Here is a 61,082-nt window from a genome sequence, read left to right on the forward strand (position 1 = left end):
GCCTGTTGGGAAATCCCAAAGTGAAAACATTGTACTTACTCTGACTTACCTCAGCAGCTACTAGTTGGGAACCATCTGTTCCCTTCTCCCAAGGGGACATGGTTCAGCACTCAGAACATTCACTCACAAGCTGGACCAATTAATTAATATTAATCCTCCCTTAATACCACTTCCCTTTCTACAGGGCAGCAGAGAACTCCTACCCAGGCCCTAACAAATACCTGTTAGATCAGTGGCCCCAGTAAAGCCACCCAGCACAGGTGGGATTGATCTTTCTCTGAGACAAACAGCAGAATTTAGGGCACCTGTAGCACTCCAGTAACAAAACCCAGATGCATCTGAAGACATGAGCTCCTCCAGGGTTTACAGTTATAAGGATTTTAGCTCTGGATTTCCATATTACAAAAGTGGCACTTTGTCCCATAACTGCCTTGTTGAGGATCTAAGCCCAAGTAAATTCAGAAAGAAGGGAATAAGCCTTTGCTAGATACCACTTCCTCCCTTTAAGTATTATTCATTTAGGGCTTGGTATGAATGTGGGTGAAACTCAGACCCCCAAGAAATAACCACCGTCAGCCCTGTTCTGTATGAAGTGACCTTGACAACTTTACACCACCAGTCACAGGTGATGGATTAATGAAGACCAATTTGAACCAGCTGCACTCTGTCAGAGTATCAGAGTATTTACTCTGATCTCTATGCTGGCATAGCTTTCCATTTTAACTGGTTCTGCCAGGGATGAGGCTGTTATGGCAACAAAGCACTTCGCAAAAGAAAAAAAAAAAAAACAAAAACAAAAAAAAAAAAAAAAAAAAAAAAAAAAAAAAAAAAGCCAATTTTCACTACTATTATTAAGGTATTTTTCACAATAGTGAGAAGATTGAAGTGGCATAACCAACTTTCTGTCAAAGGCTTCAAAAACTGAACTAAAATTTTAGGGTCAGCAGACTACATAATACAAAGAGAGGCTTATGCCACAAAGAAACTCATATCCACAAAAGACTATTGACAAGTGTCCCAGCTCTTTCTGTGCAACTTAGAGTGTGGTGTCTGTCAAGGAAAAAATGCAGTACTGCCCCAGACTGCATCATGTACCATAATAGTTGCCATAGAAATGCATCTTGCTGCTTATCTTTCACAAAAAGCACATTTTGGGGAGGCTTGTATGTCCACAAAGCCTAAATATAAAGCTGGTGTTGGACTCTACTCTCCAGTTCCCAGCACTTACATGTGCACAAACACAGGCTTGCCTGCTAACGCCGGTTTTAGATTAACACAGTCTCGTGCAAAAGGTACTGGATTTAGTGAGGTGGAAGGACAGTGGAATATTGTGCAGCCAAGATCCAGGAGGGATGACGCTGGCATGCCAGCCACTGGGTCACAGGCTCTGATTACAGCCTGCACTCCCAGCCAGAGGGAAGGAACTCCAGATGATTCTACAGACAATCCCATCAGCTGTTGTTGCATGATCTCAGACAGCTCCTTTATTAACTCTGACAGAAAGTGCCCACTTTCCTATTACCTGGGTAAACAGAAATTCTTACCCAAGCATCAGAAATTATCTGTTTCAGATTTTAGTTGCGGGGACCCTGCTGTCATACGGAACAACAATTTCAGATGAAAGAAACGATCTCTGGTGTCTCCTTCTCTCACAGTCGGGCATCCAGCACTGGGACACGCTCCTATTGTTGCTTGCTGGCATTCTGCATCTTTGTCCTGGGTTGCAGTGTAGGATGTACACAAAGTATTTATTCTACCACCATCTTCATGAACTGTTAAACCAAGTGGGGCAGTGTTTTCCCAGGCCCCTCCTTTGGGCTCTTCTGCTCATGGCCCATCAATGTCTTCCCCAGGACTCACAGGTAACTCCCTCCAGGGGTTATCTCTGTTTAATGGGCCATCAAGGACCCACTTCACAACTCATCACCCCATTGTGAGATGCTCTGCCCAGGGGGAGGAGCCAAGCATTCTCACCTGGATATAATCTGGGATTTGGAACAGCACAAGCACCCCTTACCTACTGGATTCCCAGAGGAGCAGAGCTACCAGCCCTTTCTACAGGATCACTGCTTCAGGAAGAGCCCCTCACCTGGACTGCTTCCACCACCCTGCTCAGGTTGTATTCTGACTCTGTCAGTGGTCTTTTGTGTTATTGCATTTATTTTATTTTTTTTTACCTTTTTACCTTTCTTCTTATTAAACTGTATTTCTGACTTGGAGCCTCTCACTCATTTTGCTTTCAAACCATGACATTCTTCTAAGTATGCTTTCATTTCTCACACCAGCCTAGCACACAACAGACCATTCTGCATTACAATCCAGCCTCTCATTCACCTGATTGTTGCTGTCCACTCCAAAAATACTGGCAATCACAAGCATCTCTTTGTTACCAGGTACAACAACACTGCTGGTAAACTGAGGATTAAGAGCAATTTCACTGACACAGGTGCTTAGAGAATTAGATCAAGGAAGGATCAGGGAAATCATCTGTACTTACTATCCACTAAATTAAACTGTTTAAAGTAATTTATGCTGTTCTCTGTAGGGTAGCATATAAAGGAGTATCAGCTCTGAAGCTGTCAGGTATTCAGCACTGCTAAAGCACCTGCAGCACCACTGATTCCAGTAGAGTGGCTCTGTGTCACACAGTGGATGATCTCAGCACCTTTCCTGAGCTGAACATGGACCTGTCCAACAGATCCCAGTACATACTCCCATTCCCATGTGCCAATAAATCTGCCTGATCAGATTCACTGACTCTATTTTAGTTTAAATATTGGAGTGCATAATTACATCAAGGAAGAGCTTAGGCCCTCTGTAGCCAACTCCTTTCAACCTTCCCAGTTCCTTAGAGAACTCTGAAAATTCTGAAGACCATGCAGACAAATATTATTATAATAATACCAATGCAAAACTACAGTAGCTACTCAAACAAACTTAAAAAGACATAATCAGCAGTATAGAATAAGAGAGAATATAGTAAGACTGCTCCTTTCAAATGCTACAGTAGAAGAAGCCAGTCTGAAACATGCAATCCTGATAAAGCCAGAGCCCTGAGGGGACATTGAGAGGCTTATCTGGAAAAAAAAGAAAAAAAAATCATTGAATTATAGCCTCCACCAGGTGACTGAATGATGGGGCACCACAGATCAGCTGTAAGAGACAGCTCTTCCCTCTGTGTCCCAGGCAAGGAAAGAAAGGGAATTCACATGTAACCAATATCCATTCCCTCTGATGCAGGAGATGTGCTAAGTACAGTCTCTTCTAGCACATTAATGTGTCCACTCTGCTCTTTACTGCTTCATTTGACTGGAGGAGAAACATTTCTTAGGCAACATCCAAGTCTTCATGACAATGTTTTGAACCAACCCATCACAGGAGAAATACCTTCACTCCAATCCTCTCTAATACTTATGTCAGGAATAAGGCATTTACTAAATGCACATCATGATTTGGATATTTACTTCCAAGCCACAAAAAGACATTTAAACAAGAGCATAGCTTTTAGGACACAAAATAGTAGCTTCCAGGAGAAAGAAAGAAGTAACTTTATCCACCCCTGTGTCCCACATTGGTCCTTGGACCTAATGCTGGAAGCCAACATCTGAGCAAATGCTGCAATCCCAGCAGCCATTTGAATCAAGACAAGTAACTTAATCCTGCTGTGCCTCCATCCTCTCATAGGAGTAATGCACAGCTGCTTCACTGGGGTAGTGCAACGCTGATTTCATTAGCATTCACAAACTGCTTTCTGCCCAGCAGAGGAAAGTATTAGGGAAATGTTAAAAATCTCTACTGCTGGGCTTCTCTTCTAAACTGGCTCTTTGCATAAGTTATGTTTTACCAAGCACACAAAAATTTCTTAGAACTTTCTTTAATCAAGAAAACAAACATACCCTCATTTGCCAAATGCAGCCTTGTAATTATGTGGAAATGAGGCAGAAACAGCACATGCATGCATTAACATTGACATGATAAGAGATAACAACACCATTAATACATCCTTTTGGAAATGACAGATTTCAGCCAGACAAACAGAAAATCACAAGTGGAGTTCACTAAGCTTTTTCTTTTTCAACATTAATTAAACAAAAAAGAGAAGATGCTGCAGTAACTCAAGGGAGAAAAGGAGCCATGGTACTTCTAAGCTGTCCGTCCAAATGGACCCACAGATCTTATGTACCCAGAGCAGACATTTAATGGACTGTTGGATAGCTGTAAACAACCAGCTGACTTGTGAGAGCTCCTTCACCTTCTTCAGACAGAAAAAAATCTGTCATTAAAGACAAAAAAACACAGGAACCTGAGTAATCAATGCTTGCACCAAGGAGTGGTATGGAATCAGGAAGGCAACCAGCAGAACTGGGCATAGAAACAGAGCAGAAAATAAAACATTTGCCATTACAACACAGGTTACCTGGAGGAAAGCACTGGGGAAACACCTGATTCTATGTTGGAATCCATTTAAAAGTCAAATATAATCCCCTCTCAGTCTGTGACATTGAAGATACTACTACTCTTACCATAGCATAGACACCGAAACAACTTCATAATGTGCTGCCATATGCTGAATTAATTTCTTTTTCTCCCTCTTTTTGTGGTTTGTTTGGGGTGTTTTTTGGTTTTTTGTTTTGGTTTGGTTGGGGATTTTTTTGTTTGTTTGTGGTGGGGTTTTTTGGGGGTTTTTGTTTGTTTGTTTTTTGGGTGGGTTTTTTTGGTGGGGTTTTTTTTTGGTTGTGTGTCTTTGGTTTTGTGGGGGGGTTTTTTGTTGTTTTGTTGTTGTTGTTGTTGGTCAGAAGAGGTTTATCTTTCCAATTATCATTTTTCAGGATCACAAGTCACCATTCTAACTTTCATTATTTTCAACTATGTTGACATTGAGAAATAGAGAAACAGTCTCTCTGTTGTTTCTTTACTTCCAAACTCCATCGTATTGCAACCATAGGTGACCTTTTTTTTTTCCAAAAGTGGCATATTTGGTAGCTCTTCCTCTGTGCAACATGTGAGACAAAGCACTTTAATTTTAGCAATGGTTAAAATTGCATTAGGTTAAACAAATGCAAAGCACTTGGATCACTTTCTAAAACAAATGAAGGATCCAATATACCTTATTAGATCTGGGAAATGCAGGATATTTCTCTAGACTGAAAGCTATATTGCTTCTGTTGGGTGATTTTGGTACAGCTCAGGTGCTCAGAATTTGTATTAGCACCTTCCAATACCTTTAAAGTTCCAGCATGTTGTGAAGCTTTAATTATCTTCTTGCCATTTCACTATTGTAGATCTCCTACATGTATCAGCATACTAAGTCACAGAACAGAGATGTGACATGGGCAAATAGTACTGATGGGGAGTTCTGGCAAAAAATTCTCCTTACTTACATTAATAAGCTTTCTCTTACAAGGCAAACTCAGCTCAAGGTGCTGCAGTCTTGATTTCTGAATTGTTTGGAATCTGTTTTGATTTTCTGTCTCCTGTTAAATATATTTCTCTCCTGGGCTCTGTTTTGTGCATTGATTTTTGTAATTTCATCCATATTACATTGGGACCCAAATCCACTGTTCACAAACTCAGGTTACACAGAAAAATTTAGACAAATAATCACTTTTTTTTTTTTTTTTTTTAATTAGACAGATACTTTGCCTCTGTGAGCAAGGATGGGACTCAGATAGTTACAGCACCATTTGTCTCCATAGTCAAGGATATACACAAGTAAGCAATGGACTGTTGACTTCTTAAGAGTATACTAAAAGAACTTCTTTCTAGGCTGTACTTTGTATGTGAGAAACTTTGAGTTTAATGAAGTGAAACTATTATTTAAAATCACTGTGCTCCAGAGTAGCAATCAGTGCTGGCCTGAGAACACAGAGAATTTCCTAAAAATCTCTGCTGCACAGGCCTCATCACTAATGCAGCACATTATTTCCATTTAAATAATCACAAATGGAGCTGACATTTTCATTAAAAAAAAAAAAAATTACTGATTTTTATGGCTACTTGTTAAGTTTTAACATGTGTTCATCTCAAAAATACAAGCAGAGAGAAGAAACATCGTTACCACAGCACAGACCTGGTTTCTATTCCTAGCAAGTCCTTCAGGGCTTTCTGGGAAATGTAGGCACAGACAGAGGCAAAGTCTCCTATTCCTGCTCTCAACTGGGTTACTTGTGTCAGCACAGCACCACACCCAACCTAACCCACTTGAATCCTCTCTTAGAGAAGCTTCTTCAGCTACTCTTGTCTTCAACTGGAATGTAAGAAGGCAACAGCTCTGATGACTACAATTCAAAATTAACTGAGCTTGAGACCCTCCCATTTGTAAGGGGCAAATATTAATAACTAATTTTTGGTCGTTTGCCAGCTGAAGTCACTTGAAGCTTGTAGAATGCTTTGTTGGTATGAAATAGAGAACGACGTATAAAAGTTGAGAACCATGAAAGTGGGTTTTGGTTTTAGATGTTTTGTCTGTTTTACATAAAAGCAATTAAGAATTCTGACTAGCAGTTGACAATTTCTGCTGCTAGAAAATACTATTTCAAAGGCAGTGAAATCTTTGCACCTACATGCCCTTTGTACCTTCGCCCCTTTACTCAAAGGTTGTGATTCCCTCAGTTCAAATGAATATTTTCAAACTTATTTTATATAGACAATCGGAATATTGACAAGAGTCTCCTTTCTCTTCTCTGCCTCCAGCTTCTTCCTACAATGAATATCCCACAAGATAGATACCCATGGCACTATTCCACTAATATTAAGAAATTTGTTTTCCTTTCTCTCAAAAAACAGCTGATTAGAGCTAAATGCATGACAGACTGTTTGCTTTCAAAATAGTCAAGAAATAGCCTGAGTCTCTGTGGGCTTGGTTTTGATGGATTTGGGGGGAAAGAGGAAAAGCTCCCTTCTCACTCCTCTTCAAATAGAGCATAATCAATATGGTTTTCTGATATATTGCTCCTTGTCTAAGTTTACTCATCACATTGACCAAGGAGTCTGGAATGCTTTAAGTACCTTTATTGTGTTCTCATTTTCATTTCAGACAGTGCCTTCTCCATCCTCTCAGATGGAAGAAAGCAGAGCAGTCTCTGTGATGTGCTACTCTGCCATTGTGCTGGCCACTTTGTACGTGAGGAGACAGAGTTTTCTATTGCTCCAGCAGAGTGATCATTTCTGTGTCTCATTATTTCAAACCCTTTCCACTTCATTATAAAACCACCATTTGCTAGAGCTAAGTTAAGTAGCACAACAGCATATCAAGACAGGATGAATTAATCAATACAGCCTCTACAGCTGAGAAATACCATGTCACTCTCACTGGAAGGTGTAGCTTTCACTCCAAACTGCTCTCCATCCTTCTAATTAAATACTTTATAATTCATCTTCTACAAAAAGCCTCAGCTCCCAGGTATAAAAACAAACATCTCTGTTGAGAAACAGATGTGAATATAACTAAAGTAGAAACAAATTAACCCATCTGTAGGAAGAACAAAAAAAGAGAAAAATGGAGTCAAACATGTTAGTCCCTACTCCATCTAGAATAGTTAGGCTTGACCCATATGCACCTGCTATTTTACAGTGTTCCTAAGCCTCAGGGTCACTTGTTGATCCGGCAAGAAGAAAGGAAGCAAAGGCCAAGAGAGCTTTCCCACACATTCTTTTCACTGCCCAACACTTCATCTCGTTGTCAAAGAGCACAGTCAGCTTGCAGCCTAGCACTCACTAGAACTCAGAAAGACAGATTTTTATTTCTAGGGGCACTATTTAACCAGAAAACTGTCAGGGGTTGAAGGCTCATGATGCTATTTCAGCTTCACTGAGTGACCCACGTGGGCTGTACATCCAACATTCAGTTCACTAGCTTTGTGTTTACAAAAATTTGAATTTTGTTCTTGGAATAGGCTACTGTGTTCTGTTCTGTACTGCGAGTGGAGATAATTTCCACTACTCACCCAGGGCAAATCAGTCCAGTGGGAGCCAGCAGAGTCCTGGGTTAATTGCTTCCCTCTCTACCCAGAAAACTGCCAGTGTGGAGTGACCCTGTGTGTTGGGGGAGAGCTGCTCTGGGTGGCACATCCTGGACCCTGGGGAGGTGAGAGAGACAAGAGGAGAGACAAGAGGAGAACCAGGCTCCCTCAGGCTGCTTCACAAGCCTCCCTCCACTACAAGGCAGGTCTCCAAGGGCACATCCTGACGCCCTGCAAAAAGCAGAGCAGCAGGAGCTGGGTGCAGCAAGGAGGGAAGCTCCTGACACCCTGTCTAAAAGGATGAAAAATAGCACCACTGTTAGTGAGATGGTGCTGCCTTTGTGCTGATATTTGACATACAATCATACACTCCAAAGCAAACACCACCCATATTGCAAGCTGACTTCTGTAAGCTGCATTTTCCTGTCCTTAGCTGGCAGTTACAGGAATGATGTCAGTATATTCATGCCAAAAAGTCCAACCACAAAAACAAAAATTTAAAGAAAAAGGGCATTGCCAATGAAAATCTAACTGAGACTGACGAGTACAAGTAGATGTTGGATGGCTCTGCTCCTAAATACACCTGAAATCAACCATTAAATATTGCACAATAAAACTGCCCCATACTGGAAGTTTTGCCCAAGCCTTAGAGGCCACCCATCCTCTAGAGAAGCATTTCCATTCAGCAGAATTACAGGACCACCACAGACAAATAAAACAAATCTCTTAGCAGAGTTAGGTGACCTTCAGGAGAACATCACCTTCTAAGAAACTTAGATATACAACTCAAAATTAGTGGGGTTAAAAGGCCTCACAGGCTTTTGTGTCCTTGATTGCTTCCTTTGAGCCAAGTCATCCATGGAGATGAAGCACTTTATTAATTGCCATTAAACTCACTGTCCTGGCTTATATTTCTTATTGATATGAGTTATTTCTTAGAACTGTTATTCTTTTAGTCATTATCCTTCCTTTTCTTGAAATAGTGCCATATAATCCCAGTCACAAGACTTGCCAACCCAGGTTTTAAATCAATAAGGCATCCTGCTCCCTGTGCTCTGTGAATATGGCTTTCCAACATAGTGCCCTGATGCTTAACTGGTTCTATTTGTGGTTTTAGCAAGTTTTATAGAATACTTACTGTCTTTACAGCTCTACCTGCAAAGCACTTAAAAGATTCTCTGTTAAGGCTTACCACAGTAAACCTGCTGACTCCATAATTCAAATTCAAAATAATTCCAGGTCAAACCTTTAATCAGAGAGACCACTGTAAGCTGTGTCTCACCCTTATTAAAGAGTTATATGAAACCATGAAGGAGGTTGGAGAGTTACTGGTGATGTGCCATTTAAAAAGGCTCCATTAAAATCTGAATATTTTTATCTTTCAGGAAAAAAATTGTAAATTATAACTCTAAGGAGACAATTATAAGAGCATTCTGAGAGTCTTTTCACTTGAACTATATGGAGGAGAAATGGTACAGCAAAGTATGGAAAAGAAAATACATTGCCTAAGCCTTTTTCTTGAATAGGATCCTAACTAGCCATGTCACAGCTGCAGTGAAGTGTCTCATGTTCCTGTGATTTATTACTATAAGAGCCACACCATTTGCCAAAGTGTGCTTGTAAGAAATTAAATGGTTTCCAAAGGAAACTTTAGAATAAGGCAGATTTTAGATTTACAGTTTTACTCTGATTAGTGTCTGTGAAGCTCCTTTGAAAACTTTTGTATCAAGCACAAATCCAAAATTATTGCCAAATGCAGTTTGAATTTAGGAAGGTTTCAGGAAGGAAGCCCAGTTACCCACAGAAAGGGATGAGGAGACTGTTTACAGGACTGAGAAGGCAGAACAGTACTGAAAGAGAACGAAAGTGGCGAAGTTCCAGCATGCTGTGCTTTGGACCCAATTGCTTTCTGTCTAACATGATGAGTTCTTCACAGGCCTGAGTTATTCTGTTACCCTTTTAGCTTGACCTTGGACAATAAGCCTCAAATTAACTGTAAGTAACAAACTGAAGGCTTGATCCTACACTCCCAGTTCCCTTTCACTTCAAGCTGAGGGAGAATGGTATTAAGACCTGTATTAATGTTGATCATTCCTGACAGACATCTATCCAGAAAAATCCCAGAAAAGAAAACTCCCACAATTAGCCTAGTTACTGCACACAGACAGTTTTGGACCACAGCAGAAAATGAAGCAGCAATATTTCCATTGGTCCCAGTAGCAACAGAGAACTTCAGTCGGCCTTTCAAGACTCTTGTTTGCATATGAGTGTTTCTGCCAACTTGCATCAAGTTCTCATTTTCAAAGGGAAATAAATTTAACCTCACTACATTTGTCCATTGCTGTAGGACTGCTCTGTTTTCCTGATGTAAGTCACCAAATTGAGTACAACTGTAAAGGAAGTCCCAACACTTCCATCAGAAATACCTTGGAAATATATGAATCTATTACATTTTTTTGTCCATAAGTATGGGAAGAGCCAAACCAAAATACAAATAAATGGAAAAGGCAAAGTATGAAATAATCTAATCAGATTGGAAAGCTGTAACACGAGGTATTCTCTGTAGAATGCCCAGAATTTTACTATTTACCAACAGGGCAAACAAACATCTTGGTCACTCAGTTTTCAGATGTGCCAGGAAGTTGCTGATGGTAAATTACTGTTGTGTCAAATAACATGCACTCTGTAGAATAAATGCTTTAAATAAATAACTTTAGTTCTCTAGCATCAGAATCAAAAAGCACGGATAGTTGCCATGAGAAATAGGGAACAAAGCAGCTTTGGTCATTAACACCAAGGAGGAGATTCTCCCCTGAATTATAGAGTCTTCAGACGAGATGTAAAAAAATCTCAGGGAATAACCAGATGCATGAACAGATGAAAATGTGTGGCTAAGACTAAAAACAGAAGATTTTTTTGCACTTGGTCTTCTTACCTTTATCTGTATTCCTTCTAGAAAGGTTTTGCAGAGCTTCTGCTAGAGATTATTTCTGATTTTGAATTTGCAACAGCAGTTGTCTCTAATAGCATATCTCTATAAATCATGAATACACATTCAAGGAGCACAAATTACACCATCACAACACCTCAATCCATTTGCTTTAGCACCAACCTGTAAAAGGATGACACACAACTGTTCAGTCTTCTACTTGCTCCCTTTTCTTCCTTCCAAGATAAAACAAGCATTTCACCTAAACTACTGCCAATTTCCTTGGGGAGACAGGATGACATTATGATGAAGCCCATCAAATTTGTTTTAGAACTATAAAATGCTGGGATCACACCAAAAGAATCCCTGCAGGCATATGGCACATTTCTCATCCTATGCATTATATCTACAGTCTCATTCCAATACCATGTACCAAAGCCTTTTCCTCCTGCAGAGAAACCAGGTAACACATGACAACCCACAGAGAACACTTCTGGCAGCTTCTTTGACAGATGCTCAAGACATACTGTTGATACTGTGTTTTTTTATCTGGCTGAGATTAATAATTAAAACTGATTCAGCCCTGAGAATCTTCTAACTTTGTACTCATCAGGAAAAAACATGTTCAACTATGAGATGACTAGAATCATTAAAATTCCATTTCAGAGAACTGCTGTTAAGTGATAATTTTGCTCCTCAAATTGGAAGACAGGATTAATAATTGAATCCAAAGACTTAGCTATACATATTTGGCAGGTTTTTTCATAATAGAAAGAATGACTTGAGCAGAAATCCATTAAAATTTCTCGTATTCCCAGGTTAGTCTGATTCTAAGCTTTTCCATTAAGTAGCACAGTCATAATGGCATTAACCTACTTAAGCAGCAAAAACAGCACATAATTATCACTTTTAATTCAATCTTTCAGCATGTGAATAGATACTGTACATCACTGACAATTCACATTGCTAAAGAGATTTTTCTATTCTGTCATAGAGGCTTCACCTCCTCTTGTACTGATATAACTGATCCAAGCATGTATAATTTTTTCCTCAAGAAAAATGACTCAGATTAATGAGATGGGAAATTTAAACCCACAGGTGTAGCAATCAGTTTTTGCTTTATTTACCTTAAGATAGATGTTTAGATATGAGCAGGAACTAGGGCACAATTACCCACATACCAGCATATCAGCATCTTAAACTATGAGCATCCTCTCCAAATTATATGTTAGATATTGCACATATTGAAAACAAAAGTCCTACATAGAGAGTATAAAGTATATGGAAACTCTGTAAAAATTAGGAGAGAAGAGAGAAGACTATGCAGCACATAATATCCCTCTCCTGCCTCTCAGAAAAGCCATCTGTTTATTTAAAAGGGACCTCCTTTTCTTGGGACTTAGGAAGAGTGACATATTTGTACCTACAGCCCCATCCAGCAATGGAAATGGTTTGCTCCCTGCCTTCACAAGACTGCTGGGACATGTTGCTGGTACAAACAAACCAAAATTCACTCCCTGTCACTGCCATTCTCAGTGCCAGCCCTGCAGGGAGCCAGGAGTAAAACTGACTATTGTAAACTCAGGGATCTCCAGGGGCCTTTCCCTTGGTGCCCCTTCCATACAACCATTCCTCTGTCACACTGTAGATATTACCATAGATGACATGAAGTCAGCTCCAGAAGAGCAAGGTTGTCCTTGTGGCTTCTGTGTCACTGCTGCTCAAAATGGGGCTTCTTACTTACGCAATCTAAGCCTGCAAAATCATCATTTGGGACCATAATTTTCTGCAGAGGGCCTTTTTCAAATAATCCCAGACTGACAAAACTAAGCTAGCCTTAAAGATGCAGCAAAATCACTTTGTCACTGTTTCATGCATTTTCTTTTAAAGGCCTATTAAGAACCCTTTCTTTCTAGTAGAATGCTATTTTCATCTCAACTTTTCTTTTCCTTTGGGGTCTTGAAAATAAGATTTCCCTATCTTTGCCTTTTTTTGTTTTGTTTTTTCTACTTCTGTTTGATCAACGATGATTCATTTTTTCCTGTGCTTCTAAGAGAGTTGACATTAAAACGGTAAAACTAGTTTCTGTTCTCTTTCTGTTGTATTTGTGCATTGGAGCCATTCACAATGATGTCAGCTCAGCTCTAGGCATTGTCTCTGATAGTTCAATTTCAGCTGAATTGCTGGAGCCAGCAGGACATTAGCATTCATTTGACTGATTTAGCTTACTCAGAGAATAAAATGGGTTTTGTATTCAGTGACACACATGAAAAACTGAAGAAATTATAAAGCAGTTTTGGAGTCACATATCTTTTCCTTCTCACATGCCTTCCTGTGCTTGAGAGCATCACCTAAATAACGGCCATTTCAATGCCAAGCCTTTACTTGACAATTCTCATAGAAGAAAGATGAGAGAGAAGTGACGTAAAACCATTGTTTAGCATAGTTCATCAATTTAACAGATTTCAGGGCTAGAAGACCATATTATGCATTACCTTCTATAAATATAGGAGAATTTCAACTGTAATTTCTGCATTTTGTCCAACAACTGGGGAGAACACTTTTTCAAAGGTAAATATTTCAATCTGAGTTCTGAAATAAGTATTAAAAATATAACACTTGATGGCTTGAAAACTTTCTTCCCTTGTCCAGTGCCTACTCTTATGACAAGATTTTGGTGTTGCATGTGACTCAAGATGCACATGACCAACAAAGAGTTTGTGTCTTTTCAGATTCCGGATTCTTGAATGTAAAACTAAAATGAAGAAGACAATGCAGGACAAAATTTCCAGAAGAAGTGTCTAAAATTTGGCTCAGGAATCCATCTGCCACAAAAAAAAAAAAAAAAAAAAAAAAAAAAAAAAAAAAAAAAAAAAAAAAAAAAAAAAGCTGAGCTGAGCAGATCCCTGTGAACTGAAGGCAGAAATATGGCTCTGTTTTCCTTCAAACTAGAATCTCCACCTCACTATTTTATGACTTCAAAATAGGGATTCCCAAACTTTTCAACAACAGGACTGAAGACTTCAGCAGATATATTTGTTCAAGTATACACTTTACAGGCTGCATGAAATGATAGGAAGCACTGTACTGTAACAGAACATAGTTGCCCTCTTCTTAATATCCATTTTCCTACACCACATCTGTTGGCTCCTGAAAACACACTTAGCCAGCAATAAATTTCCTTCCTTGAATGATGAGAAAGGATAAGCCAGAAATAAGTGACTGACAGACTTTTTACAACTATAAAAGACCACAAGGGTTTTTATGAAATCAGAAATCTCCTATACACTCTCTGAGAGTGTAGAGTTTTCCTTGATGTGGAGACATTTGTGGTGGTGAGTTTTTAGTTTTATCAGTTAATATATGTATTTAAGGTTTGTTCTTACATCGTTATGTGTCTGTTAATAGTTCGTTCCTTTACCTCCCATGTTCTTTCCCTATATGGTTTGTTCCTTGTTAACTCTCAATCTTATGTTATGTAACCCCCGGGTCTGTCTATCATTTCAAGGCCCCACCCTGGGACTAGAAAGTTCTAGTGAGGGCATTGAGTGATTGGGCAGGATCCCAGCTGTCCCCGCCTTCCCCTCCTTGATTGGTTCCCCTGTCTGTCTTTTATATGCAGAGCCACTCCCTACCTTTACCTGATTGGTCCCTTGCTTGACTCCTCCCCTGTACTTAAGCCATTGTACCGGGGCAGTCTGTGCTCTGTTGAGGCAGACTCCCTGGAGGTGAGGTTATCCCTTGTGGGGTAACAGTAAACTCCAGTGGCACAAACCTTGACAGCATCCTCCCTTCATTCCTCAGTCATGGAACACACTTGCAGTAGAAAGGGCTCACAGGATCAGCGAGGTAGATCTGCCTACTGAGCTGTACCTTCTCTGCAGCCGCTGTCAGGGCTAGCCAGGCAAAGCGGGACAAGACTCCTGAGACACCACAACCACCACAGGTATTCACATCAAGATACTTCCCTGGGACTGAGAGAAATTAGGAGACTCTTTGCATACCACCATTATTTGTTGTAAGTGACATTGGCTCCTAATTTATACTAGTCTTCACTAGCTGTAACATAGGTGCCTTTATTATCATGCACTGTGTTTTTATCTACTAGTAGTTCTTTTGTTTATCCTGTGTTGTAAGTAAGCCTGTTAAAAGTCTTATGTCTGCTTTCCTTATGTCTATTCAATAAATAATTCATGTTGCAATAGGCCTGACTGGCTTTATTAAGAACTTGTGAGTGAGAGTGGGTTTTGGGGTGCTGGCTGCCTCAATAAAGCTACTGCCTACTGCTAGAGACCTGAGCAGGGACTTGTCTAAGTTCTCCCCTTTCATTCATAACAACTCCCCTCTTCTCATGCAGTCAAATGGACAGGTAGAATTTGTGCATTTTCCAGTAGCTCCAGCATTATAAATATATGGATGATGTGACAAAAAGGTCAGCTGTCCTCGTTCAACCTCACCTTTGCATTTCTCTTAATTCCAACAGTGTCTCCTAATTAGGGGTTCTTTCTATATGAAGAATAGAAAGAACCAGTGTTTTAACTACTGGTGTTTTAACTGCTCAGAAGTACCTGCAATAGCTCTACCCTGGCTTCAGTTACCTGTTCTGAGTGCAAATGCAGGCTCCAGCCCAGCCTCTCTGCTGCACACAGACATAACAGCAAGACAAATTGGTCTGGACACTCATTTGTGATCATTAACAAGCAGTGCCTGTAAAAGATGACAACTTATGTGTCAGCCAAAACATTTCACATTAATTGGAAGAAAGTTCCTATCAAATATATTTTGAAAATAGCCAGTATTCTTAAGAATATTTTGCACTACACAGTGAGAATGTTTGATGTCTTTCTTTAGAGGCAAGAGAGAGAACCAGAAGACAAATGCAGCCACAGTCAGTGAAGAAAAACAAACAGACAATAACAAAGAAACAGTTCTATCTGTGGAGATAAGCTGTGGAAACCCTTGAGCCCCCCAGGGAAACCTCCAGGGCTTTGCCCTGGAAGAATCTGCTGTAGAGTTTCCTCACCTAGGTTGAAAAAACAGATTCTCCCCCATGGTGCCGTGCAGAACTATTGCCAATCTACCTCAGTTTTGCTGTTCCCATTGGTCTGTGGGGTTTGCCCACCTCTATTGTTCATATATGTCCCTAGCTCTCATGCTGTCTCTTTTCCCTTTTTCCCCATGGTTGTGATATCCCTAGTGGCCTGTCCCTGTGTCCCCTGTAAGTCATTGCCCTTTGCCCTGTCCTTGTACCGCCCCTTGCCCTTAGACCACTGGGTCCTGACCCCATACTTAACCCTGAGCACCCCCTTGCTCTGGGTCTTTTGTCCCTGATCCTTTTGGCATGGTGGACATATTAAACCTTCACTGGAATTCATCATACAGAAGGCCCTTCCTGTCTTTCCTTCACTGAGCTATCTCTGGCATGGGTGTGTGCACGGACTTGAAGTGATTGTTCCTGTTTGAGCCGCTTCTGAAGGACACACTTTGGGAAGGTAGCAGCATTTCACCATCCTGCCATGCTACTACAACAAGCAACGAACCATAGAGCTTATTAGCTCTGTCAGCAGTGTAGATCGTGACAGGTATGTAGGTTCCAGAGGCTGCTATTGTTCCAAAGGGTGGTGGACACTATGAAGGATCAGTAGGAAGTAAGGCATGAGGTAGTATCTCCATGGACAGTGAGTCAGTACTCAAAGCTGAAATCTGGGAATACTCTCTATGAATAAAGGAGTGCATGATTTGCACTGATCTTAGAGGATGTGCAGTGATCTTAGAGGATTCGGTTCTCCGGGTTCATTCCTAGATGTGACTGAGCATTTCCTTTGACTTTCCTCACTTAACTTCCATCTTAGGGCTGGCCCTTTCTCAGTTACAAGATTTGCTTGGTTCCCAGCTGACAGCAGAGTAACTTCAAATACTTATCTCCTGAAGTTCTTAAGAACAATTTCTTGTACTAATTTGAGATGGATAGTTAACGTGTGTCTAAATGAGCTCCAAAATACTTATCAATCCCTGTTGTGAGACCTTATGCATTACGATGCCATTTTTGACTTTTTAACACCAAGCAACAATTTCTGAAGCCAGAGAGTCTCTCTGGGTGTATATATATATGGTATATAGCATACTTGCTACGCTGCTTAGACTTTCTCCTCACCGATCTACTGTTGGATAAAAGCAATGTTGAAAAGACATTAAAGCAACAGTCAAGATCTGTAGCTACATTAGTCATTCTGTCAGAGATGTAGAAAGAACCTCAATGAAGTTAAGCAGGAAAACAATTTGTTGAAGCATCTGCTGAAGTAGAGCTGCTGAGTTGCAACTCATTCAAATCTTTCTAAAGTACATGATCGACTGCTGAAGCCCTGAAAGCCACAATTGATTCAGCCAACAGGTAATGCTAAAAAAATCTTTGAACTCATCTCCAGTCTCTGGTATGTGATAAAAACCTGCTGTCCACATATTTATTCCTTTAAAGCAATCAGGTAGGAAAATACAAGATGAGTGACGTTCCCCTAGTGCAGCAACAGAACTACCTGTACAAGCTGACCATACTCTCCTATCACTGTGTGTAACTGGCATTTAGTTCCACTAAATTGAGCCATTTTGGACATGCACTGACCCAACCAAAGGAATTATTTTGTAATGTTTTTTACCTGAACCTCAACCAATTATTCCCAGGCCTGGAAGCGCTAAGCAATGTCAATTGTCTTACAGGTCTTTTTGCCAAATATAACATTGTTAAGCCTTGAATTCTACAGTACACCCAGAAGCCTAAAAAAAACCCCCTCTTACGAAATAACTGAGGCATCTGAAGCACCCAGACAGATGCCATAAAATCCAGAGTTGTAAATTGACTACTATAAAACCTGCTAAATTCATCCAACCAGGATATACCTTACAATACAGGGGAAACCTATATAGAACTTTATCCTAATCACTGTGTTGGCCTAAGGGCACAATTGGATCAGCTAACAAAGAGACAAAACCTCTTTCGTGTAAAACCTCTTTTTTTTATTTTACTTCCAAGAGGCAAGTGGGAAAAAGGAGTAAACTGTTGTTCTGTGATGCTCATTCAAATAAGGTGGCAACTCCAAGTTCTTGACAGTTGACGTGTAGAAAGAGATTCTGACAATCCGGAGATCAGAACAATTATCACTGAGGGAAAGAAAAAGTTGTATTAGTTGAAAATAAGATTCTTGGTTTATTCTAAATATTAACTAACTTTGTGTGTGTTGTGCTCTCTGCTGGGGAGGCAGAAAAACAAGTGAAAAGTACCATGCTTTAAGCACAGTTTATTGTGTTGGTTAGGAAATTTATAGCAGTATCCACAGGATTTGACCCTGGATATACCTGAGATTCTGATATACTTGATATATATTTGATCCTAGATATATCTGGATCTATTTGTTTTGATCCTGGATACAGTTTAAGGCCAGTTCTGCCTTCTTTCTACAATTCTGTAGTGTATATATGTATGTAGTATATACATTCATATATCTTCTAATTTAAAAGCAGAGTTTGTGCTGAAAAGTTGAACTTTTCTTGCAAGACACGGGTTGAGATGCGGTTTGAGCTCTGTGTGGGAGCCCGAGGCGAGTTCTGGACTCTGGACCTTTGGGATAACAAAGGGCATAAAGATGGGTGATGCCAGCCAGGTGAATGGAAACAGAGACATAGCAGGAGCCGGGGACTACCGGGATCTTTTTGGATAACAAAGGAGAGAGTGAGGTGCCAGTGAGATGGATGGACAGAGAGCCGGGGGCAGGAGCAGAGCACTGAGGAGGGAGGGGACACTGTGACGGGATAAGAGCCCTGCCGTTCCTTAATTGGGATCCTCCCCTCAGGCACTAGCTAGAGCTCTTTACGTGTTGCTGTGCCGGGAATAAATCCCTTTATGGCACGAGACATCCGAGCCTCAGCTATGGGAAGCCTGGTCTGACTGTGTGAGTGGCGTGTGTGGGGAGCCAAGCGGGGGGGCCGTCCTGTCACTGGAGCCGCCATGAAGAGAATTCTGTCTCTGGCGCCGGGAGCGGGACTGCCAAAGGTCTCGTGAACGGTCAGACTGGGAATATTCTTTAACAACTGCGCTGGCACGGGAGGACCGGCGGGGGTCCCCTCAGTGGTCTGCGGACGGCTCGGGAGCGGCGCGGAGCTCTGAGGGGAGCGGGACAGGCGGGCGGCGCCGTGAGGGAGGGCGGGCCGCGCAAGCTCCGCCAGGCGGCGCCCTCCGCCCCGCCGAGCGCGCGGCGTTTCCGGCGGCGCAGGAAGGGGGCGGCGCGCGCGGCTCCGGTGAGCGGCGGGGCTGCGGCAGCGCCGGGGCCGGGGAGCTCGGGGAGCTGCGGGAGGAGCGGCGGGGCCGCGGGTCAGGGAGCTCGGGAAGCTGTGGGAGGAGTGGCGGTACCGCCGGGGGTCGGGGAGCTATGGGAGCTGCGGCGGTTCCGGCCCCCAGCGCCGTGGAGCGGGGCAGGCGGGCCCGGGCTCTGGGAGGGCTCCCCGGCAAACGCCGCCGTCAGTGGCCGGGCCCGTCCCGCGGCCTGTCGGTGCTGCGGGCGGGGCGGCGGCGGAGAGGGGCCGGTGCGCAGGGCTGGTGTGGTGCCGTTACCGAGAGCCGCCACCGGGAACCGGGATATCGCCGCCGCTTTCACCAGGCTCGACCTGGTGCGGGAGACAGGGGAACTGCAGCTGGGTGTAGAAATTGAGAACCATATGGAACCCGCGCTAGTGCACTTGTTCCTTTAGTTCTTACAGTGCGTCTCTTTTGTAGGAAAAATGATTTCTGAAAGCAGCTCCTTCATCAAGGGTGTGGTGCTCGGAGGAGTCTTCTGCATGTTGGTTACGCTCCTCGGACACATTAAGGTGGGCCATGGGACCAAAGCACATCACCACGAGCATCATCACATCCAGGCTCCCAACAAGGAAGATGTCTTAAACCTTTCAGAAGGTGAACGTGTGGAGCTCAGTAAAAGCATCCGTGTTTACTGTATCATCCTTGTCAAACCGAAAGATCTGGGGCACTGGGCTGCAGCCAGGGAGACCTGGAGCAAGCACTGTGACAAGGCAGAGTTCTACAGCTCAGAGAATGTCAAAGTGTTCGATTCTGTAGCCGTCAACGCAAACGACCTGTGGGTGATGATGAGGAAAGCTTACAAGATAACGTATGAACGCTATAAGGATGAATTCAGCTGGTTCTTCCTCGCGTATCCAACAACGTTTGCTATAATCGAAAATCTCAAGTATTTCTTGCTGAAAAAAGACCCCTCACAGCCTTTTTACATAGGGCACACTGTGAAATCTGGTGACCTTGAGTACGTTGATGGCGAGGGAGGAATCGTCTTGAGCATTGAGTCTCTGAGACGACTCTCCAGCGTTCTTGCAGACCCTGACAAATGTCCCGAGCAGGGAGGCGTGATTTGGAAGCTCGCAGAGGACAAACAGCTGGCCATCTGCCTGAAGTACACCGGCGTGTTCGCCGAAAACGCCGAGGACTCGGAGGGCAAGGATGTGTTCAACACCAAATCGGTGGGGGCCCTGATCAAGGAGGCCATGTCCACACACCCGCAGCAGGTGGTGGACGGCTGCTGCTCCGACATGGCCATCACCTTCAGCGGGCTGGCCCCCAACCACATGCACGTGATGATGTACGGGGTGTACAGGCTGCGGCCCTACGGCCACTCCTACAGTGATGCCCTGGTCTTCCTGCCCCCGCCGGGCTCGGACAATGACTGATGTGTCCTCAGGGAAGGCCTGGAACCCTGGAGTCGGCTCTTCTCACCGCATACGGTTGTACTGATGTGTTCTGGTACTGGTGTACAGGTTTTTTTTGCACACTGAGAGTTGGTAACGGTCTTAAGAGTGGAAAGGGGAATTTTTTTTTTCTAAATCTTTTATAGAGAAACGGTTCTGGCTTTTGACGGTGCTGGAATGAAATGATAAAAAGAAGCTGTTAATGTTTATTATGAAAGGAAATTAAGTTTATAAGGGGGGGTTTGTACATGTAAATATTTATTAATGAAAACTCAAATGAACTTTAGTCTACTCTTACGAATATATTTTTGCAAGACTTTGATTATTTCAGTTCTTCCAGGCATTTCTAGAATGTCTTTATATCTTTTTAAGATGTACCAATAAAACTGACTACAGATTCAGTCTCAAAGACTGTAACTTTAGGCCATTTCTTTTACACTGAACTACACAATAGCTTGAGCTTGTACAGCACCTGCCACCTCACGTACAGCCTTCTAACAGCAGGAAGCAAGGCAACAAGAAATCTTGCAGCAGTGAAGTTATCAAATGCCCTTTGGACTACTTTTTCTAAGCAGACAAAAGAAAAAGATAAACCGTATTTGAATAGGTATTAACGTGGTCAGGGAGTCTGTTAGCACAAGATTAACTGCTCATGTAAAGTTTCACTCCATCTGTAAGCATGTTAGAATAAAGGTTCAGTGTTATTTTTACTCCTGTTAGTGGGTGCTAATAGTGTTTACAAGGAAGAAGATGGTTGTCAGTACAATTTGGTGTTTGGTTTGGGGGTTTTTGATGGCTTTTTTTTTTTTTTTTTTTTTTTTCCAATAGAGTGCAGTCAGTTTTACACAAGTTCCTTGGTCACACTACTATCCACTCACATCACGTGCAGACAAACCGCACTTCAGTACTTACTCCATGTAGAATTCACTGACCTGACATGGGTGTTTCAAGACTTGAGGAAGGTCCTACATCCATCTGTTGCATCCAGGATTATAACAGGCTTTGTTGGTACTACAGTATTCATAAAACATGGAGCAGACTGTGTTATCTCACCTTTCACCAACCAGTTTTAACACCCTGAGCTGCAGGTGGGCAGGTGGGGAAGTAAAACAACTGCTTCAGAGCTGATGAGACTATCCACATCTTGGGGATTTTTTGTTTTTAAGCATCAGGTTTTTGACAAGGTAAGACAACTACTCAGACCCCCATACCAGCTCCCACAGCTCAGCTGCTTTTTGAAAGGGCAGACAAGATGCACCTTCTCATCCTTCCTCTCAGTCAGAGCTCAGCTGACAGCAACACACACACATAATTGCTGCCAAAACCTAGGTAAAACTTGTACCTTTGATATTTTGCTAAACTGGTGTATAAATTAAGCCTGATTTGATTTGTATCTTCTTACAGAACAATACAGCTGCAAGAACTTTGACAAAACCAGATAAAGAAAGGAAAACTTTCATTTCAGTGTTTCTGATGATTAAAAACAGTTCTGAGCCCCCTGCAACAACAGCAGTCATAAGAGAATGAGAGTGAACAATTCCAAATAGAAAAAAAAATCTTGGTTGTCACAGATTTGAGGTGCTGTAGGACAACAGGAAGAGATTAGATAGAAGGGTTAAAAGCAAACCACAAAAGGCAAGATTAGCTCATTTTACACCAAAAACCAAACCTGAAGTATAACTGATTTCCCATAGCACTAACCAGAAATCACTGCATTTACAATGAAATCCTCAAGATGCACAGAAATGTTCACCAGCATTCTCAAGGCCTGAGGGTTGATCAGAACTTTTTCTACAACACTGCTTAAATTTTGTCTTCCTACATTGAGAAACAGTTTCAGATTTACCCTGTCATTTTCAGAAGTACAGTCTTGTAAGTAATTCTACAGAATTTTTAAAGCTGCATGTATTGGGCAATACATTCCTTCTGCCATGTCTTAACTTGGCTTTAGAATCAGGTGGAGAACACCTGGGCTACTATTGTGTGTAAAGGGATAGTCTGGGTGGGGAAAACCACACCTGCAGAACAGCAGCAAGAAGGCGCTGCTGGCACACAAAGTTACATTCTGCTGTTGTAAAATGCATGTGATGAAGGCTTGAAATGTTAATAAATGCTTCCTGAGACAGTTATGGGTGGTAGACCTTAAAAGTTTCCTTAATTTATTACAGTATTCCATTTTTCCACAGGCATAGCTTTGGGTATGCTGAACAAAGGATTGGGTTATCCAGACAGACACACAGTGCTCCTGAACCCGTTCTGTAGCTGTGTGGGGACACGTGGCAGTGTGCACAAACTCAGAGCTCTTCAAGTTCTGCCTGAAAAAGCTGCTCCTGGATACGCTGAAGAACATGTTTTGCTGTCATGTGTTTATTTAACAGTGATTTTGTTTCTGCTCCTAAAATAAAGTGGCACAGAGGGAGTGGAGAGCATTGGGCACCAGGGTGGCACACACTGCACAGGGAGTGTGCCCACCACTACTGCAAACTCCACTAGAAGGAGAGCAGTACCAAAGTGTTGGCAGGTAGAAATCTGAACATACAGTCTTCAGATAGAAGCCAACATAAAAGAATTTCTAATCCACACAGTGGTGTGAGTTCATAAATCTTATACAGATAAATGCATATTAAAAAGAGAAAATCTTAAAGTAAAATGAGGTTAATGCTCTTAATAAGTTAAAAAATAATGTCAGAAAACCTGATTTCTTCACATTCAAGAAATTAGGTAGACTAAAAAGATGTCAATCAGAAGAAAAAATCTGAAATGCTTCAGAGGTTTTATAAACTGTATTTATATTTCACACATACTTTATATTACTCCTTTAGAAGAGCACAAAAATGTAAACATTTCTTGGCTTTTTCCTCTTTTCCATTTAAAACAGTCTACTCAGAGTCCATGCAGAATCTTTCATCAAGTATCTTCAGTCACTGAAGACTCAGGTTTAAGACAAAATAAAATAACTGTAATAAAAAGCAATCTACAAAACTATCGTAGCCTAACAGTACTTTTGCTTTCAATTGATTTATTTAGCATAGCCACAGAACAAAATAATTTGTACATTCAGTCACATTAAAAACAAGGAATTACAAAGCAGTCCACATTTAATCTAAGTGCATTCCTTTGGAGTAACAGTTCCTGTTGTTTCACTTGTATGTCTTCATATGCCAAAGGCCATCATTTAAATAGTGGATATTTTCAATACCAATCCCTTTGTTGACCTTTTCACTGTAGAAGGAAAAATGTACAGAAGTATTAGCTAGGTTAAATAGGAGGGCACTACAAAATACATTATTTCAAGTAAAAACTGCAACATTTGTCAAGGGGAAAGCCATCAACCACGAAGTCATTATCTTCCACAGCAAGCGGATAAGAAACAATATTTGTTATTACATGTGTCCACATTGCTGACTGATAAGAGGACAATATTTGCCCTCCACGTTTTTTCAACAGCTTTCCACAGTATTTTTACTACTTCCTTGTGGGACACAGTTCTTCAGACAAGACTTCTACTTTTCTTAATTTTACCATTTCTCTATCAAAGTAGCACAGCAGTTGTGATGCCCTCCCAGCAAAGGATGTGGTACCAGACAACTGGAATGTGGAATCTAAGAAGTCCTGATTCCAAGTGTGCCACTGACACAATCAAATACAGGTGAGCTCCCTTACTTCTAGCTGCAAGTCATCTACTCACTTAATAAAGAATTAAAAATGCTTAATTTATGTGCCAAGGACTTGCATCCTGTTACAGACATGCTATCCTCTATAGTATTAGATCTTTTGAGTCATGTCATCTTTTAAAATTTGCTGGTTTGTGTCTGCATTGAATGTGTTTATTTTTCCAGAAAAGAGAGAAAAAAAAAAAAAAAAAAAAGAAAAAAAAAAAAAAAAAAAAAGCACCCTAGTTTTGCCACAATAAACAATACAAATCTCTTTCTGGGAGCGAGAACAAGTTTTGTTTCCCTGGAGAATGTAATTCACTCTATTTACACCAAGTGTTCTACTACTTACACAACCTGTCCAAAAATAATCAGGAAGGAAAATGCTGCTAACACAATATTAACACCTTATATGTAGTAATCACACCAAGAGATTGAAACACCACTGCGTAAACTAGGAAATTGTGGAACGATGTCACAGAAAAAAGCAGCAATCAGGCTGCAGAGAGAAGTATCATTTCATTTTCCTCTCCAGTTCATGTTGCTTCTCACAGGAACAGGATATTCAGCTGCAAGGCTGGTGGATCTGAAGTTAGATATACAAAGGACCCTGGTTTGCAATTATCTCAGTGTATCACTGCACTCTTAGGACTGGGACACAAATAGCTTTTCTTTCCACTTACTCTTGGAGTCTTTTGAAGCACCACAAAGAATCATAGAGAATATAATTCCTCAACAGCTACAGCAGGTCCAAATGCAGGTTTCTGCAGTCCCACTCTATCCCTGTCCTCTAAGACATTCCCAACTCTCTGCCTCACGCTACTATTACCACTCAGGACAGGCTTCTGCTGAGAATTAACCACACAAAAAAGAGGGACTTGTTTTCACCAAAAAAGCTTCCTCACTGCCACAAGTGACAGGTTGTGGGTCTGGGAAGCAACACAGCCCAAATCTGTTGGGTGCCACCTCACATCCTGCAGGACGTTAATACAGCTTAAAATGACAAAGTCATTTAGATACTTATAATTTAGCACTATCTGAAAGCCAAGAACAACTAACATCCATTTCCATTTTCTCTCTCTCTTTTCCTTCTCGAATGGTTTTCAGTTTATCCCCTGAGCAGAGCTCCAAATTTCCCAAGAGGCTCAGCTAAGTTAGCACAGCAAGCAGGAATTCTGCATGTGGGTACACCCTAAAGAAAAAGAGCAGGGCACAGAGAAAAACAAGCCTAGACAGGCAGCTGAGCTCCACGAGCACTTGAGTCTCTCCTGTCTCTGCAGACAAAACTCTCTTCAATGTTTTCAATCCTCTCAAAACCAAAATACATCTCTTGCCTAGCCCAGGTAGTAAATACTTGATTAAAGTATGTTTTTGTTCAACAAGATCTTGGAGAAAGTATGATCAGAGCACTAGAAATACTAACATTCAATAGTAGTGTTAGTGTTTTGTGTCTTAAAATCAATCCATATTCACATGAAAAGAATTATTTTGATTCCCAGTGAGAAGACATTCCCTGCCTCCTTTTCTCTCCCTGAATACCACTCAACAAAATGAAATCTTACAAACTCAGTATTTGAACAACACATGCTGCAACAGCAATGCAGTAATCTTGACAGTGGTGCTTATACTGCAAACTAACATAATAACAACATGGGACAAGTTATATTTCAGCTTACATGTTATAAAACACTTACATGTCCTCAGCTGACATCTTCATCACTCCCACACATAATGCGTGTTGTTTTCCCTCTGCCATTATTGCCTACAAATTACTGCTAAGGAAAACAGATTTCTTTTAAAACCATTTCAGAAAAGTAAAAGCAATATGTAGAAATTACTTCCAAAAACACTTTCAAAAGCCAGTGTTGAACTTTTAACCTTTTAATAATTCTAGAGCTCCAGCTCTTAAAGATAAGCAAAACAATGCACTGAATTTAACAATTGAATCAGTGTGTAGAACAAAGCACGTATTTATGAACTTGGAACAGCAATTACAGAAAAAAAATCTCCCAGTGCTACATTTCTTCCTTTGTGCCCAACAGAGAGATGACAGTCTCTGCCTTTCTGGAACAAAACAGCACATGTTTGTGGGGCCATTTTAGATTCCAAGGCACTGAAGAACTGACACCAATTTAAAAACTACAAGTACTGAAATCACATGTGTCCTTTTCAGAGTTTAGCAACACGTGACATTAACTGCTGATCTTTTCCTATAGCATCTAACTAACAACAAAAGCAGCACGGCTTGGAGTTATAAATGCTCTATTTGTTCAGAGTTCTTCTCTCAGAAATATAATGAGTGAATTAGCACACTTTCCTCATTTTACATATGCTAACTTCATCAGACACATAGAGCAAGTCCTGACTGCAGTAAAGCTGATCCTAATCTTTCCTAATTCCCTAGGACAGGAGACAATTCCTCTGGAGGGAATACAAGATTGACTAACGAGGTAGGAGACAAATTGCACTGCACTTCATCTACTTTTACCATTCAGCATAAAACCACTAAGGAGCTGCACTGACCAGTGAGATTAATGGAACTGCAGCCCACCCAATGGTGCAGCAGGAATGGTTAGGTGGTTTGGAACATGCAGTAAGTGAAAAAATATGAACAATTTTAACCTTGCCAAGCAATATCTAAACTTCTGCAGCTTCTTTCTGATTACTAGTTATTTCACGAAATCCGACTAAAATCCAAAGTAATACGAATAATGATCAACTGAGAACACAAGAACAGAAATTCAACACATTTCACAGTGAGCAGTAATTCATAATTAAGAAGGATACAACGACAGTGTCAACAGCAGCAGGGTAAAGCTTTGCTCCAGGAGACGTCAGGCCAGGGCACATTATATTAGCTCCACTCAGGACAAATTTAATGGCACCTTTATCAACCTGCTGATGCGGGAGAATAAATGGGTCTAGGAGGGGAAAGATACAGCATTGCAATTAATACAGCACCACGACAACATGAATAGCTCATTATCAAGTCAGTTTAAATGGGACAATTAGATACTGAGTGTTTGAAAAACAATTACCAGAGCTCCTGCTGGGCAGCACCATCCCAGAAGGACAGAAATACTGACCCAAAAGGACACAGTTACTGTCCTCCCAGACCACATCTTTTATCTAAGGACAAGATGTAATCCAGCACTTCAGGCTGTGGCTCCTGCACACTCACAGATCCACAGACTGAGCAACAACTTCCCCCTAGGGAAAACAACCACCCAAGTGCTCATCCTAAGAGATCTTTAAGGAGATCTTTAAGGGGTCTTAAATCCTGCAAACTCCATGTATTCTTACTCTTATAAATGACTCCAACATGAAAGAAAAACAGTTTAATGTTAATAGAACAAAAAAGGTAAACATGGATAAAATTCATGAAAACTGTCAGCTCTCCAAGCCATCCTGCAAGTGCAGGCACCCTCTTGAAGTATTTCCAGCACTGAGATCTGACTGAATAATGTTTTTTTTCGGATCCAAAACAGAGTTACACAATCAAGTAGAACAGCAAGAAAAAAATTGCAAGAATAAATTGTGAAAAGTAAAAAGCAGGCAGCATAAGTTCCTACAGGAGACAGATATACATCATTAAACTCAGGAAGACAAAATATTTTTTTAGTAAGAACTTACAAGTACTTGTATAACAAGATTTGAAAGAAAAAAGATAGGGACCAACAAAAGCAAATTTATATCTGTCCTAGGAGAGCCTCTCAAGATTTTTTTACAGAGCTTTGCACAATTAAATTCTTACTTCCCAAAGTTCAGATTGTTTAACATACAGCATGGAAGCAATTCACACAGACATGTGAAACAGAAAATTAATGAATTCCAGTTAAGAAAGGATAATATACCTTTAAGATCTATTCTGGAATATGCATGGAATATTCCACAGGAATGGAAGCTCTTTTTAATTTCGTTCTACAGCTGTTCTTTGGAATCACATTCACCCTTCCCTTCCCAGCACAACTACCCTCAGGAAACTTACATTTGTGAAGCAACCTTAGTGTTGGGTAGAAAATCCCTTCTCTTTGCCTGAAGAACAGTAACTCTCCATTCACAGTGAGGATTTCTATATGTTCATGACTGCAAGATTAAAAAAAAAAAAATCCAAGAGCTACTTAACCCTTCTAAGGATTTAAATACAGTATTTTTACTATATGGAGTCTGGTCTATCTTAACACCTGAGAATAAAAACAGTCAATTAGCAACAGTGTTTAAAACTAAAAATATTATCCTTTTGTATGACTTTTTCTTCAGCAGTCTCCTGTTCACTTCCTTAACCTTTGAGAAAAAAGAAACCTACTGACAAAATACACAAACTGCATTTCTTTGGGCATTGCTTTTTGAATGCAACACAAAGAGTGAATAAGGAAAAGAACTCAGCAAAAAATGTAGACAAAGGGAAAATAACCAAGACAATATATGGAAGCCCAAAAATAGTACAAAATGTTACTGACAGGAATCCAAACAGTTTTGAGCTTCCATGTCCATAAAGCTGAATGTTTCCCTTCAACAACAGGCTGATCCTTGGGGAGACCCTGAATACACTGCATTTTAACTACTAGGCAGAATTTTTAAGTTCCTCAAGCATCCTACTTTAAAGCAGAATAGGCACATGCCAACTTTCTAGTTTGGCCATAACACACACTACCAGCTATTAAAAGATGATGGATGCCTATCTAAAGTGCTAGGTTTATCTACTGTACAAAGTAAACATACAAAGGAAGCAATCCTAGCACCTTAAAAGCAAAGTTTAAAAGATACTTACCATCTTACTATTTTGACTGGATCTTTCTTTGGCATGATTTGGTTTAGCCATGGTTCAATAACAGGAAACTGGTCTATCAGTTGATTCTTGATGCCTTTGATAACTGAAGTCTTCAGCTGGATACAGTTTGATACATTCTCCTTTTCATCAAATCTGCCAGGTGAGTGAAAGTATTTTAGAGATGCACGATTTGCTGCACAAAAGATGCGTTTTTTCAGCATCTGTCTTCAGAAATGTTTATTAATTCACTGTAAAAGTCTAAGAGCAGACTGACTTTCTAATGCAGGAGTTCTTGAGGCTTAAATCTGTCCCCTGGGAACAGCGGGCCGGGGGAGGGCAGGGGGTCCCCCTCAGCAGCCTGCCTTCACCTCTGAACTTTCTTACAGCCACAAAGCACGTGTTTAACCCCACAGACAAACCTTGGCACGCACAGCGCTATTTTACTCAACTCCGAGAACACTCTGCTGCTAACACAAACACCCACGACGCCAATCCTTCACGTCCCCCACGAGAAACACGAAGGGCGCTTTCCACCACCCCAGGTTAATGACTCAGCTCCATTCAACGAGCGGGTCCCACGGCGAAGCCGGAGGAGGCCGCGGGGCCGAGCAGGGGGCTGAGGGGGCGCCGGGCCCTTTTCCCTTCCCTTTTCCCTTCCCTCCCCCGGCCCCAGCACTCACTTCTTGAACATCCTGCGGGCGGGGGCGGCCGGGCGGGCACCCACAGCCTGGGCGCGGCTCACACGCGGCTCCGGCCGGGCCCTCCCTCGCTCGGCGCCCGCCGGAAGCGCCGCTCCATCGCCGCGGAACGGGCGGGGCCAGGGCGGCTCGGCCCGGCCCTATCGCCGGCATCAGCATCCCCGGCATCATCAGGATCCCCGGCATCATCAGCATCCCCGGCATCATCAGGATCTCCGGCATCATCAGCATCTCCTGCCTCCTTACCGCCTCCCCCTTGCGCACCAGCGGCGGCAGGAGGCTGTAAGGACACCAGGTGTTTGTTATTTACAGGCACGGCGCTGTTTGCCCAGGTAATGTATCGCTTTTCCGTTAAAAATAAGAAGAGTAAAGTGCTAATAGCTGGTGATATAATTTAAACGCGAAATAGGTGTGACTGGAGAAAACACAGCCAGTCTTCAGACTAGCAGAGGAGAAGGTATCGTCGCGCTAGATTCAGAGGAGGATACAAGATCATGTCAACAGCATTCTGGAGGGGAAAAATGAGTTTTTGTCAAACAGAAGATACTGAAGCTGGCCAGGGAATCAACCCCAGATCTTCAGAGTGGGGAGCCAAGAAGATCTCGGCTGCCAGGCAGAGAGATGGATTCTGCTGGAGAAAACCGTCCACAGTGTTTATTAGAATCAAATTAGGTTTCGCTTGGTGATGGCCGCAGCAATTGTGAATAGAAAATCATAGGCAGACAGAATTTACCACGCTGCTTTTCCAGTCTTTGAGAAGCAGATCTGTGTTTGTTCTTTGGGCTGGTGGTGGCTGCTATATAAACAGACATACAGGTGATCACCTAGGTTTTTTTTAGAGGAAATGCTACCACTGGTGTAAAGGGAAGGCAGGAGAGGACATACAAGACCAGGTTACCATTATACTAACAACCAAGTGGGTTTTTTTTCCCATACAAAACAATTTAATCACCTTTGATAGCACAACAAGTAATTAAAACATAACACAAGTTACATTAGCCAAACAAAGTAAAATCAAGCTTTACACATGGTATCATTCAAATAGTGCAGTACAGCCTCAGGAACAAACACACTAATAAAATTTTTAAAGGATAGGAATGAACTATGGCATTACATAAATAGTCAAGCATTTCACTCATGAACGCCACCCTCACCTACTTTGCAGCATCACTAAAAATACTGAGTTATAACCAAGAATTCAGTTTTAACTGAAACACTGTGACACTGCTCATCCCCAGGATTAGAAAGTGAGAATGAGGGTTTATCACTCTGACAAACTATTCCATATGTGATAAATGGGTATGATTCCTGCTGATGAAATCAAAACAGTAATCAATATTTTAAGATCATAAAATAAGAGTTAAAATGTAACTTTGAGGAGAGGGAGGGTGGAAGGCCCCCACTCCTCTCCCATCTTCTCAGCAGATGTTTGGTGATGAGCAAAACACAGGAAGAAACTTACGAATATCTAAAATTATCTGGGAGACAGGGTTTGGGGAAAGTCCAGGAAAAATGGTAAGATTTATTGCCTGGAAGATAGGGAAATTTGAGGGAAATCCAGGAAAACTGGTCATTATAAGAGATTTATGGCTTTAATGTACAAATTTGGTATTTACTGATTTAATGTAAGCTTAATATGCATGTGTAATCTTAAGAGGTCACTGAAAGGATGGTGAAGAAGACAACGAGCCTTCCTCCCCACGAGCCCCCCAAAGATGGGGAGGCCCCTTGAAAATAAGACTTGGAAGATTTTATTTTCCAGACCCTTGGAAAATAAGACCCCTGGAAAGGAGATGGTGGAGCAAAGCAGAAATGGGCGGTGAGGAGGGCAGTGATGGAAATCTTATGAATCCAAAATAGGTGGGAAGGGGTGTTGCAATAGATGATAAAAGAATCCGAACAGGTTATTTTTGGCTTTGCACAGGGGATAATGATGCCCTAAGCTTTAGCTTGCAGATTCTGTGTTACCTAAAGATGCATTTCTGAGCCTCACATTAAGTGCCAGTAAGGTCTCTTCACAGGGTAGATAGACAAAACAAATTCCTTTTCTGGTGAGAACCAAGGACAACTTTCAGGCCCAAAAGCATAAACAAAGGTGGACCAAAGGGAGGAACAAGAAGGATGAGACCTCACAGCCTGAAGCTGTAATTGGACAATTAAACCCCAATATGCAAATGGACCAAAACTGATAAAAATGTAAGACCTCATGACTGGTTACCCTTTCGTGTGTGGCTTTTCGTAGTGGACTCGGGTGCAGCCTTGGTCAGGCTCCTGTCCTGCCCAGGGTGGATCCTGGAGGCCTTTCAATAAATACCTACTTTGTTCTCTAGCTCTGTCCAGTTTCTGTTTCAGGTCAGCCTTCCAGGCATCAACAGGAGATCAAGGTCCTGCTCCATACCTTGCAGTATATTCTTTGCTCTTGTATTATTTTTAAGAACCTATATATATATATATATATATATATATATAATTATTTACTACTAGCATGTTGTTGTAACTTTTAAGCTGCTAATTTAAATTAAAATTGCTGCTGTAAGTAATTTTGTTTGGGTTTTTCTTTGGATTGGAAAATTAGGCAGCACATCCATTTATAACACATACATTCTGGTGATCCTCAAAAAAAACTTTCATCAAATAATACTTCACCATTCAAACAAACACATTTTTAAAAACGGTAATGAAAAATTCATCATGTTTTACCTCAAATGATAGAAACACAAGGTAAACTTCTACACTTTTTGAGAAAGACAGCACATCTCACTGAAGTCACCTTAGCCACTGGTTTCATGCCTGCTGAAAACAGCAAGATTAGGCCCAAATTTTCAAACATTGCCTTTGTCAGGAGGAAGGTGTTACCTCTAAACTTCTACTACCTTAAAGCAGTTAGAGACTGTCTCCCTTCAGGGCTGAGCTAAACTTGAGTCTGGTCTCAACTTCTCCATCTTTTCTTCCAAATGTTTTTTTCCTGGGGTAGCTGCAGACCTCAGGGCCAGGCAACTGCTCAGCCAATCTAAATATGCTTGTAACAGAGGATTTTTGAAGAAGGCTCCAAGGATCCAGGCTGGACTTTGTTAAGACAGCTCTCAGTGTTACTGTTCAGCCTCAGCACCAAAAAGCTGGAGACATTTGCTCTGGTTGCAGGGTCACTTATAAGTACCAAAATTTCAAAACCACAGTACCTGGACAAGGGGAAGCAAGGGGAACATCTAGCAACTGCCCTGACAGAAACCACCCCCCCCAGGATCACATGCTAAATAGAAAAGACTTAGGATTCCACCCCTGCATAAGTTTGGGTAGAAGAACGGGAAAATCCATCACACCTGACTTCTCCCTGGATCCCCAGAACTACACCTTGCTTCCAACTGCTTTCTCATATCCAAAAGCTGAATATTCTAACTGATGGAACAAAGTCATTGTTCCACCCCTCAGTGATTGCACAGACAGAAAAGGGACTGTTACTCACATCTTGTCTTTTTTATAAATCCAATCCTTTCAATGAACCAAGAATGTGTAGAAATTTGGCATCTCTTACATCTCTACATCTCTTATCTAATTTGGCTTAAGTGAGCATGACAGTTACTGGGAGACAGAGGAAAACTTTACAGCGTAGTCACTTAAGTTCTATTTACTTAGCAAACCTGTTTATTTCTGTTACAATCTGACTTGGAACGTAATTCAGTAGCCTTGGGAACCACACAACCTGTTCTAAAGCCAGTCAAAACCAGACTGAAGCTTTGTTTTGCTGTTTTTCGGTTGTTTGGGTTTTTGTTTTTTTTTTTAACTGGGAAAAGCACTTTTCTACAAATCACAAACACGATGTTCCAGGCCTCAGGAGTCGTCTGACAGTGACTGGGCCACAAAACATTCTCCAGAAGAGCCTCAGTAAGGTTAGACGGTGTCTATGTACCAGTTTTTGTCACGACAAGTTAGCCCATCTTTTTCTATCCAACATACAAGTCCCACTAGATTTCCCCCGAGGAGCTGGGCTGGCAGGCAGGCAGGTCTGCACTCTCAGCTGGAGTCTGTGGAGTCACAAAGCTTTGTGACTTTTTCCACAACCCTTTTCTCAGCAGTTATTTGAATCCTTAACAACGTTCCTGGGGAGTTTATGGTCCCTTTCATAACAGACCCACCAACATCATGAGAGACTCTAAACGCCTACGACGTGTGTTCTTGCTTCCAAAAGCTACAAAATAAATAAACAGAACAAAAGCAGACCATAGAGTGTAGCTCAGTGCAAGCCCATATGTATTAAAATAATAATAATAAAAAAAAATATTGTGTATAAATAAGTGTAAGAAAAACCACTTCCAACAAGCCAACAGGCCTCGGCCTAGGCCTGAGGCTCAGGGAGGCTGAACCCCGCAGTGACCGCGGCCAGCCTGAGGCGGGGCCCGGGACCCCCGGTGCAGGAACCCCGGTAAGGGCCCCCGGTACCGAAACCCAGTGCGGGAACCCCGGTGCAGGACCCCGGTGCTGGACCCCAATGCCGGAACCCCCGGTGCAGGACCCCGGTGCGGGAACCCCCAGGCCCACACTCCCACCCCGGGAAGCGGCCCCCCCACCCGGGGGCGCTGGGCAAACACGGCGGCCCGCTCGTTTCCGGCGGGGGCGGTACCGGGGGCGGTACCGGAGGGGGGCGGGCCCCGGGCCGCGTTTCCGTGCGCCGCGCCCCGTCATGCACGGCGGGCGGATGCGCCGCCATCTTTGCGCTCCCTCCGCCGTGCAGTGACAATAACAAGCCGGCCGGGCCGTCCCCCCTCAGGCAGCGCGGGCACGGGCGGAGAGGGGGGAGCGGCGCCACTGCGGAGCCCCGGCGGGCCACAGCGGGACGGGTGCGAGCCCAGGGGCTGCGGCCGAGGCCGGAGGGAGCCCTCCCCGCTGCCGCTCGGCAAAGGAGAGGAGGCGGCCGGAGCAGGAGGGGAGCGCAAGGAGGAGCCCACGGGGGAGCCTTGGGGAATTCTGCTGCTGGAGAGGAGGATTGGAAGGAGCTGGTGGCGCGGCCAGAGGCAGGAAGGGAAGGAGTGAAAGCAGAAAGGCAAACTGCCCGAAGAACCAAAGTAATAAAGAAAAAGGAGAAGAGGAGATAAAGTGGTTCCACAGATAAGGAAGAAGGCGAAGGAATACAGGACTCCGCTGATGAGAAGGAGGAGTTGAAAGACCCTCCCGAGAGGCAGCGAACCAAACAGAGAAACTGACTCCAAAACTCTCCCTCTCTCTTTAGTCACACCACAAGGATTTGATGCCCCTCAGCCTGTTCACTTCTGTGTGTTCATGTTTCCCACAGGTTTCTCTTCCCCCAACCCCCCAGCTGCAGCCCAGGAGGTCAGACCTGCCACTGATGGTAACACTAGCAGCAGCTCCTCCTGCAAGAAGAGAAAGCTGAATAACAGCAGCAACAGCAATTCCGAAAAAGAAGAATTTGATTCCATTTCCTCCTGCACCTCTTCTCCTTCCAAAAACACCTCCTCATCATCGTCCTCCTCTGTCATCACCGCTTCTTCGTGCTCCTCCTCAGGGGTCGCCTCCTCCAACCATCACCTCCAGAAGAAGCTGCGCTTTGAGGACTCCGTGGATTTTATTGGACTCGATGTGAAGATGGCTGAAGAGTCTTCTTCCTCCTCCTCCTCCTCTCCTGCTGCCTCTTCTCAGCAGCAGCAGCAGCAGCAGCACCAGCAACAGCTTAAAAATAAAAGCCTTTTAATTTCGTCAGTGGCTGTGGGGCACCACGCAAACGGCCTGACCAAAGCTGCCTCCTCTACTGTTTCCAGTTTCGCCAACAGTAAACCTGGCTCTGCCAAGAAATTAGTGATCAAGAACTTTAAAGGTAACAGGCCGTAATTTGTCACAACCTCTGGGGAGCTGACACTCGACTTGGTGTTTTGTTTTCAGCCCGAAAACCGGTTCCTTTCAAATAGCTCCGGGTTTTGTGGGAATTGCTTTTCTGTGGTGAACATTTCTATACTTATGTAAAGGGAAATAATAATTTCTGATGTGTACTTGCCTGGTCATATACACATCCTGATCTGCACTTTGCTGCTTGGAATTATTTTTCATATTCCCTTCGCTCTGTCTCCCGAGAAGGTCTTAATTTGTACATTAGGTGTTTACACACTTGGGTTTTACTGCTAAGTGTGTAAATCGCCTTTGTTTAAACTTTTAACATCTGATACCTCTTTTCTAGTAACCCTGATCCAGAGCTTAGTGCATATTTGAGCCCAGTTTATGATAAGTCTTTGCTTGGAATGTGTGGGGGTTTTTTAAATTTGCCTTGAATCTGCCTGTCTTGCTGCTGTGTGCGTTGTCTGTTTATAGGATAATCTGCCTCTGCTTAGTTTTAAATGTTGAAGGTAAGGTGATTATCGGGCTATTATGGTGGATTTCCTTTCTGGTTTCCCCACCTGCCTTTAAAGTAGGTAGTTCAGATTTTTGCAGAGTTTTTTCCTTGTAATGTCCTTGCTGTAGTTTTTGTTTCTAGTGTATTTTCTCCGTCTCGACTTACTCTTACAAGTTTACATTATTTTGTAAGTTTACATTATTTATTTATTTTATAAATTCTCTCCAAACATGCATTTGAGATTCTTGAGTAGCGTTACTAGAGACCAAGGTGAAGTAGAGAAATTAAGCTTTTCTGAGGTGATGCTGCTTCATTTTCTAGTAATCAAAAATGCAAATAACTAGGCTCAAAGCTTAGCTAAAATGCTGCCATTTTTTTCCCTATAAAGATGAGGATATCACGTGCTTTTTTTATTTCCTGCCTCTTGCTGTCTTCCAAAATAGTCCACTACATTGTTTTCTTGGGTTGTTTCTTTCTCCTCGTGTGTTTGGGTTTGTGGAGGGGTAAAAGATATTACCGACATTAAAATTAATTTCTAAATACACAACTGACACAGGTGCTCTGTAGACATATTGCGTTAGGTAAGGATTAGGATTATTTGACCCATTCTAGTGTTTTGCAGGAATTGATGATCACACTGTAACTCTTTGCTTTAAGGTTCCAGTTCTCAAAAATGTTCTCTGTCCATCACAGCATCATCATTTAATCTGACTGATTATTTTAAAATACAAACTTACAATGCATTACAGGCTGCTCCTCAGTTGCTTGTGCACTGTTATCTTTAAGGGAAGTTAGCTTCTCACCTTTAAAATACCTGTTAAATGTCATGGACTGCATGGTGCTGTGATCCTCCCTGCTTGTGAAATGGTGTTTGAACCACTTGCTTAAAAAGGACCTCCCAGTATTCTAACTGGCTTACTTTTTATTTATTTACTTGTTTATTTGCTAAACTGAATAATAATTTTAACATTTTTGTCTTCGTCTTAGTGTGATAGCAATAACTATCCTTTAAAAATCTATAAAAATCCTTTCCAGCTTAAATGACTTCCTAAAATCAGTTGACTGCTGAGCAGGATACTCAGGTATTGCTGGTGAAAACAGGCAAGTCCATAGTCAGTTGTCTCTAGATCCAGGTGATGCAGCTGATGTTGGGATATTGCCAATTCTACAGGGAAATGCTTGGAAGAACAAAATAATTGCTTCTCTCTGATAGTTATTTCTAAGGAAATCACAAAGCTTTAAAATTTATTTTTTACTTTTCAGTGTGTAAAAGTCAATTTTAATAGAGTATCGGCTCTGGGCCAGCTTCACCTGTTGGTAGCATGAATGTGCACGTGTCATCTTCCTCTTCAGATTTTCTTCTTCTGTCTTCTCCATTTGAGAATGTGCTTGTTAGAACAAAAATGGTCACTTTAGGTAGTTACAAGAATATAAAATTTTAGAATAGTTCTTACATTTTGAGAATGTGACTTGTGGAGTATCTTAGCCTGTTGAAAATGCTTTAGTCTTGCTGAAGGTGATGCAGAGCAGGGGGTCTCTAGAAAAGATCCAGAAAAAATAATGGAAAGTGTCAGATCTGGAGCTGTTCGAATATTGTAAGAGGCTTAACTAAAAAATATCCACTGGCCAAATCCAAGAGAGACATAAATGGATTCCTTTAAAATTGGAAGGCTTTCCTTGGGACCATAAAGCCTGTACAATAATTACAGCGTTTCCATGAGTGTTTCTTGAGGAGTTCTTTCCAGCTTCTAATACGGAGTAGAATTAATGAGCAGTAAATTAAAAACAAGGATGCACACAACTGTGTATCTTTTAATGCATCGTTTTTGCCTTTTATATTTCTTCCTTTTGGCTCTGCTGGCCTGGTAATGAGAGTGTAACAAAGGTGTAGATAATTCTTGCTGGTTTTAGCCCTTCTTGAGCTGCTCAGACACAAGATTGTGATTTTTGTAAACCACAGGTGCTGTTTGGGCTACAAGTGCTAAGTAGTGTATTTGTCAGGAGTAATTCTGAATTTCTTCCAATATGTCACCCTTCCAAATGTGAATAAGATACTGCTTTTAAACAAATGCTGTCTTTTCATGTAAGTATAAATTAAAAGCTGGACTGTCAGCCCATACCTCTTTCCCTTCAAAGCTGCATCCTTTTAATTTCTGTAAAATGTTCTGCTTTATCTAAATACATTCTCAAACTTTATATAATTTCTTTCAAAGATAAACCCAAATTGCCTGAAAACTACACAGATGAAACCTGGCAAAAACTGAAAGAAGCTGTAGAAGCTATCCAGAACAGTACTTCAATTAAATACAATTTAGAAGAGCTCTATCAGGTGAGTGCATTAAGTAAAAGCTATGGGTTAGGACTTTCTTGTTTTGTTTTCAGATTTTTTTGCTAAAAACACTTGATATGGTGGTAAGAATACAGCATTTTGGTTGATAGCTGCTTTTGTCATTGAAAAACTTGTCACCAAATAGTTTCTTCATTTTAAAAATTTCACAAGACCTAGCATCCGAGCTAGTTTTTGTTTTGTTTTGTTTTTTTTTACTTGCATGGTAATTTACTTTTACTTGTAAATTACATGGTAATTTACATTTACTTTACCCAAGGCATGGTTTCCCTTGTGGCAGTTGAGAGAATTAACTAAGGCAAGGAGCTATATTCCCTTTTCTGTTTAGGGAGCTGTGGTGTTTATCTGCTAAAGGAGAAATGTGAAATCCTCAAATATTGGTGCTTAATAATAAGGTGATATATATTAAAATATAAATTCTTTTCTGAAGAAAGTATCTCTCCATGATCAAGTATCACAAATCACTTAAAAACTGAAACTTTCTGTTGACTTCTAGTAGGTAAACAGAACACCATTTTTCCTTCATGAATTGTGTTGTTTTGGTTTGATTGCAATTTTTGCAACATTCTTTCTATTCTGACGACTGAGAATCAAACTTTATTGCCAAGAACAGCTCTGATTGTGTTTTCTTAAATACTTTAGGAAGTGATCAGATTGGACTGCATTTCCTAATGCCTTTTTTTATAAGCTCCACTTCTGCTTTTTCAGCTGAGTGTGTAGGGGAGATTTCCCCCTGCTTACCTTTTCCCTACTAACGTCACTTGTGGTTTTAGCGGCATAGCAACGGTGCTGCTTTAGCTGGGTATTAGGGAGCCCTTGAACTTTTTACTCTACTTTTAAAGCCTTTATTACCTGGTTAGTTATTTAATTTGTCCCTCTCTGTGTGTAAATAGCCTTCTCACCATCTCTTTTTAGTGTCTCTTCTTCCCCCATCCTCCCCTTTTCAACAAAAGCAGCCATTTGAATGTGGGGGAAAAAAAATCCTGTTTGTACAAGGCTTGGGGACAGATTTAAGAAAGAATTAATTGCTGTTCCTCAGTCCACAGCATTCTTAAAATCTCTCTAGTCTTTTGTTATGTTCAACTAATTAAGTAAAAATACTGCTTTTTTAACAGTTTGTCAGAATGTTATTGTTAATTTTTGCAAAATTGGTGGAAGTGATAGCAAATTACAACCGATTGTACTGAGTGGTATTGTAAATTACTTATTCTAGACTGCATAACAGTGCAAATAGCTGTTCATTAAATGCTTGATGGCTATCCAAAATTGTTAAAAAATACAGAGTTCTGTTGAAATACTTCCTTCTGTTTAAGAGTGTTGTTGCTTAAATTTCTGCTCAGTCTTACCACAAGCTTAATTTAATGTTGCTTGTGGTGAGAAAACAAAAAATTAGCTTTTTTGTTTTAATCTCAGTGAGTCAACATTGTTATTACTTAGCTATTTCTCAGTGAAATAGAGTGCAATCAGGTATGACTTTTTAATATAAATCTAAAAATAAATGTCTTGATTTAAAAATAGTAAATCACTAGTGTTTTTAGATGCTAACTAAACTAATGTCATTTCTGAACAGCTGCTTGGTAAAAGGATCTGATATCAAATATGCCTTGGCAGACACCATTATCCAACCTAGGGAGGAATTACAAAAGAGTTTGCAAAAGTTCTGCTGCACACCTCAAAAGAAGATAATTCTTTTTTTTAATGGAGTTAAACTTCTTGCATTTGGTTTAACTCTTGTCTGTGCTGGAAAATCCCACTGAGCAAATATTTTGAAGCTTTATTTCTTTGCAGGACCCAAGCCTCATGCTTGCTTTATTCTTCCTCAGCAAACAAAATTATTCCCATCCTCAAGTAGCTGAAGTGCTACAGAATTGAATGCTTCTTTCATAGAATAATTTTCCTTATTTTAGTACCTGAAAGTAGAGATCTAGATCTTTGGTACCTGATGCGTGGTTTGTTTTTTTAAAATCAATCAGAGTTAAATACTTCAGGGGAGTTCTGATTTTCTCTCATCTGAGTTGTGTTTTTTCTTACCACACAAACCCAGGTGTGGATGCAGCAGTTAAAAGGAAAAAAAAAAAAAAAAAAAAACCAAAACCACAAAAAAACCCCCTCACCAAACCAAACAGAAAACCACATCCAACTGCATATACGTTACACAAAGGAAATAGAGTTATTCTTCAGATTTTCTGACCATTATTAGGGCACAGATTCCCTGATCAGAAACATTTTTTCCCACTAATTCAGAACAAGGTAATTTTGTGAACTAAAAACAGTATAGTTTTTATGTGTATCAATGTTGATACATTTTAAATACAATCAGTATTGTCTAGCACTAGTAATTAAGAAAAGCATAATACTGCAGTAGGGGGTTAATCTCTTTAAAGCATTTCTGTGCATGTCATCAGCAAAGATGCAGAAGTTTTGTACTTTATATTCAAACAGTCCTAGCAGACATGTTTAACACTTTGGAATTTCTGATAGATGTAAAAGCTCAGCTTTATACGAACACTCCATAAAAGTAGGTGTATATTAATAGATGTTTATTTCTCTAAAAGTTAACTGTATGTATTTGTCCATATACAGTGCAGGAGATAATTCTTTTAAGGATTTAGAGCAGCATGAGTAAAGAGTACGTGTTTGATAGGCAGCAGTTTTAACAGTGGTGGGATGAGGTGACCAGAATTCCAGGAAAGAAGCTGCTGGTGTCCTGAGTTGATGGTTTGAAGCCAGAGTAACAGTGGTTCTGCAGGTGACAGAGAAGTTCCATCCAGAGCATTCACCTTCCCAGCTCTCAGCTGGCTTCTCCAAAGAGGAAGAAATTAGAAAACCTAGGAAGATTGCACTTGCTGAAGTTTTAATCAGGCTGTTCAAGCTTAATGTTTTCCATCCTCTTGTTCTGGTGAATCAAGTATCGGGTTATGTCCTGGTTTGCTGCCTGAACCTGTTTGTACAATAGCAGAATACAGTTGAGCATAACCTGCTCTGAGCAGTGAGCCATAGAACACATTTTCCTCTCACTTTATTCTATTTGTTTGATGTTTTTTAAGTGTCGAGGCTGAAGAGTTTAACCTGTTGCTATTTCCAGATATTTAGATGTGTATACTTGGGTGATAATTTTGGCTTTCCTTACAGTTTTCATTCGGACCTGTTTTGGTTAATTGACACAGTCACTCTCTTGCTATACCTGTTTACTTCTGACACTTAAGCTCATGTGGGTTTGGGGAGTTTTGCAGCTATTGTTGTATGGGATGGTTTTGTTGGGGGGTTTTGGTTTTCATGGAGGTTTGGTTTGTGTTTGGTTGGGGTTTTTTTAACTCCTCTGTGTGCTGGAGCCAGTATTGGATGTAGTGCACTTGCACTCAGAATGATTCCTGTTGATAGCCTGGGAAGAACCAAAGAACTCCTGTTTAGCTATTTTGATTGTTGCTGTGCTTTTAGTGGTGACTGCTCACTGTCTGCTTCCATTTGGACTGTTGGGAAATATTCTGGGGGAATTTCAGTGTAATGGCATAGATCTGCTCTGTGCATTTCTGAGCTACGCAATTCTTCCATGGTTGCCTGCAAGTGCTGGGGAGCAAACTTTACCTTCCAGCCCTTTTTTTTCCCCAAGGAGTTGGTCATGCTAGCAGCTGAAGTCTTTTCCAATAAGTAAATAATAGCACAAGGCATTAATTGAAAATCAAATATGCTTCTCCTCTAGCTTCTACAATGTAAACATCTACAAATGTTTTACAAAATAATTGGTTACTGTGTCTTTCACTAGCCTGCAAAGAGTTAGAAGTTATTTAGTTGCTTTCTGGACAATGGGTATGAATTTTAGAAGTCTTTCAGATCCACTGATGGACTTAAGAATGATTATTTACTTCATCACTCTCCAAAACGTGGCCCCATTAAACTTCTTTTCACTTCTTACTGTGAGCACAGTGATAATTTTTCTAATACTCAATGAGATGTAGAAATCTGGGATTGTCACTGTAAATGTAGTCATGCTACTAATATTCGGGATTATAATTAGACTTATACAGGCACGGAGTTGGTGGATGGATAGATAAGATAGATAACATATGTATAAATAGATAAGATAGATAACATGTATAAATAGGTACTTTTGGGGATGAGGGAAGCTTAATCAAGGAAAGGACTGCAAAAGGAAATTAATCTGACAGTGCTTTTCCACTAATATCAGTGTGACTTGCAGAGCACAGCAGTTAATAAAATTAATACCTGAAGTCACTGCTTTGAGGTATGAAGCCCAGCAAGCTACTGGAAGATATTAAAGTACTGTCCTTTACTTTAGAGATGCCAGTCCTGCAGCTCCATGTGAGAGATTGACACTGCAGCTAAACTGATAGTCTGTGGGCTGTTTAGGGCACAGCCTGCCTTTATCTCTGTTTCCACTGCAGTGCCATGTCTGTCCCTGGTGTTTTGCATGCAGCAGTCAACTGTGTTAAAAGCTGTGAGAAACAGAATTCTTGTCTGGGAGGGGATGTCCTCCTTTTTTTTTTGTAAAACCACATGTAAGCGTATAGCAAATTTTTTTGTTGTTTCTGTTTCTCTTTACTTCAGGCTGTTGAAAATCTCTGCTCCTACAAGATCTCTGCAAATTTGTACAAACAATTGAGGCAGATCTGCGAAGACCACATTAAAGCACAAATTCACCAATTCAGAGAATATCCTTTTCTTAGCTGTTGACAAATGAAAATCATTTTGCCTACAAGTATATAGTGATGGATTTCTTTGACTAGTTCATGACATTAGGCCATAGTAGTCTGAAATACTAGGTTTTGTGTAATTGCTTTTGCTTTTATTTCTTTGTGGAACCTAGGAGACCACTACTTTTTCCTTTATGTCTGTAATTATTAACAAGTTTCTGAGAAAGTTTCACTGGTATTTGTGAAACTCTTTGACATCTTGCAGAAGCTTGTGTTGCATTTGCTTAAAAAGCCTTTATTAGCTGTATCATGTCAGGCTTTTTTATATTGAACTTGCCAAGCTTAGATAAAGTGAAAAGTCTTCCAACAAGAAGCTGTTGGGTTTTTTTGGAAAAGTAATAGTGGTCTGGCAGCGTGTCAGGTTCTGAGCATCAAAATGTTTTATTTTCAGAAATTTGGAGTTGCATCAGGTTGACATCCTGTTAAGTAGATGTTAATTAGTACCAGAAGTACACAGTGAGCTGAATAAAAGATAAATTTGAAGGACAGAATTTATTTCTTAAGGTTAACTCTTAACATGAGCTGAAATTAGAGTGTAATGGTGAGCTCTTACATGTATTGGGTATTGCTGGCTTTTGAGGAATGGGGATATGTACTTTTGTTCCATTCCCCAGGAATGAGGGATTCAACAAAATATTCAAAAACTATTTAGATAATTTTTAAAAATCTGTTCAGATAATTTTGAATTCTCATTATTAACACAAAGACCCTCAAAAAAAAAAAAAAAAAAAAAAAAAAAAAAAAAAAAAAACGAGTTGCAAGAAATTAACTGGTTCTTTTTGGGAGTAGGTGAGTTTGTTGTGGTCTCTGTTAAATGTCTTTAAAAAACAGTAAAATTTGTTCATTTCATTGCTTACACCATCTGTTAATCATGTTTTTCTGAATGATTTCTTCATGGATTCATTGGATAGTGTCCTTTTTCTAAAGAAAATAGACAAATGTTGGCAAGATCACTGCAGACAAATGGTAAGTTTATCTTTTAAAGGAAAAGTTGCTTTTGTCAGCCTGTTTGGCTTAACTTTGTTCCTTTTCAAGCTTCTGAAATGTCTTAAATTTATGTAAGGTTTCTTTGTGATATACAGCTATATCTAGTTTGTTAGAAATCGAGCCTTGAAAATACTTTAATGTTTTTCTTGGCATATGGGTCTGATCTTGGACACACACACACACCCCTAACTCCTCATTGTCAGTTCCACAGAAACCTTTCTCCTTTACACCTATTTTTAAAGGAGTTGTTGTGTTACACAGAAATATGCAGAGTGTCACATTGATCACCTTGCAGGGATCTGGGAGATGATGTTAAATAAATCAGCAGTGTCTAAGAAAGCACTGCCTGAAACCAGCTGGTGGGATTTCTTCTTGTTGTTGAGCGTAATTGGTGTTGCTCTTCAGTTTTAAGAGTAAAATTGGTTTTGTGATTGTGGCTGTTTTATTCCTTCTCGTGACAGATTATGATTAGAAGTATCTTTCTCTTCTTGGATCGAACTTACGTACTTCAGAATTCAATGTTGCCATCTATTTGGTAAGGGCACAAAGAATTGAATTTTTTGGGGGGTGCAGAAATAAAATTATTTGGGGGTGTATTTCAACTATTGCTTATATCTTGCTGATTTTCAGATGGATTTTCTTAATATATGCCTCATAGTGACCTGTAAATTACATGGTGAATGCACAAGTGCTTGTTGCAAAGGAAGACTTTTAATTTATTTGTCATAAATTATAGGATTGTTCTAGAATAGCTGTGATCCAAAATTTCAGTGAATATCAGCCTCCAGTTTGCACAGTTAAAGGAAGGGGTCTGGTCAACAGCTGAAGTGCAGGAGTTTGGGGTGCCCAGTAACTGCCTTAGCAGGCACAGTATTTCAAGTTCAGTAATTCTTGAAGGAAAGAGTTACTTACAATAAAAGCAAGATACACTTTTTTGGGCTTCAACTTCCACTCCTTGTATTATTTATAGTTAGTATATGCCCTCCTCTTCTTTGGTACCTGAATTACTTTGCAAGAGATTGATGGAGGGTCCTGACTTTTCCTAAGAGTGACCATACCCATAGTTTCAAATTCATGGAAGGTTTTAATTGGGATGATCATTGCAGAGATCCTTGTCTGTCACATCACTGAGTTCTTCTAAGCCATGCCTAAGAATTAAAGATTAGTAAGTGATGGACAAAAAAGGAATATTGTCCAACACCATAACCATGAATTGGAACTCAAGATGATATTTTTCTTTTCTTGTAAAGGTTGGTGTTCCAACATCCTGTCAACCAACTGAAAAATAAAGATGTTGCAAAAGTTACATGGTTGTTTAGGAAAAAATATCTGCATTGGTATTTAAAATATGTAGCTTCATCTTGGTGTAGTGTCATGCTTCATTTTAGTGTCCTTGTATTTGTTCATCTTGAGTGATTTGGAGGCAGAGGAATGAGGAATTGGAAGAATGCTGATATTGGCTTCTTTATTAGATCTAGATCATGTTTTAATAAGAGGTATCTGGGATTTAGTCTTAAACAATTTATTGAGCAGCCTTTGCTTTCATTTTAGGGATATGGGGCTAGAATTGTTCAGAACTCACATAATCAGTGATCAGAAGGTTCAGAACAAAACTATTGATGGCATTCTTCTGCTGATTGAGAGGGAAAGAAATGGTGAGGCTATCGACAGGAGTTTGCTGCGAAGCCTTCTGAGCATGCTCTCTGACTTGCAGGTGAGTAAACTTGTTTCACCTTTAAACCTCTAAAATATCTCAAATTCTCTCTTAGTGCTCAGTAAGCCTTACCCTGCATTGCTGTCATGTTGTTTCCCCAGATTTATCAGGACTCTTTCGAACATAGATTCTTGGAAGAGACTAATCGCCTGTATGCAGCAGAGGGACAGAGGCTTATGCAGGAACGAGAGGTATTTTGGATGTTTAACAATGTTTGTTGTGCCTAACGTCAAAGCACATGTCAGGGAGTAGGAATATTCTGCCTTAGATAGTGTACAAGGCAGTAGTGTGTGCCCTTTGTTTTACAGTATTCTGAAAAAGGAAATGCACATGCAGTTGCTTTCAGTCACCATGCTAATGATTCCTGCTTAAAACTGGAGCTGCTACTTCTGTCAGACTAGTACTGTCTCTCTTTTTCCCTTCTTGTTACTTGGTTTTTTAACATACAAAACTACTTTGGCATTTTCAGGTTCCAGAATACCTTCACCATGTCAACAAGCGCTTGGAAGAAGAAGCAGACAGAATAATCACTTATTTAGATCAGAGCACACAGTAAGTGCAATCTCTCTTTGCCTGTGGTATAAGCTGTTTGGCTCCTCTTCTGTCGAGGGCCATTTAAGTAGCTGCAATTTATTTCTGTTATTGACTGACCATCAAATGCTTTTCACTTCCCACGGTTCCATGTTTACAATGAAGCACTGTCTTGGCTCACACAGCTCATAGCCTTTTCTTCTAAGTCACTGTTATTTTGGCATAAGTGTTGTTAAGTGTTTGCTTGGAGAAAAATAGGCTGCCACTCCCAGCCCAGATGTCTCTTTCCTGCTGAAATGTAATTAATCAACTGTTGTTCTACCTGAAAAAGATAAGATTCAGCATAGAAAATTCTAAAGCCTCTGAATATTTGCAAAAAATACTTGTATAAGGAGTCTGGGAAATTACTGACTAATGCCATCCTTCAGTCTTTTCTACTTAGAGGCAGTATTTCCTCCAACACAGTCAGGTGGAGGTCTTCTAACATAAAGCTACAACTGCTATGTTTGAGAGAAAATGTAGGTCACTGATATCAAGGCCTTTCTGAGAGAGAGGTGTTTTATTGCTACTCTCATATGTTTTGATTTTCTTCCTCTTTCAGTGTTTAAAGCATTTAGTTTGTTTAATGGCTTCCTTCTTCCATGCCAGTATTAGTGACCAATTCCCTGTATTGTTTGAATACCTCTTGACTTGAGGTCTGTTTTTATTTCTCCTTGGTTTGCCTCTGAAGACATGAATGTCCTCCCACAATATGGGATTAGGCATATTATTTGATGAATTCTCCTCAGCTTCCTCACTGTCCAGCTGCCTACAGGTCATGTACAACAGGCTTATTGTGTGAATTAAAATCATTAGTCATCAAAGAGAAAAAAAATATTGCTTACTGGGGAGAAAAAGGATAAATACGTGTTTAATCATTTTAGGTCTTTGGCCACAGATAATTAGAGCACTCCCAATGATAATGTAATTAATATCATCTCAAAATAAGGATTTAAAGGATTTACTGTCAGTAATTGAAAAAGGAAAATTAATTTTAAACATTTCTTCTGTAGGAAGCCACTAATTGCTACTGTAGAAAAGCAACTTCTGGGTGAACATTTAACAGCCATTCTTCAGAAAGGTAATCGTTCTTCTTTATAGAAATGTTTCTAATTACTGCTTTGGGGCTTTCAGTTCCTGTGCTGAAAGAAAGCGATGGATTTGGGTGCTGGGGGAGTGTGGGAACTGACAGTGCTCAGAGCAGGGATTTTTAGGCTCCAGGCAGTGGCTTGAACCCTGTGGGAAAGCCAGGCACAGAACTCTGTCTGGCCTGGGAAATCATGAGGAGGAACCCAAAACAATCCTTGTAGATATCCTCCTCCTGACACCTGGTGTTTTTCTATTTTTTTTTTTTTTTTTTACTTGTAAGAATACAGTTGAGAGAGATGTTGCTCTAAATGACCAATCATATTGATTGTACTGAGACACTGTATAAAAAGAATCTGTCTTTCAATAAATTTTCACTCTAAGCCCTCCAAAGAACCGGAGATCTACGTGTCGTTACCTGAGCCATCCCAAATCATAATGATAGGGAAGGACAAGATACATCATTCTTTAACTCCCTTTGCTCCTCAGTTCCCAAAATGGCACTGACCATTCTCCTTGGTGGAGATAAGGGGACACTGTGCTGTCTTCTGATACAAAAAAAAAAGAAAAAAAAAAAGACAATTAGAACAGTACACTCAAATTCAGTGTTAAGTGGCATTTTGAAGGTAAAGAAGTATAGTTTGAATTATGGCTGATGTAGCAGGAAAGGAAGATACTGAGTACTTGCTGCTACAAAAAGGCAGGTTGTTTGAAAAATGTAGTATAATTTGAGCTATGGAATACATTGCCTCAGTTCTACAGTAGTTTCGGTGGAGTCAAGTGACCCTCTGTTGATCTCAGAGATAATCTGGAAATAGAAGTGCAGGGTGCAGCAGGAGTTGACTAATAAAACAATCAAGTCCTTAGTAGCTAAATTCTTAATGAAACAGGTATGTGAGCATCTTCCTGCACATCTGTAACAAACTCTTCATTGAGGGGAGTATTGATCTTTACCCATGTACTTTCTTAGAACTTTGCTGTAGAGCATCAGGCCTTCTCTAGAAAGTTAAAAAGTGAATGGTGAAGATATTTCTTGAAGCTGCTTGCCTTCAAGCATCTGTAAAATTTATTTTACAGCTGGGAGTTGAGACTCAGAGCTGTCTTGCCAAGGAACTTTTCCTATGGATCAATACAGTGTAAACCTTTCAAATCTTTAGGGAATAGTAAAGCAAAAGTAAGCAAAGATGTTGTGATAAGGTTGTTATGTAAACTACATGTAGCCTAAGTGCAATAAAATCATGTGCAATAATAAGATTTTCAAAGTTTCAGCCAGTTCAGCCAGATATTGTGTTTCAATGTTAAATTAGGTACTTTAAAATAAAATAAAAACCCAACAAACACCACCACTAATGGTTTGATAAAAAATATACTAGTTTTGAAGAGGTCTCACTGTAGTAAAAAACTGTGCTTTCTTTGGTATTTCTTTGAATAACTCTGGTTTTTAATTTCTATTGAAATTCTCACATTTGCAGGTCTAAATCACCTTCTTGATGAAAACAGAATTCAAGACCTGTCTCTTCTGTATCAGTTATTCAGTCGTGTGAGAGGTGGAGTACAGGTTCTCTTGCAGCACTGGATTGAATACATAAAGGTACTGTTCCTGTATACACAGATACTTAGGTCATCCCTGTTAGCTACTGTATTTTTCTAGAAATTGAATATATTTGCTTATAAACATGTATTTAATAGACAGGTTTTGAAACATCCTAGGAAAGGTACAGTAACTGTTCTAGCCCTATTGAAGAAAATATTGAACATTGAGTTGGATTACTGAATTCCAAATAAATTTGGATTTTATAATCTTGCTTACAGTTAGTTTGTGGGACAACTGTGTTTCATCAGTAGTTATTTTGGTAATGGCAGAATGTTTGTCTCCTCCCTAATAAAATTTCCTGTGAGAATGAGTGGTAGTTTAAGTTACCAATCAGTCGAAGTTCAAAAAGCACTTGAATATCATTTAGGATGATTCATTTTATTTCTCAGTGAAAATGTCACAGAAAATATGGTTGTTGTGAAGGAAGGCTTTGGAATTACATAGAAGTGCTATTAAATAAAACTGAATTTAGTGGGAGCATTACCTGTTTAAGACCTGAGGATAGAGATGATTTAAAAGGGTGTATTAATTTTGTCATGCAGAATTTTATTTCTTTAGACAGAAGTTCTGAATCCATTCACTTTTTCATCAGTTGGTTTTGAATCAATATGCAAGGCTTAGGGATGATTATGTAGTAAATACTTCATAATACAATAATACATAATAAAATAATACTTTTGTTGTTACTGGAACTAATATGAGTACCAGAAACAGCACATTATAGAGGTGACTTAAGATTTTAGAATTCTTGTCATTTAAATTAAATATTCAGGCTAATTGAAAGATGTGTTTTATTTTGCAGGCATTTGGCAGCACTATAGTAATTAATCCTGAAAAAGACAAAACCATGGTCCAAGAACTTCTTGATTTTAAAGACAAAGTCGACCATATTATTGATGTTTGCTTTCTCAAGAATGAGAAGTTTGTAAATGCCATGAAAGAAGCCTTCGAAACATTCATTAACAAAAGACCAAATAAACCAGCTGAACTCATAGGTATTTTTCTTCAGTTTCTTTCATGTGAGAATTTGGGTGCTGAGTTGCTGATGCACTTAGAGATGGGATATGCTGGAATTGTGTGTTGATACATGCACATCAGATTGGAGATCTGCTGCACCACCTGATGCAAGGGAATTGTTTGGGAGGGTAGCATCAAACGTTAAAAGCAAACTGTTCATCACTTCACTGGCTAGGCTATAGAAAAGTGCAGAACATCAGAATTTGGGCATTCCAGCAATTGGCTGGTGTCCAGACATGAGAATACTGCTAATAATTAGATTTTTTTTCAGAAGCTTACATAACTGTGCCCGCAGCACAGAGCTGTTAGGGGTTTAATATGTGAAAGGGAAGAGAGCTGAGGATGCACTAAACCTCTCATCCTGTGGGGACAGAGTCTCTGCTTTACAAAAAATATTATTTACAGATATGTGCATTATGTGCCTGGTACTCTGCACTTTTGAATCATTTCCCCACACAGTGAGTAATACCTGTTTTGCAATTGGTTTTGCTGTTAGGCTTGTGGAGTGATACTTTCTGCCCTCCTTTTTTTGCATTAGTTACCTAACTAATGTGATTACCAGCCCATTTGAAATTAAAACAAACAATCTAGTTTGATTGAAACTGGAAATTAAAATGTAATAATGATATGCTAGAGAAATTCAGCAGTGTACTCAACACATTTAAATAACAGATGTATCTATCTTTCTTCTGATCTTTTTGCTTCTATTGCAACCATGTCAGTCTGCAACAGCAATGGCTTTGCTTTGAGATCACAACATAAAGCAAGATTCTTTTTCATAGGCAAAGTGTTTTCTAACATTTTATATTATAATAAAGTTAAAATGCAGTCATTGCTTATCTGAAAAAAGATACTAGGCTATAATGTTTTTGTAACTTTATAGCCTCTATGAAAATGTATCAAGGTAGCTGTTATGAGGCTGATAGAAAGTGATTACAGGATCCTTTACGTTTTCAAGATTTCATAATACTAGGTTTAGAGATTTTTGTTTCACTGTGATACCAAGCATGTGCTAAACTCTCTTCTTCAACACTCTTTTAGCTAAATATGTAGATTCAAAGCTTCGTGCAGGCAACAAAGAAGCTACTGATGAAGAACTTGAAAAAATGCTGGATAAAATTATGATCATATTTAGATTTATATATGGTAAGAATTGGGGTGTTTTTGTGGGGATACAGTTGTTTAACCAGTAACATAAAGGTACTTTGAAATTATTTTTGCATTCTAGTTACATTTTCAGGTGTTTATTTTCTGTGGATGTGGTTTGTTGGTGTAGTGCTATTTAACTACTTTACCTGTCAAATTACAAATAACAAAAACTGTGAAAACCTTCATATGAGGACCCTTTTTTGCTTTTGTGAGCTTTAAATTTGGTCTCTCATAGGTAATGTTTGTTTAAAACTAGCAGTGCTTTGTGATCACTTTCAAATCTCATCTCTTACAGGAAAAGATGTCTTTGAGGCCTTTTATAAAAAAGATCTAGCAAAGAGACTATTAGTTGGGAAGAGTGCATCAGTAGATGCTGAAAAATCTATGCTTTCCAAACTCAAACATGGTAAATATCTAATCTATCTATCTATCCAGCTGTCATTTCTACCTATCATTTCTATCCATCACCTTTCTTTTAAAAGTAGTTGTTTTAATAGGCCTTCACGGAAGTGTTGTTGGTATTTCCCCTTTCCATGAGGGCAAAAGCCTCTATACAGGTCCTGAATGACTGGTGGGTTTTGAGGAAATTAATTTGCTTTTAGTTTTGTAATTATAACAGGAAAAGCCACAACCCAGGAACTTGAAAGTGCACAGTATATCTTGGCCCGTGGGATAGAGTTGAGGTTCCCTGCTGAGTAAATCAGTGATGTGCTCAGAGAACTTAAAAGATGACTTCCAATTGTTATGCACTGCCATCTAGTCATTTTCTAGTCTGATCTTCATTGTTTCATTGGATGGAGCCTTTGGCTGATAAGGGTAAGATTTTTAGAGCTTGATCTTATTCTGTCATCAGGAGACAGTTTGTAAGGCAGCTGGTAGGGATTAGAATTGTCATCTGAGTGACCAGTGGCCACCATAGTCAAAGGATGAACAGTCAGGTCCATGTGGAAGAACAGCTGGGTTGCAAAACAGCTACCACATTAAAACATTCTCCTCTTTCTTGTTTGTAACCTTGTTCTGTACCTTAATTAGAATCCAGGTCTCTTTAAAAAAATCTGCTGAAAAAGGTCATCTTGCTTTAAAGTACATTCTGGCACTTAGAGTAACTACTCTGAGGTGTTCAAAATAAACAGATTAATTTCTGATATTTATGTTTTCTCTTTTATAGAATGTGGAGCTGCTTTCACCAGCAAACTTGAAGGAATGTTTAAAGATATGGAGCTTTCGAAAGACATCATGATACAATTCAAACAGGTACTGAGGGAAAGCCTGCTGTCTGTCCTGTCTGTGCTTTTGAAAAATTTACTGGATTTATTAAAGGTTTTTCCTGAGCAACACAGCAAAAAAACTGAGACAAGTTTCTTCAAACAAACAAATCATCACCCGTGGCAATAAGAGAATTGTAAATTTACAAAATATTTTAACACCAGCTCTTAGACATTTTTAACACCACTGTATTCTGATGCCTGGCTTCGAAGTTTTTGCACATGTAGTTCTGGTGATTTTGTAATGTTTTGATTACAAACAATTTTTAATATGCTTTCCTCCACTCACACTTAATTAGATAAATCTTCACCTCAGCCTTCACCTCAGAAAATTCGTTGTTTTCTTCCTGTATGGAAGTGCCTTTTGAGCTTCAGAGAAGTGCTTGTTCTTAATCTTCTTGTTATGTAACTTCATACAACAAACACCTCATGTGGTCACTTACCTTCTCTGCTCTCACAATGCCTGTTCTAACTTTTCAATTCTACCTGAAACATGTATAATAAACATAGCTCTATTTCAATTTATCTTGTTTCTCTTTTCAGTATATGCAAAATCAGAATGTCCCTGGCAACATTGAACTAACAGTGAATATTCTGACTATGGGTTATTGGCCAACCTACGTGCCTATGGAGGTCCACCTGCCCCCAGAGGTAATGAACATCGTGGGTTATACAAGTATTGGCCTGTCAAATGCATATTGGGATCCACTGACACTTGGTTTTCAATATGCATGGAGAAGGAAATGCAGAACTATATTTTAAATGAAATTTATTTTCCTTCAATTCCCTTTATCATTCTAAGCCTTGATTTAAGGCTTAATTGATTGTGGAGGAGGGAAGAAGGCTTTTAAAGTAGAAATTGTGTTTCAATGTTTTGGGATTTTTCTTTCTTTAGATGGTAAAACTGCAGGAGATTTTCAAGACCTTTTATTTAGGAAAACACAGTGGTAGGAAACTTCAGTGGCAGTCAACACTAGGACACTGTGTACTAAAAGCAGAATTTAAAGAGGTGAGTCTATTGTTTCTGTTATTGCTGTTGTTTTGTTGATTCCAAGTCTGTGTTGTATGGGGAAGCTGTTTTGTGCTGTGATGGAAAGCTAACACTGTTTTTGCAATTACTTTTAACCTCCTGCTATCTTTTCCAGAGTTGGTAGTTTCTGAAACAGATGTGTTAATGTCTAAACATAGACCCAATTTCTGTATTGGTGGGTAGAGAAAAGCCTGTCGGGGAAAATACCCAGTGGTGTTAGCTCCAGATTAAAAATGGCCCTTATTTTTATAGTGGGGAGGAAAAAGGGGCCATATTTCTTTGATGGCCTTACTTCATCTGTTAGCATTAAGCATCTTCACAGTAAGCTTTTCACTACTGACATAAAGAAAAATTCTGGATTGTTCAAGAACGCAACTGTTTAAAAAGAGTTTCCAGTTATTCCCCTTTAGCATTTCTTCATGGACACAAAATTTTCTCATGAAATAAGAATGCTTACCACTTCCATTTTCAGAAAAAAATAATGTTAAAACAAGTATTATCAAACCCAATTGTTTCAAAGATTCTATGGTTCCTTATACTGTGTTCCTTAAACTAATATTTATGTTAGATTTTGACTTGGAGATCTTCCAAATAGTAATTTTAAGCACTCAGTGCTTTGATACTTGTTTGGAGTCATGTGATGCATATCTTGGGTGAGTTTTGTCACTGAATAGAATAGTCCAGCCTTGTGGCCTCAGTCTTGTGCTGCACGTAAACACAAGTGACCAGTAACTTCTATTCTTCCATATTCTCAAGTGAATAAAATATCTTGGTGAAATAACTTAACATGCAAAAGTGACTTGTTTCTCATGTTCGCCTCATTCCTTTCCCTCCACCCCCCAGAAAAAACAGCCTAGTGATGTCTGTTTATTTCCCTTGTGACAGGGCAAGAAAGAACTTCAGGTCTCCTTGTTCCAGACACTGGTGCTGCTTATGTTTAATGAAGGAGAGGAATTCAGTTTAGAGGAAATAAAGCAAGCCACTGGGATAGGTTGGTATCGAAAACAACTGAGTATTTCCAAGTGTTCTTACTGAAAAAACCTAAACAACTTGTTTCTGCTTTAGAGGATGGAGAGCTGAGAAGGACACTTCAATCTCTGGCTTGTGGCAAAGCCAGAGTACTGACTAAAAGCCCCAAAGGCAAAGATGTGGAAGATGGTGATAAATTCACATGTAATGATGATTTCAGACATAAGCTCTTCAGGATAAAAATCAACCAAATTCAGATGAAAGAAACGGTATATTTTTTTTAATCCTCTGGGGTTTAGATCCTTGGGTTAAGAACCTTATTGCCTGCCCTTTTATAAGCTTCTTTCCTCCTGGTTGTCATGTACATACTGCTATATATCTCTGTCAGAGTTACACGTGTAGTTTGGATGACAGCACGTACCTAACAGTGGTGATTTAAATGTGTGCCTCTCTACTAAGACACCAGTGATGTTGCATGTCTCTAAGTCAGCTTAAGAGACATTCTAATTATGAAATGCTCTTTTTGCCCTTTATCATTCCATGGAGCTTTATTGACTGTTTCTGAACATGCCACATTCACTGTGGACTTGTTTCTCTGACAGCCATCTGATCTGTAAAATCTTTGCAAAGGCTTTAATTCTTTGTACAAGTGTGTTTTTCAATAGACAATCAGTCTTCCTATTTGTGAAGGCTTTATGTCAGATTTTGACAATTTGAGAATTGTCTTGGAGACAGAGTTGTTTTGATAGTGCTGGTATTCTCATTAAAACTCTTCTGAACGGGTCCTTCAGGTGGAGGAACAGGCAAGCACTACAGAGAGGGTGTTCCAGGACCGGCAGTACCAGATTGATGCCGCCATTGTGCGGATCATGAAGATGCGCAAGACGCTGAGTCACAACCTGCTCGTGTCAGAGGTCTACAACCAGCTGAAATTCCCAGTCAAGGTAGTGTACTGGTTTTTCTACTTCTAAAACTTTATTAATTCTCTTTATCTTTCCTGGCATGCCCTCAGGTGAACAGTACTTCTGTCTAAAATATGCATCTTTTTAGTATTAGAAAGGGCAAATATTCACTTTCAGGGTTTTTTTAAATTGGCAGTTGTTACTAAAACGTATTTTCAAAGCATTTCAGCCCTGGAGTTTGTTAGCAATAAGAGAGCAGCTGGCTCTCATTGTATGCTGCTGTTCCATTGTTTGCAGTGTTCTGGCAAGGCATTCTTGGGCAAAGGAGAAAATACTTCAGATCTCAAAACCAATTCTACATTACGATCTCAATTTGGCTGATACTTTAGAAGTACAGTGGTTTTGCTAGATGGATTATACTGGTTAATATAGATACACACATATATAGGAATAAAAATAAAATATTGGTGAGTGTCTCAAAGCTGCAGAAGCCCACAGTTGCAATATAAAATGACTGGTTTATTGTGTACAAATGGAAATGGGTTTTCAAACAGACAGTGCTGCATTGTTGGAATTCAAATATATGGTACTTTCGGTCCATGGAAATGTAAAATAAAAGGTCCTGCTATTTCATTCCATTGTATTACCATGTTGAGTGCCTGCAGGTCTGTAAGTATTGCATAAACTGCAGTTGGGCTTTGTAATATTATAGCAGATTATTGAAATAACCTTCCTCACTTGTTATCATGAGGCATTTTTATAAAGTTCCTCACCCAATAAAATCATGAGGCACCCAAACTATTGCAAAACTCATTTGCTTCAAGAGGAAATGAAACTTGTACCATCTTTTACTGGCTGTAAGTCAGAAATAGAAACACTTTGGTACATGATGCACAACGTGTACTTCTTTAGGGTTCAGTTCAAACAGCAGCAAATATCTTTCCTTTCTGTAAAAATCTGTTTAGCTGCAAGTGATGAGCTAACTTTGTAACTTTCTTTTATCAGTTATACCTTGCAGACTTTAGAAGCTCTAATACTTTAAAAGATTTTTTTTTTTAATTGGGATTTCTGCTTCCTCAGTCATCTGGAACAATGCAGATATTTGGCTCAAGTGGTAAGAAAGAACTAAGAAGCATTGACTGCAAACTAATAATGTTGACATGTGCTTTATTTTACAGCCTGCTGACCTTAAGAAGAGAATAGAATCCTTGATTGACAGGGACTACATGGAAAGAGATAAAGAAAACCCGAATCAGTACAACTATATTGCATAAACATATGTTGGCCTTTGTTTTACTGCACACTTGGTGTCCTACACAGTTGCCAGTGGATAAACTAGCCTGTTGATCCCGTTAATTGACTTTTTATACTACCGATGATTGAATGAAAGCAGTGTAATGGAAAAGTATAGTAGAGTGGACTTCTTTCAGTGGTTAACATGCCCATTTAAAGAGTACTATTTACATTTTAAGAAGAATGCTGTTGAACTCTTTGCATGTTATTTAGTAAGATGTGCAGAAAGCTGAAAGAAAGTACCTGGTCTTTCTGATTCCATTTGTCTCTGGGTCTGAAGAGAAGTCCCTTGATATATGACCGATATCTTTCACATCTTTAAATGGAAACAGAAGGTTCATTAATATAAGAAAATAGCCTTTTAAATGCTTAAACTGCATGCAAACTTTTAATTTACTGTACAGAATGCATTTCAGTTATACATACCATTGGTCTGGTTGATGCCCACACTTGGATTTTTTTCTCTTAAGGAGGTAAAATAGGGAGTAAGCCAAGCTATGCTTATTGCTGATCTAATGGAAAATATTCTTGGTTGCAATTAAGACAAGATGGTGCCAATATAAAACAATGTATAAAGTTTGCAGTGTGGGCATATATACTGTATATACAAACACCATTCTTAAATAACTGCTACAACAAAACAAGTTCAGATTAGATTTATATGGCTTGCCTGTGAAAATTGGTGTTCACCTTTGGGAATTTTAAGCCTAAAACAGCCATAATGGAAGAAGTGACAGTTTTTAATAGTTATGGGTAGGAGGCCTTCACCTCTTGGCAGCAATACTCTAGAATAAAGAGGATATTTTAACAGATGAAAAGCCACACTCTAATTGTGGTAAAGCTGTAAGAACAAAAATTTCAAATGAATTTTAATACTTGTTTTGCTTTGCAACATTCTAAACTTGAACTAACCTCAAGGTTTAGACAGGGCAGCTCTTCTATGACTGCCCTGCTTTGGATTGCTTTAACTTAAAGCTTTAAGAACTCAGCCCTAGAGCCTAGCAGGCCTCCTAGAACCCAGAAGCCTACCTCTCATATAGTAAGTTAAGTATTGCTACAAGGCATCTAAAATATATTTTCTTAGATGACCAGAGAGCATTCTTTGCATCTTTATAAGACATGGGAGAGTAAGTCACTTGAATGTAGAGCTTTGTTTCAACAAAATGAATTTTTTATTGCTTTTATAGCAGCATGTGCCAGGAATATATGGAAAAAAAAGGTGTCAGCAGAAAAGGAACTCCTCCACGTACCAGTTCTTCCTTACCCAGCCAGGCTTTACACCTATGGATCAGCTGTGTTGCAGAGCACAATGAAAAACCTCATCCTCTTTCAGGCACTGATAGTCTTGGGGAATACCAGATATCTCTTGAAAGCAAAATGTTACTTTTGTTTAATGGCAGTGTAACTTAGCTCTCTATGACCTATAACTTCTATCACTGTGATCCCACATTCAGGGGTGCGCATGTGTGCGAGTGTGTGTGTGTGTGTTTTCTATCTGACACATCCCATCCTTAGTTGTTTTTTTTTATCTGCTGTTTAATTCCATATATTCTCCAGCCATGTTTTATCTCAGGCTCTTTTGTATGAAGTCCTCAGCTGACAGATGAAACAGATGTGGGTGGGTTTTTTTCCTACTAAATTATTTGCAGTCACCCTCAACTAACCATCATACAGCTCTTTGTGATCTGCAGGAAATTATCTTGCCCCTTGACACTATTGCAGACATCCAGGGCCACCTCTGCCTCTGTGAGACAAATACTGACAGTAGAGCTATGTGGTAAGAACCTTGAAGACTCCTGCAAATCTTCAAGTATTAGTTCAAACAGAGATCCGCTGGGGGGGATAGAATGCCCCCACCACAAAAAAAGCCTTCTGTGTTTTGCATTCAGTGTTCCTTTTCTTGTGTGTGTTTTGTATCTTCAGCCAATAAAAGATTCCTTTTAAAGAGAATTGGAGAAAAGGCATAAGACTTAACTCTTTGGGAGACAGGAGCTGATGTATAGAGCTGATTCCATTCAGTCTGTTGTAGCATATAAATCTGACACCACCACATGTGTCAACACCTGTTGTGGTAAAACCCTTCCTCATTATACAAGTGTCACATTCAGTCAAATGAACTGCAAAAGACTGTAGGTTTATGTCATTTTTATCTTGTCTGTTTCAGTAACTTTAATGCAGAAAATATTTTACAGAAAATGTCCTCAAATCTCATCAGAATTCACAATCTGAGGCAGACCCTAAGCACAATCCAGTTAAAGCAACCCAAAGAATGGACTTTGAGAACCCTGGCTAGACTGGGAGGGGGTGAGCAAGGGAGGGGAGAAGGCTTCTCCTTGTAGCTTCATGGGTTTTCCCCAAAAACTTGTTCATCTCTTCTGCTAAGGTCTTGCTCATTCCTGGTTAATGACAAAGCTGCAGCCAAGATTTGTCGTCATACAACTCTGCAAGTTCTTGCTGGGATCATGTGCCTGCTTATTGAGCCATATATATCTCTGTAAGAAAAAACTGAAACGGGCTTGGACCACAACTCATCTGGCTAGAACACAGCTTGTCTTTTTGGCCACACATTTTTAATCTTGACTCTTGCATGCAGTTTATAGCACCTTGTTCATAAGAAATTGCAGTTTATTCTTAGAAATATATATTTTAGGTTTTTTAATCTTTATACCCATAAATGGACTATTTTTTTGTCTTGGCTGGTTTCAAAAGTGACCATTTTGTTTAAATGCTGTAATTGCAATCTGTTGTAAACGTTTTGTTCTATAGTTTACACAAAGGTGCCAAAGTAAATAGTTAATTAAAAAAAACAAACCCTAGGAATTTGTTAAGTTGCTTTAGCTATTCTTCATATTTTGGGTTTAGCTCTTTTTTTTTTTTTTCAGCCTTTCATTTCTTCCTAAACATATCATTTGCCCTAATGCTTTAAAAACAAAAAAGTGCATCTAAAAAAATGTTTCAATACCACTTTTTTTTTTTTTTAGCACTCTCATATAGTAGAAAGAACATTTTCTTTGAAATGTTACACTAAAATTGTAAGAGTACAGCAGCATTCAAAAATGTAATATACTTTTTGTATAACAGTCTTGAGAGTGTGTCTGGAGTGGGGTGGGGGGGAACTAACCCTGTTACTTTTCAGAAGCCTCTTCCCTCAGCTACCAGAATATGAAATTGTGCTTTTTCACAGCATCAAAAACTTATAGTTTATGCAGACTTGCAAACAGGGCATGTATCACCGTTGCATCCTTTGATGCAAAAAGCAGCAAAACCTTTTTTATGTTTCATAAGTCTGATATGGGTACAGAGAGTCTTTCTTAAGTTGGTAAATAATGTAAATACATGTCCTTTCAGAGAGTGAGTCTGTTATCTAGGTATTTTGTGTCATTTAATAAATATTAAACAGTTTTGTGTTGATAAACTCTTGTGTGTAAAATGCCTTCTTACTCCAAGTTCTGTATGTTGGGCTTACTAATGTTTATGGCTTCTTTAAATTCTTTAGCTTGTGCTTTGATAGCAAAATACTTGTTTGCTACATAAATATAATAAGTAGTTCCTTATTCATTCAGTCATTAAAATCCCTTGAGTTTTCTAAGTGGCTTCCATTCCTGAATTTTTTGTTATTTTGGGGTTTTTTTGCTAAGTCTTTTTCTGTGGTTCTTGGAGGGGAAGGAAATAAGCATCCTCTGAATAGACTCTGAATTGGGATTAGAATGTGTACAAGTGGCAAAAATACACAAAAATACCAGAGGTGGTGGCTTGTTGCTCCTGAAGAAGGCACCTATCCTGCTGTGTGAATATTCCTTGTCTTCCACTTATCTTTATTTTAATGACCCTGAAGTGATTATTGAAGTATGAAGGACAGAGCTGTATAGGAAATTTGGTTCTCTTATCAAGAATGAGCGGTTAGCCATTTCTTGATTTTTCTTTTTCACCCTGAACAGCTGGGTTAAATCTGAGCAGAAGGACTGTGTCCAGCCTGGCCCTTCCCGGTTCAGGAGCACTGAGGACTTGGTGGTGGAGGGGAGAAGAGATGGAGTGTTTTGAATTTCCTTTTTGAATCCTGGAAACTGGGATAGCTGTAGCAGAGCAGGTGTTGATGCTGTGAGCTGTTCTGTGGAAGGCTGGTGTGGGCTGCAGGGGGCTGAGCCTGCACTGCTGGAACCACACAACAGTCCTGGGGCAGCTGGGCTTAAACACGTCTGGGAAGCATCAGGTGCTTCTTCCTTGTCTTACAGCGTGGAGGCATCTAAATGCATGGGATGATTTTTCTACTAACACTTCTTAAAGAGAATATTTCTTACATTTTTTACAAAAAAAAAAATCTTAAAAAAAATCATACAGAAACAGATGACTGTTT

The 61,082-nt window shown here is 39.9% G+C and overlaps 3 protein-coding genes across 7 annotated transcripts; 2 read left to right on the forward strand and 1 right to left on the reverse strand.

Annotated features, from left to right (window-relative positions):
* The first annotated feature begins 18,722 nt into the window (after positions 1–18,722).
* Positions 18,723–21,031, forward strand: LOC310923213 (C1GALT1-specific chaperone 1-like). 5 transcript variants are annotated; one of them, XM_083884384.1, is made up of 2 exons: positions 18,723–18,833; positions 19,655–21,031. In XM_083884384.1, the coding sequence occupies exon 2, from the start codon at positions 19,660–19,662 to the stop codon at positions 20,614–20,616; it is 957 nt and encodes a 318-aa protein (XP_083740510.1). In that variant the 5' UTR covers positions 18,723–18,833; positions 19,655–19,659; the 3' UTR covers positions 20,617–21,031. The 5 variants fall into 5 exon arrangements, with proteins under 5 accessions (XP_083740510.1, XP_083740511.1, XP_083740508.1 ...); XM_083884385.1 differs by lacking the exon at positions 18,723–18,833 and adding an exon at positions 18,846–18,946; XM_083884382.1 differs by lacking the exon at positions 18,723–18,833 and adding an exon at positions 19,154–19,179.
* A 2,602-nt stretch (positions 21,032–23,633) lies between these two features.
* LOC310923216 (malignant T-cell-amplified sequence 1) lies at positions 23,634–29,786 on the reverse strand. The gene is made up of 6 exons (XM_083884392.1): positions 29,739–29,786; positions 29,059–29,211; positions 28,276–28,373; positions 27,075–27,208; positions 25,982–26,049; positions 23,634–23,856 (listed from the first exon to the last, which is right to left on the reverse strand). The coding sequence occupies exons 1-6, from the start codon at positions 29,747–29,749 to the stop codon at positions 23,775–23,777; spliced, it is 546 nt and encodes a 181-aa protein (XP_083740518.1). The 5' UTR covers positions 29,750–29,786; the 3' UTR covers positions 23,634–23,774.
* Positions 29,787–34,598: 4,812 nt separating this feature from the next.
* On the forward strand, positions 34,599–60,296 carry LOC310923210 (cullin-4B-like). Its single transcript, XM_083884379.1, has 20 exons — positions 34,599–35,583; positions 38,307–38,422; positions 43,007–43,110; positions 44,049–44,118; positions 44,601–44,674; positions 45,691–45,853; positions 45,955–46,044; positions 46,323–46,405; positions 47,437–47,504; positions 48,982–49,100; positions 49,906–50,098; positions 51,162–51,266; positions 51,565–51,675; positions 52,438–52,523; positions 53,078–53,185; positions 53,430–53,543; positions 54,450–54,555; positions 54,630–54,802; positions 55,325–55,477; positions 56,614–60,296. Exons 1-20 carry the CDS (start codon positions 35,031–35,033, stop codon positions 56,707–56,709), a joined length of 2,685 nt encoding a protein of 894 aa, XP_083740505.1. The 5' UTR covers positions 34,599–35,030; the 3' UTR covers positions 56,710–60,296.
* The last annotated feature ends 786 nt before the right edge of the window (positions 60,297–61,082 follow it).

Source organism: Zosterops lateralis (genome assembly GCF_965231275.1).
Source record: "Zosterops lateralis genome assembly, chromosome: Z".
NCBI classification, from domain to species: Eukaryota; Metazoa; Chordata; class Aves; order Passeriformes; family Zosteropidae; genus Zosterops; species Zosterops lateralis.

What these genes read in the sequence shown, in the direction of transcription:
- LOC310923213 (XM_083884384.1), top strand. Translation starts at nt 19,660, where the DNA reads ATGATTTCTGAAAGCAGCTCCTTCATCAAGGGTGTGGTGCTCGGAGGA.
- LOC310923216 (XM_083884392.1), bottom strand. An exon ending in ACTAAGGTTGCTTCACAAAT is followed by an intron (nt 27,209 to 28,275) that starts GTAAGTTTCCTG and finishes TTCCCCTCCTAG; the next exon opens with ACCCATTTATTCTCCCGCAT. An exon ending in AAGATGTCAGCTGAGGACAT is followed by an intron (nt 23,857 to 25,981) that starts GTAAGTGTTTTA and finishes TTCCTTCTACAG; the next exon opens with TGAAAAGGTCAACAAAGGGA.
- LOC310923210 (XM_083884379.1), top strand. Translation starts at nt 35,031, where the DNA reads ATGTTTCCCACAGGTTTCTCTTCCCCCAACCCCCCAGCTGCAGCCCAG. An exon ending in TAAACCAGCTGAACTCATAG is followed by an intron (nt 50,099 to 51,161) that starts GTATTTTTCTTC and finishes ACACTCTTTTAG; the next exon opens with CTAAATATGTAGATTCAAAG. An exon ending in CATATTTAGATTTATATATG is followed by an intron (nt 51,267 to 51,564) that starts GTAAGAATTGGG and finishes CATCTCTTACAG; the next exon opens with GAAAAGATGTCTTTGAGGCC.